Genomic DNA, 72,089 nt, shown 5'->3' with positions numbered 1-72,089 from the left:
AGAACTTCTTGGAGAGGATTATTCAGAAAGTGGATGGGAGGGTTGTCCAGTTGGTCTTTTCGGAGAGACATCGTAAGAGTGTGAGATTTGTCAGGATTGAAAGACATAGTTAGGTCCAAAACTTCAATTCCGTGACCATTTTCTGACTAGTAAGGTTTGACGATTGATTTGACTTCTATTGACATTTTATAACAAAAATAGCCTCTATGTCCCTCCCAAAAATCCCGGCATTTTTCGCCAGAGGCCCGAATCCAAGATGACCGCCGGCACTATCTTGAAAAATTAAGTTTTGAACCAGAACACCTAGAATCACGTACAAAGACACCTTTTTGGGTAATTTGACCACGAGGATTCCGAATCTGACATTAGTTTGACGTTATGACATTATTTTGACCCAGAAATCCAAGATGGCCACCATCCAGTAGAGCAAAAATGCAACTTTTAAATGGGAGAACATATGATCATGAATTAACACATTATTTTGGCTAAATCTATACTGGCCACGGAATTGAGGTCCTGATTAGTGAATTGCTATTTTCTTCTTTTTTATTTGTCTGTGTGTGTAATGTCATATACTTATTTCTGTCTTTCCAGGGAGTATACGAGCGAATGAGACGGCACTGAGAAGCGCAGTATTCAGAAAATAGCTGTCAAGAGAATGTCCACCGTTCTGTGTGTCCTCCAGTGTGGCGGGCTTTGCAATGAAGCCACTGATGTCGTTACCTCCGTTGAGAGTTGGGAAAATCTCAAGAAAAAAGCCCTGTTATGGAGCGGTCTTGACAAGTTCGGAGACGTTTATGCAACAGTCAATTGGGATAATGGTCCCGGCAGACAATGTGTCCATAAATCATGTAGGCTGACCTTATGGAATGCTAATAAACTGGAGCAGGCCAAGACTAGCCAGAAAAAACGAGAAGTCAAGGAATGCCAATCTCAGTCTTCGTCCATGTCTGAGGCTTTCCCCCGGCTGCTTCTCCACCTGCCAAGCGGCTGCGATCAAGTGTAGAAGGGCTGATACATGAAAAAACAAAATGTGTCTGGAGCTGTAAACCGGAGTCGGCAAAGCACCCAGAATCAAAGCTGTCCCTGATTTCGTATGATAATGCATGGGCAACGTTCAAGAGTCACACGGTGGCCCTCGAAGATCAGAGCATGCGAGACAGAATCAACTGTGTGATCGATTGTGCAGCTGATGACCCATATGCGATTGAGATCAGACATCACATCAAATGCTGGTTGAAATATGTGCGTAGTTACCAGAAAATGAGTGAAGATGACAAACTCCCACGCATGCACAATGTCAATCTCCGTGAGGCTCAGACTATCTTCTTTGACCACATCAGAACAGTTATCTTTGAGGAACGTGAGCTAAGGTCACTACAGAGCCTCCTCAAAGACTACAGCTCTATCATATCTCGGTATGGCTTCTCAACATCCAGCATCAAGTCATCCTTTATCAAAGATATCCTGACACGGGAGTTTGAGGGCAAGATCGGCTTCCACTCCCGCCCTCAGACAAACCAGAGCGACCTAGTCTATGACACGTCTGGGGGTGGTTCATATGTTGAAGCAGCACTCTCCGCCATCGGTGTTAGCAGTGAACAACTGGTGCACAATGTGGCTAAGCAGCTCAAGGATGATGTCAAGTCAATCAAACCCATCCCATGGCCGCCAAGAGTCGAGGAGCTAGAAGAGGAGGAAGAGCTCTCGCCTCTCATGGTGCAGCTGCTATCTGCTTTGCAGGAGAAGAAGGAGGTAGATCTGTCTCCCAGCACACTCTCTCTCACCTCTCTCATCACGCAGTACATTACAAAGCGACCCACCACTACCGCCATCAATGCCACCGTCACCCTTCATGGGATGACTCGCAGCAAGGAGCTTATTGACTTACTACAAGCTGGGCATGGGGATCAGCTACCCGAACGTGCTTCTCCTACGTGACCTCTGGACCATGCATGACCTCGAGCGATGTTTGATCTGTCCTGATGAGATCGCTGAGGGAGAACCAAGCATTAGTATCATTGACAATGATGACTTTACCAACGACACGTTGACAGGAGGGGGTACTGCACACCGCTGTAACTGGATGTTTCTGCAGCGTCTAGAACGTCTTGTACCGGATTATGAGGCTAACATCCAGGATGAGCAAACACACATCACAGACGCAAAGACTGTGTCACAGGCACTAACTGAGAAGGCATCTGAGATGCAGGTAGTTAAGCCGTATAGGACGATAAAACGTGGGGAGCCTCCCATCTGGCCAAAGCCCACGATGTTCTCATCAAGTACAAAGCATCAGTGCAAGCGGAGCATTTTTCATGCCCTTGCTCGTGTGGACGTGGATGGTGACCGCCCTGATGCAGCTGAGCAGGCTATCCCTTCATACAATGGGTTTTATGCTGGTTTAAATGCGCCCTGATTTAAATGCGCACTCGGACATGGCTGGGAGCTGGTGGGTGGTCGCTGTCGCCCTGTCCGCCACATGCAACCTGCTCTCCCGACACATCTACCTGCACCAGGGCCAGCTGAAGAGAGTGAGGAAGATGAGAGCCAGGAGGGGAATGAGGAGCGAGCTGATGATGTACAAAGGCGGGGAGATTCATCGGAATCTGATGATTCAGATTCTAGTGAAGCAGAATGCTCTGATTCGGACTAATCATATAATTAAAGGTCATATTGATTAATTACTTCATTTGAAAACTGTTCAAGTCACAGCTATTAAAAATAGCTTATTTTGAAGTGTAATGAGTTTACTTGTCATGCAATCATCAATTACTTTACTGCAAGATATCCTTATGGAGGTAGTTTCTTTAACATGTTTAAGTACAAAAGTTGCATTTTCGCTCTACTGGATGGTGGCCATCTTGGATTTCTGGGTCAAAATAATGTCATAACGTCAAACTAATGTCAGATTCGGAATCCTCGTGGTCAAATTACCCAAAAAAGTGTCTTTGTACGTGATTCTAGGTGTTCTGGTTCAAAACTTAATTTTTCAAGATAGTGCCGGCGGCCATCTTGGATTCGGGCCTCTGGCGAAAAATGCCGGGATTTTTGGGAGGGACATAGAGGCTATTTTTGTTATAAAATGTCAATAGAAGTCAAATCAATCGTCAAACCTTACTACCCAGAAAATGGTCACGGAATTGAAGTTTTGGACCTAACTATTTGTTTTGTGAACTTTTTTACCAGTTGCCTTTTCAATAAGTCTTATTTGATATTTTTCACATTCATCATGTATTCCATTTATATACCAAGGTTGGTTTCTTCTCCACTCTGGTTTGGTTGACACATGGTTCTATCATTTATATATTCATAAAAAAGGCGGCGGTAGCCCGTTAAAATCCCTAACCCCCCTTTTTATCTTATCACTTATATATATTTTAACACTTATAACCATAAGGGAGACTATCAATTTCATTTTCTAAATTAAACCTCTTATCATCAAAAGCTCCAAGAGCTTTCTTATTCACCTCTTCTGAATATAATTGATGTTTATAACTTCTTATCAGATTCATTTTTCGAAACTCTTCTTTCTTTGAGTTAAACAATTATAATAATTTTCAAAGTTTACTGTTTCTTTCAGAACATTTTTCTTTATTCCTTTCAACTTTTTATCACTCTTTTCAATATTATTATCAATATATTTATAAGCATAAGCCTCAGACCTCAATCACACAAATTCACTCATAACATTTCCTCCCAATTCATCCTTGAACTTTCCAATCACCTTTTTATTTTTAGAAGAGAACAACTCACTCTCTGGACTATAATTACTTGTATCATAGATATTAATGTCCTTTTTCATGTCTGAATAAACATCATTAGTATTAATTTTCAAAATAAAACTATGTATCCATATAAAGTATATTAACATCATTTTGATATTTCTTCCTTAAGTTATTGTAAAAGTAATCATACATTAATGACTTTGATAAATCAAGAATTGATGTTCCAATATAAATAGGTTTATCCATTTCAATACTCTCTTTAACGAAATGGATCGCACAAAGGTTCTCAGTAAAGACCTCAGCTCTAATAAAACTCGGCCCATTAATTAATTTTGATGCTTGTTCCCAAGATGTTGCAAGTCTAATATTTTGTCTTTTCCTTACATTCTCCATAGTCTTACCAAAAACCGCATTATTCATCAATTTATAAAAGTCTTTCTCAAAATCTGTTTTTGACTCTGTTCTTCTTTGTGTATGAAAATCAATGTACTCCTTTAGCCAATGACTTTGATTGAACTTTAGAACCCTATGGATCTTCTCTACTCTTAGACCTTCTGATAAATATTGTTGCGGTTTTGAGAGTGTACATATTGATCATTAAAGGTTGTTTTTTTAGTTTTTTTTGTAAACTGAATCGAGGCTCGTGAAAGAGCTAACATTTACTTCACAAACAAATCGACCAGACAAACAAAATACACAAAAAGAGGGAGCGGAAGACAAGATGGGGAGAAAAGGGGAAGCACACAAACACAACATCCGAGAGCAGGGAGATGTGTGGAAGGGAGAGGGCCCGGGGGGGGGGGAGGCATGGGAAGGGGGGGGGGAGAGAGGGAGAAGTATAAAGCACAAGGACACCAAGGACTTCCAGGACAGAAGTTGGTATTTCAAAAAGTGGAATTGGGGTGAAATTAGCGGGGGTAGAAAAGATCAAGGTTTTGGATGGGGGAAGATAAGAGATGGTTTATCTGTTTGTTTTAAAGCTGTTTTAAAGCAGCTGTTTTAAAGACTTGGAGGGTGGAGTGGGATTGAAGAGAGTGAGGGAGTTTGTTCCAGAGGCGGGAGAAAAGAGGAATGAAGGAGTGAAGGTGAGCAGAGAGTCTTGATTTTGGCAGTTTAACCAAAAGAGGGTTGCAGGCAGATCTTGTGCTACCTGTAGGAATATTTGTGGGACAGAGCCCAGAGAGAGCTGGGGGGGCAAGGCCAGAGAGGAGTCGGTAGAAGACGGAAAGACCACCAACCTGCCTGCGGTGAGTGAGTGAGAGGCCCTTGGAGTTAGCTTCATCGCGGGAGATTCCAATGATTCTGAATGCTTTGGTTTCAACAGCGGGAAGGCGAGCTAGGTGTGAGGCAGGAGCACCAGCCCAGAGGGGAGAGCAGTATTCCATTGAGCTGCGGATGAAAGCCTTGTATGTGGTGAGGAGCTCAGGTGTGCCAAGGAAGGACTTCGCACGACGGAGGATGCCCAGTCGGCGACTGGCTTTGGAGGCCAGATTTGAAATGTGGTTTTTCCAGGAAAGATCATGGCAGATAGTGAGACCCAAAAGCTTGAGTGACAGAACTTCTTGGAGAGGATTATTCAGAAAGTGGATGGGAGGGTCGTCCAGTCGGTCTTTTCGGAGAGACATCGTAAGAGTGTGAGCTTTGTCAGGATTGAAAGACATGTTGCACTTGTTTGCCCAGTCTGTGATTTTGTCAAGGTCTGCAGAGAGTGAGGAGGCTGCAGACTGCCGATCTGAGGGATGAAGAATGGAGCGACAGAGAGTAGAGTCATCAGCAAAGAGCTACAGAGGATTTTCAAGAGAGTCAGAGAGATCATTGATGAAGACCAGAAAAAGCACAGGGCCCAGAACACTGCCTTGGGGAACTCCAGCCTGAACAGGAAGAGGAGATGAGAGAAACCCATTCAGGGCCACACGTTGACTACGACTAGAGAAGAAGTCCGCCAGCCTTGCGTGGAGATTTCCATGGATACCAAAAGAGGAGAGTTTGTTTGGTGAGCAGAGCGGGGTGCCAGACCGTATCGAAGGCACGTGATATGTCAAGGGAGACTGCTCTAATTTCCTGTTTGGCATTGAGGACCTCCATCCATTGTTGAGAAAGCAGAAGCAGCATGTCCAGAGTGGAGTGTCCAGGTCTGAAACCAAATTGATGATCAGAGATCAAGGCATTGGAGAAGAGGAAAGATTTCATATCTGAAGCAATGATGGATTCCATGACTTTGCTGATAATTGGGAGAAGGCTGATTGGTCTGTAGTTGCTGGGATCTGTTTTTGCACCTTTTTTGTGCAAAGCGGTGATGTTGGCAGATTTCCAAGCAGATGGAAGATGACCTTGAGCAAAAGAGAGGGTGAAGAGAACAGAAAGAGGGAGTGAAAGAGCGGAAGAACATGATTTTAGGACCCGTGGGCTGATGCCGTCAGGTCCAGTTGCAGAATCAGAGTCGAGGGTTGACAGAAACTTTTCCACCTTGTCAGGAGGAAAGGACACAGAGTCCAGGAGCAGCTGGGTATGACTGGGTACGGTGGGTACCGAGAGGGATGGGTTTGGGACACAAGATTTAGAGGCAAACACAGAGTTGAGGCATTCAGCTTTTTCACGTGCGGAGTCAGCCGTGTGGCCATTTAAGGTGAGGGAGGGGATGGAGGGGGAACAAACACCAGAAACAGATTTTACCAGACGCCACCAGGATTTGGAAGAGGGAGACAGATAAGAGAGTTCGGTCCTGAGGACGGAGAGATATTGTTTCCTGGCTCTCCTGAGGGTGGACACACACTTGTTTCGGGCTTTGTGAAAGGAAATGAGATTTCCTTCCGTTGGATTTGCTTTCCAGGATACGAAAGCAAGTTGTTTCTGGGCCTCACCCACCTTCATAGCCTTCATAGCCTCACCACAAGATTCCGTGTACCATGGACGGGAGGAAGGGTATGACAACTGAAGACGAGAAGGGATAAATCTGTGCATGAGAGAGCAATTTACTTTGGAAGAATTCCCAGGATGAGTTGATGTCAGAGGCAGTAGAGATGGGAGACCAGTCCAGATGATTGATGGCTGCTTGAAGACCGTGCCAGTTGGCCTGAGTGAAATGCCAGACTCGTCGACGCTGAGGAGGCTCTCTGAAAATGGTCAAGATTTGCCCTCGTAGTTAGTCCACAAGCAATACGTAGGCCCCTTAGAACATTAGTTATGTCATAGTATGTGTGAGGATAAGGCCATTTCCACTAGTGTTACCTGCGTTGTGTAAAAGAAAATAAGCTTAGGTCCCGTTCATTTTGCCTCCACCCTCCAAATCTACCTCGTTGGGCAGCATCCATCCCGCGCCCCGATTTGGCTAATCCATCTCGTTTGCCAGCAGTGTTCGCTGCCCTTGGTTTTGCTCGAAACCAGTCAAATGCCACGAGGTAGGCCTGAGAGGGGGTGGAGCCGGCGTTGAGGTCGGAGAGCGGTAGCGGGAGATGGTAAGAGCCAGCCAATCAGGGCTCTAAGGGCATGGCGTGAGGGGCGGTGTAAGGGCGTGCCTATAAAAGCCAGCGCACAATGCCCTTGGAGAGGACTGACACGAGAATTGATGAGGACTCATTGGGAGAGGACTTTGTGAGAAGACTGTTGAGAACTGGCCATGAAGGACGTATGCGAGAGGACCGTGCTGGGAGGACTTGCCCGTTTTGCGCTTTGTACTGAAGAGGACTTGTTGGGAGAGCGCACTGTACAAGGCTTGTATTGAGAGCGCAGACGAATCTGTATTGGGGGCGCATATAGCGCCGGTTCATTTATTACGTATGCGGCTGAGCCTCGAAGTAACCGCCCAGCTAGCCTTACCTTTCGCCCCGCATTTAACCCCGTAATTGTCCAATCCGCATCAACGACACGCGGAGACCTTCTGCCGCCCTGACCATCCTCTTCGCGGTGCGAGTCGGGGACCGGAGCGAACTGCCTGGATGCCATCATCTCTGGACCATCGACCCGACCATCTGCAATCCCCGTGTGAGTGTCTGAGTGTGAAACGAGCCCGTGTCCTGGGATAAGTTAAGACTGTATTAAGCTGCAGTGTGTTCTTCTTCTCCTTCCTGTACAAATTGTAAATAAACCAATTGTTATTCCTTGTTTCTTCCTAATTCGACCATATCAGTGATTTCCTCCATTGGGTAAGCGTGGCATGATCAGAACTGCTCGGATCGGGTATTAGTTCTTGTTAACGGCTCTGATCACGGTTCGCTATCGCTCGGCATTTCCACCTACAACCGTGATTCGTGCGGGGCTTATTTCCTTGCTTCCTGGGCAGCGTTGGTAATTAGGTATTAGCGATTAGTCCTACGACCCTACTCAACGCTGTCCGGAAGTGACGTCACAGCCCCGGATCCCATCGGCTAGTAAAAGACAAGGGGACTAATCCCCCCTTGGTAAGGGGAAAGGCCGACCAGGAGATCCGCAACAAAACCTCGCCAATAAATCCTTTACAGCGCGCGTATCCTCTGCAAGTCCTCTCACAGGCACGATTCGCGCATGTATAAGGACTCATGTTTGGGCTTGCGCATGATAAAGGACTCGCTGGGGAAGGTTGGCTTTGTATGAGGACTGGCCAGGAGGACTCGCATTGTATAAGGACTTGCACGATTCGCGCATGTGAGGACTTGCAGAGGATACGCACGCTGTAAAGGATTTATTGGCAAGGACTCGCTGGGGAAGGCTGGCTTTGTAAAAGGACTGGCCAGGAGAACTTCGTGCGAGAGGACTTGTTGGGAGAGGCGCTTTGCATACGAACTTGCATTGGGAGCGCCTATTGAACTTGCATTGGGAGCGCATTTAGCGCCGGTGCATCTATTACGTACGCGACCGTGGTCGCAAGTAACCGCCCACCAGCCTTACCTTTTGCCCCGCATTTAATCCCGTGTGTGCCATCGACCCGAGGGGAGCTTCTGCCGCCCTGACCATCTTCTGCGCGGTGCGAGTCAAGGACCGGAGCGAACTCCATCAACCCGTCCATCTGCAATCCCCATGTGAGTGTCTGAGTGTGAAACGGGCCCGTGTCCTGGGATAAGTTAAGACTGTAATAAGCTGCACTGTGTGTTCTTCTTCTCCTTCCTGTACAAATTGTAAATAAACCAATCTGTTCTTCCTGTCTTTCCTAATTCGACCGGATCAGTGATTTCCTCCATTGGGTAAGCGTGGCACGATCAGAACCGCTCGGATCGGGTTTAGTAATTGTTAACGGCTCGGATCCCGGTTCGCTACCGCTCGGCGTTTCCACCTATAATCGTGATTCGGGCGGGGCTTCTTTCCTTGCTTCCTCGGCAGCATTGGTAATTAGGTATTAGTGATCAGTCCTATGACCCTACCTCACGCTGTCTGGAAGTGACGTCATAGGTCCCGGGTCCCGTCGGCTAGTCAAAGACAAGGGGACTAATCCCCCCTTGGTAAGGGGAGAAGGCCGACGAGGAGATCCGCAACAATATTGTCGCAAATTTATTTGGTGAACATAATTTTTCTTGTTATATAATGTAGTAAGTAATTTTTCTGTTGATTCACCTTTTAGATCAAACGATTGTTGATAATCACTTAACCATTCTTTCTTTGGACTTTCTTTCTCACAAGCAAATGGTAGATCTTTATGTTTTCTTATGAAGTTCTTCAGGATATTTAAAATGAACCTCAAAATAATAACCGACTTTAGAATCATCCAATTCTTTTTGTGTGGAGATACGCACATCTTGCAAAACCTTTTTATGGTCTTTTTCCTTTACCAATTTAAGTTTTCCATAAGGAAGAGCTTCAGACATTGCCCAACCATACAGGTTATTTCTATCATAGTACATCAAGTAAGAACTCTCTTTTGTTGAATCATAATTTGGAAGATATTTGTTATTTGCTTTTGCATATCTACTCGAGCAGACTTGTGAAATTCCACCTCTTTTAGCCTTTTCAATCATCAAAAGCATATCAACATCGGTTATGAAATCCAAAGCTTGTTTAGTCATTTTCAGCATCGCGCTCCAAGCCAATCCAGGCGCTGTGTAGTAGTGAGCAGGATCCAATCCATATCCAGCACGACAAACATCATCAAAAAAATGGTGTTTTAATTAATGTTTCCCCCTGTACTGTCTTTCCCTCGTGGTCCCCCTGTGCTGTGTTCCTGGATGTCTTTTTGTTGAATGTGTTTTAATGAATGTTTCCCCCTGTACTGTCTTTCCCTCGCGGTCCCCCTGTGCTGTGTTCCTGGATGTCTTTTTGTTGAATGTGTTTTCATGAATGTTTCCCCCTGTACTCTTTCCCTCGTGGTCCCCCTGTGCTGTTCCTGGAAGGCTTTTTGTTGAATGTGTTTTAATGAATGTTTCCCCCTGTATTGTCTTTCCCTCGTGGTCTCCCTGTGCTGTGTTCCTGGATGTCTTTTTGTTGAATGTGTTTTAATGAATGTTTCCCCCTGTACTCTTTCCCTCGTGGTCCCCCTGTGCTGTTCCTGGAAGGCTTTTTGTTGAATGTGTTTTAATGAATGTTTCCCCCTGTACTGTCTTTCCCTCGCGGTCCCCCTGTGCTGTGTTCCTGGATGTCTTTTTTTTGAATGTGTTTTAATGAATGTTTCCCCCTGTACCGTCTTTCCCTCGTGGTCCCCCTGTGCTGTCTTTCCCTCGTGGTTGTCAGCTCTTTCACGAGCCTCGATTCAGTATTAAACAAGTACAAAAAGTTTTAATTAAAACAAAAGCCGCGTCGATGTTACACAATGCCTAGATGCAGCTGTGCCTATAATGTCGATGTTATAGGCACAGGACATTCCTATTGATTCGATTACTTGATGTTATTTTTGTGCAAAGTGAAAATATATCTCGGCAATTTCCCGTGTGTGGCGACGAATTTTTAATATATCTCGGCATTTTCCCGTCTGTTATTTCAGGCGGTGTATGACTGACCATGCCGCAATTAAAAAATAAAAAAAATCTCGGCAATTTCCCGTGTGTGGCGACACGTGAACGAAGCTATGCTCTTCTCTCCACATTATTGTGACGACGTATAAATTAAATATTTCATTGTGACGAGTGTCATCAAATGGACGATTTTTTAATATATCTCGGCATTTTCCCGTCTGTTATTTCAGGCGGTGTATGACAGAGCATGCCGCGATTTAAACAAAATATATATATCTCGGCATTTTCCCGTCTGTTATTTCGGGCGGTGTATGACTGACCATGCCGCGATTTAAAAAAAATATATCTCAATGGACTTGAAGTTACAGGCCTTTGAGAATTCATTTCGTTCTATAAAGGGCAACTTTCATCGGATTTTCTTCCCGTTTTTTATCAACCGAGTCTAAAACTATGTTAGCGACTGTGAAAAATGAAATGATATATCGAATTTGATTTGAAATAAAACTGTGTGAGAGAGGAAGACACCACGGGCCTACAAAACAGGCCTCAAAGCTATGCAAGTTAATAAAATGGTGGATATTTGTTTATATGAAGGCTCTCCCAGAATGGGTGGAGCTATGGTTCCCAGAAAGGGTGGAGCTTTGAGGTTTTGTCTTCTCTGCAAGAACAAGAACAAGAAGAAGAAGAAGAAGAACAACAACAACAACAGCAGAGGGCACTCGATGAGCAGCGTCTGTGACGCGGCTAAAAAAAAAGAAGAAAAAAAAAAGAAAAAGAAAGTGGTTTGAGAATGGTGAAGGGTAGGGCAGGGACAGAAATACAAGTTTATGTGGCAAGGGTGCCTGGAGGGCATGAATGGTGTTGGTGTCCTGTTTTCTGAGGAGTTTGTAGACAGTGTGGTGAGTGTGACTAGAGTGAGTGACAGGTTGATGATGGTGAAAATGATGATTGGAAAGCTCTTGGTGAACGTCATCTCCGCAGGTTGGTCGAAGCGATGAAGAGAAGGACAAGTTCTGGTGTGCGATAGAGAAGCTGATGGAAAACGTGAAAGATGAGGAAGTTGTTGTGGTAGGAGGAGACCTAAATGGACATGTGGGAAGGAGTATGGATGGTTTTGACGGAGTTCATGGGGGTTACGGATATGGTGTGAGAAATGGAGAAGGTGAAAGGATTTCGGAGTTTGCTGATGGAGCTAATTTGTTGATTTGTAATACTCAGTTCCAGAAAGAGGATAATAAGCTTGTTACATACACGTCAGGTGGGTCGACGACAACCGTTGACTACCTGATGGTGCGTAGGTGAGATAGGGGGCACCTCCGGGACACAAAGGTGATCCCGGGGGCGGAGGCTGTTTCACAGCACCACTTGGTTGTCTGCGACATAAGGGTGAAAGGTGCGAGGAGAGCTCGGCGGGTGAAGTACCAACCGAGAATGAAGGTGTGGAGGTTGAAAGAGGTGACAGTAAGGGAGGCATTAAAAGAGAGGCTGGGTAGAGTCGAGGATGATGTGGTTGAGCTTGAAAGTGGTTGAATGTCAATGAAAGCCAGTCTGTTGGGAGCCATTGGTGAGGTATGTGGATGGACAAAAGGACCACCGAGGCACTCGGAAACATGGTGGTGGGATGATTAAGTTGGAAAGAGGATTGACGAGAAGAGGAAGAAGTTCAAGGAGTGGCAGAAGGCGAAGGGTACAGGAGCAGAAACAGCAGAGCATGAAAGTTATAAGGCAGCCAGGAAGGCTGCAAAGCAAGAGGTAGCAAAGGCGCAGGAGGCATGTAGGAAAATGTTCGGAGAACGCTTGGATTCAGAAGAGGGTCAGAAAGCAGTATTCAGGATTGCAAAGCAGATAGCGAAAGAGAGGTGTGATGTGATGGTGGTGAGTTGCTTGAAGGATGAAGTGGGACAAATAGTTGTTGACCCAGATGGAATTAAAGGAAGATGAAAAAGATATATCGAAATGCTGTTGAATACAGAGAATGAATGGGATGGCAACATAGAGAGTAACCCAGTTTTAGGACCGGCAGAGAAGATAACTGAGAAGGAACTTGAGGAAGCGATAAAAGCAATGAAGGGTAGAAAAGCGGGAGGGCCGACGGGAGTTGTGGGAGATATGTTGAAGGCAGCAGGAAGTTGGGGTGTGAAGAGAATGACAGAGACCTGTAATCTGGTGGTGAAAGAAGGCCGCATTCCAGTGGATTGGGAACTGAGTACCCTCGTCCCTCTATACAAGGGGAAAGGTGGCCCTCTGGAGTGTGGCTCGTACCGAGCGATAAAGTTATTGGAGCATGGAATGAAGGTATTGGAAAGGGTATTGCAGAGGAGGATAAGGAAGAAAGTGAAGATCGACGAAATGCAGTTTGGATTTATGCCAGAAAGATGAACGACAGACGCGCTTTTCATTGTGAGGCAGTTGCAGGAGAAGTACATGGAGAAGAGGAAGAAGTTGTTTCTTGGGTTTGTTGATCTGGAGAAAGCATTCGATAGGGTTCCACGCAAAGTATTGACATGGGCATTGAGGAAGCTCGGAGTGGAGGAATGGTTGATCAGAGTGGTGATGGCAATGTACAAAAGAGCGCGCACAGCTGTAAGGACAAAGGACGGGAACAGTGGTGAGTTTGAGGTGAAGGTGGGAGTGCATCAGGGGTCGGTACTAAGTCCACTACTATTTGTAGCTGTGATGGAGGTGCTGGCTCAGACCGTAAAGGAGGGTTTACCATGGGAGTTGTTGTATGCAGATGATCTGGTGTTGATTGCGGAAAGTATGGATGGACTGAAGGAAAAGATGAACAAGTGGAAGGAATGTATGGAGACAAAAGGTCTGAAGGTGAATATCGGAAAGATGAAGGTGATGGCAAGTGGTAAAGCATGTGGTGAGGTGGAAAGAACTGGGAAGTGGCCCTGTGCTGTGTAGGAAGGGTGTCAGAGTGAACTCCATTCAGTGTACAATGTACGCTGAGTGGGTTCATCAAAAATGTAGTGGTCTGAGAGGGTCATTAACCAGTGTGGCAGCTACATTCAAATGTAAGGTGTGCACAGAGGGAGCTGCAGATGGGGGAAATGTTGAGTTAGATCTTGGAGACGGCGTGAAGCTGGAAGGTGTGAAAACATTTTGCTACCTCGGAGACAGGAGAAGGTGGATCAGACTCGGCAACGGTTGCTAGAGTGAGATGTGCATGGAAGAAGTTTCGGGAACTGAGTGGCGTGCTGATAATGAGGGGAGTGTCATTGAAGCTGAAGGGAAAGGTGTATGCTGCATGTGTGAGAAGTGTTATGATTTATGGGAGCGAGACATGGGTAATGAACGTAGAGCAGCAACGAAGGTTGGAAAGGGTGGAAATGCAAATGGTTCGACGGATGTGCGGAGTATCGTTGAGATAGAGGAAGACAAATGATGAATTGCGAAAGATTATGGGAATAGAGCCTGTGATTGATGCTGTGAAGAGGAACAGGTTGAGATGGTTTGGTCATGTGTTGAGGAAGGATGAAAGTGACCGGTTGAGAAGAGTGATGGAAATGAATGTAGAAGGAAGTAGAGGACGGGGAAGACCGAGAAAGACTTGGCTAAAGATGGTGGAAGAAGAAATGCGGGCAAGGGGGTTAACAAGGAGAGATGCAGAAAATAGGGCAAAATGGAGAAGATTGTCATGGGGACCGCAAGGCTAACCCCCGCTCTAGTAGGGAAAATGGCCTTTAAAATGCATGTTGTTGTTGTTGTTGTTCCTCGTATGCATTCAATGCAAGGCCAGAAACATGCGAAGGTCAGACAGGAAAGACCATGGCGTCCACAGACCACGTGACCAATTTTTTTTCGGACTCTTCATGTCGCAACTCTCTCTATACAGGGACACTAGGCGGGGAGAGGTATAAAACACATGGACACTGCTAGGACTTCCAGGAAACAAGTCGAAATTTCAGAAAAGTGGTTTCAAAAATTTCAATAAAACCCTGAAGCGTTTTCGTTGTGCAACAACTCTGATGATGCCTTCCCATAAATTGCAAAATGTAATCGATTTAATGAAGCATTTGCATTCTACAATTCGTGGAGTTGACTTGTTTACACATCTGGTGGGATATCCTGCGAAGCTCTCGATTATATTCCAGCAAAAATTTGCGGTCGCAAAAGCCATGAAACGAATATCACACAGCAGGTCATACTCACGACTATTAGAAGATGCTGTTTGCGTATGTCCAGCTGCTTTTTGCATGGCTGGTAAAAGATGGGTTTTATAAATGTGTGAAGCTAGTGGCTGTACAGTACATACAGTATAAGCAGGTCATACTCACGGCTTGTATAAGATGTTTTTTTTGCATACGTCCACCTGCTTTTTGTATGGCTGGTAAAAGATGGGTTTTATAAATGTATGAAGCTGGCGGCTTGTGAATTTTTTTTTTTGCGTCCTTCAAAAACCACGAATTCACGGAAGATGGCCGCGGAAAGAAAAAAACTCGCCAATTTGTGGGACATTTTTCTGCGAATAGAGAAACGTCGCATTTTATCAACCGCGAATATGCGTATTTCACGAAAAGCGGGGTCAGACCCTATATGTATATATACTGTATGTGATATTTCATGATATTTCAAAAAGTTGTGGACAACTTATGACAAAAGTAGATAGATGAGTTGGGTAAGTGACGAGACCAAGCCGATTCAATTTTGGTTCAGGTCCGGATCCAAATGCGATCTATCAGTGGGATAGAAATCGTAAACTGTTTAGCTTGGCGGAGGTGGGCTCTCTAATGAGTGCAATTCTGGTTCAGCTTATGTTCACCCCCCATGTGTACATCTCCATCTCCCCTTGGACTAATTCTCACTTCTGCTCTGCTGTTGGTGTTTCTTATTTTCCATTTTGTTCCCCTCCATTCTTCTCTTGTTCTTCCAGAAGCCTCAATCATAAATACAGAGAAAAAGCTCCTCCAAAAGCCTAAACACTGCATGCCAAAAAAAGCATATGGAGCATGAGTCTCTCATGAGTGGCCAGATGCTCCCTAACCCACTTGGTCTAATTGGTTGAAAATTCTAAAATGAGGTTTCTGGCCTACCTGCTAAAATGTGTTGCTGGAGTAGTTTCTGTTATGGATAAGGTTGGGGTTAAGTTGTCTGACTTATTTTACGAGCTAAGCCAACACTTTTTAGCAGGTGTGCCAGAACCCCACTTTACCTACTTCTGAACCATTTTGAGTCCGAGAGGTGAGAGGTTTTGACTCACCTCAAACATTGATTGTGCCCACTTACGTTTTTGTTTTCACTCTTTGCACTGGTATCTGACGAGAAGGGGGTTGTGCGAATGGGTGCAGAACGGCGGGAGAGAGGGGGTTGTGGAGAAGCTTTGGGCAAGGGAACTTAGAAGTGAAGAAGTTTGTGGATAATGGAGGAAATGGTGCCTGAGTAAAAGTATGCTCATTCCTGTGTGCAGCAAACTGGTGGTGTGGCATTTTTGTGGAAAACAAACAAACAACCTTTTATGAAAAATAATATTGTGATTAATCAAAGGAAGCAAACCCCAGCAAACATGGACACATGGCCAAACATGACGATCTCACAGAAGTGGGCATGGTGCAAAACATTTAATAAATTGATGATAATTGGCAATGGACGATGAACATTTTCCCATGAAAACAAGTGTTGTGACTCTTGTAAACATCGCCCATGCTAAAGTTAATAACGAACAATCACTGCATTATTGCTTTTGACATTTCAGCAGCCATGTTCATCAGTTGGCCGAATGGAAGTGTGGAAAGAACAATCTATTCACACCTCAAATTAATAACAGAGAGCCAGGGGTGTTCTGAAATAACTATTGGTTGAACAGAAGGCAGTTGGGACGAGAAGTGCTTATCCATCCCTTTTATAATTCAGATGTGTATACTTGTAATTTCCATCTCTTCAGACCACTCAATCAACATATATTTGGTATCCGGTTCCAAAGCGATGTGCAAGCAAAAGCAGAAAGTCCTGAAATGGCTGCAGACATTGTCCTTAGTATTTCTGGTTTTGGCTTTGGTGTTACGGCACCGATATAACAAATACATGAGTACAAAAGTGACACCATTCTTGGCAATAACATAATTGTTATGCAGGCTATAACAGAAATGCTCACACTCCATCCATGATGTGTATGTGATCGCATGCAAAATAAGGTCAATAAAATTGTCATCACATTTGATGAAATGGAGCAAAACAAAACCTGGAAAATATGACAATCCAGTTGTTCTTTTCCTACATGTCATTTCAGTATGGTTTAATAGAGCTTACACCAAATCCTGGTCATTGATATAACCCATTTTCACACTCCCAAAAGTTATACAGGGCATAGCTTGTACACGTGCTCATAAAGGAAACACGATATACCTGTAGCGCTCTTTGTTCCACATTATACAACAACAACATGCATTTTAAGGCCATTTTCCCTGCTAGAGCGGGGGTTAGCCTTGCGGTCCCCATGACAATCTTCTCCATTTTCCATTTTCCCTTCTCCATTTTCCATATTTTGTTCCACATTATAAACCCAAAAAATAAGTAAAGCAATAAAAACCCTTGATCTGTACTTGCAGAAAGCACAGATTCGAGCAGCTTTGGATAAACATGCAAAACCCACAATACGTCTGCTATTGCTATGCTAAAATATGTTTCATGGAGCACGTTCTCAAACATTGTATATTTACAACATACAATAAAGTTATTTAAACAATTTTCAAAGCTTTGTTCTTTGCTGACAAATGCTATCCAGTAGCATAAGGAATGTAGAAGAACGTAAGTCTTCCATGTTCAGTGCAGTAGTACCAATGGATTCTACAATCCACTGAACACAATCAATTGGATTGGATTGGTGTTTCGCAGTTACACTAAATGCATCGTGCAATTTGAATAATTGCAAAAGCAATAAATAAGATGAAAAGAGCCATATTATAATGTACAAAGAATTTCTTTTCTTTTACAATATCCTTCCAACGAACGTGTTTGCAACGCCTTGCAAATGAAAATTACAGCAATGCTCTCTTACCGGTCGCCATTGATTTGGCACTTGAGCACCAGATCCTTATTCGTTGACTAACGAGCACTGGGATAAGGGGAGGAGGAGGGGGGGAGACAGAAAGAGAGAGGGAGAGCAAGCCCGCCTGCTGCTGAGGTTAAGTATATGCATAATGCATGTGCATTAAAACTTCCAAAACAAAAAAGATTTGAAAAAGTGCATGCGACTTTGGAGAAACCTGGGTCAAAATATAACTGTGAGCATGTTTCTGTCGATATCAATGTGGTGCAAAAATGGATAAAATTGCTGCTCTATTCCACAAAGTGTAATCTCCAGTCTGTTGTTGATCATTTTTGACTGCAAGTTTTATAAGACAGGATGAGCCAAGAAAATCTTAATATTCGTCCTGTTCATCTTGACATTGCTGTTCTTCCAATTCACCTTCGGGCGGGGCAAATCCTTCCTGCAAAAACATATCAGAATTCTTTTTTTATTCTCACCAAAGGTTGCAGATGTTAGAGGGGAGGGGAGGGCCGATCAGACACACATACAACTTCTGATCATTGTAAAACTATTGCTGTGCAATTATTTTCTTCTTAACACTGCAAAGCAGACAAACAGCTCTTTAAACCCAGAATGAGAAGTTTCAAACACACAAAATATATCTTGTATAGCTTCATTGTTTCCAAAAGAAAACAAATTATGAGTAAAACAAACGTGGACAACATAAAAGTGGAACAAGCAAATCAACACAAACGCATAAGAAAAACGTTGGGAACAAATAAAACAGAAGTAAAGAAAAATATAAGGGGCAAAAGTACTAAGGGTGGTGAGGAAAGGCATTCACAAAACACTGACTATGCCTCGTCTTGTAAATGCCTTGTACTCGGTGCTGTCCATTTACATCTGTGACAACACTGAGGTGAATTTTTTTTTTTTGCCAATCAAAAAGTGCTAAAGAAAGTTCTAGTTTTGAAAGTCTCGATTTTTGACGTCACACTCAGAACGCGCACCTTGATCCAAATGTCAGCTTACAGTGCATTCAGAAAGTATTCAGACCCCTGCCATAAAGTCCAGATCGGTGGAGTGTTGCAGTGATGGTTGTCCTTCTGGAAGATTCTCCCATCTCCACACAGGATCTCTGGAGCTCAGCCAGAGTGACCATTGGGTTCTTGGTCACCTCTCTTACCAAGGCCCTTCTCCCCCGATTGCTCACTTTGGCCGGGCGGCCAGCTCTAGGAAGAGTCCTGGTTGTTCCAAACTTCTTCCATTTAAGAATTATGAAGGCCACTGTGATCTTGGGAACCTTCAATGCAGCAGAATTTTTTTTGTAGGCTTCCCCAGATCTGTGCCTCGACACAATCCTATCACTGAGCTCTGCAGGCTGTTCCTTCGACCTCATGGCTTGGTTTTTGCTCTGATATGCATTGTCAGGTGTGAGACGTGAGACCTTATATAGACAGGTGTGTGCCTTTCCAAATCATGTCCAATCAATTGAATTTACCACAGGTGGACTCCATTCAGGGTGTAGAAACATCTCAAAGATGATTAAGAGAAATGGAAGACATCTGAGCTAAATTTCAAGTGTCATAGCAAAGGGTATGAATACTTATGTCAATGTGATATTTCAGTTTTTTGTTTTTAATAAATTTGCAAACTTTCTAAAATCCTGTTTCCTCTTTGTCATTATGGGGTATTGAGTGTAGATTGATGAGGGAAAAAATGAATTTAAATGATTTTGGCATAAGGCTGCAACATAACAAAATGTGAAAAAGTGAAGGGGTCTGAATACTTTCTGAATGCACTGTACATGGAGAAACAGTGTATTTCAAGCTCGGATTCTGACACCGACTCCACCGTCATTAGCAACTCTGAAGGTATTCAGTATGTTGAAACTGATTAGTGGGATTTTGAAGAAACTAATGGAAACAAAATTAGTGATGGAAACTCTTTCAGGGGAATTATGGAGCCGTATCATTTTGAGCCTTATGTGAGTGATTCAGATGAACATGGCGACAATTGAGGTGTTAATGAAGATGGAAACATAAATCGCATGTTCACTGCAGATTGGAAGGTTTTGTTTTTCCGTTCAATTGACGGTTTGTCAGGAATTTTGTATTGATTGATAAATCAGTTACACAGTGCCTTGAGAAAGTATTCACACTCCTCAAATTTTTCACATTTTGTTTTGTTACAGCCTGAATTTAAAATGGATTAAATTAATTTCTGTAAAATATTTAGGATTTTCGATTTTGTTTAGACCCCCCACCAGTTTCAGGTACCATCTATACACAACAATATATATTGTTGTGGTTTTCGGAACCAACCTCAGAGGTAATGGCACCCAGCATACATGTCCTCAGGTAGTGCTTTCTATAATATAACATCAGAGTAGTTCCCTCCCTTTATGTAATGGGTTAGAATGTGATATAATGCGTTGGTGAAGGGTAGAGAGGTTATTTCCCCCCATTTTCTCATTTCCTATTGGGTAATTGCCTGCCGTGTTTTAATGTAACAGCCCGTCTGACGTGCAAGTTAGTTGCCACAGCACACCAAAAAGCATTTGCATATCGCGCAAAAAGCTGGTTTGAATCGTGTGCCAAATCTTAACTGCCCCTCGTCTTCCCAGTCTCTGAATCTTCCATTTACATACATGATAAGGACACAACAACACGTGGACATTTAATTGCTCCGTCCGTCTTTACAAACAATTATGTGCTCTCAGCCATCGCCCCTGCACAAAGAACACATCTTTAGCCCCAAGCCATGTTAATCTCAGAGCTCCAATCCTTGCCAAAGCAAAATAACCCTTTGACGGAAATCGGCTGGGGCTAAGTTGTGGTGCGCCAATCGGCATTCCGGATTCCATGAAGGGCTCATTTTGATCCACTTTCAGGCCCCGCCCTTGCTGGGTTATTATAAAAGTGCCGCAGGCGAAAGCTCGCTCTCTGCATGTGAGCTGGTTTTGGCTCTCGCTGCGTGGTGGATGATCTGGGCTCGGGGTTTGGAGCTGACACTGACGGATCGAAGCTGGGAGCCGAAGTGGTGGACGGACAGAGCGAGCGCATCATCAGGCGCATATTGGGGCCAAAGCTAAGCCACACATACACATATCTTATAGGATCTGCGGCCCGACCGCACCGAAGTGACCATCATTGAGAGCACACCTTCACAGCTCTCTTGCATCACACGCACGACACCGTACACCCTCTACGACTCAACACACCACAAACACAATAGTATTTCCTTCATCTTTACCCCCTCCTTCAGCACTTGGGTTGCAGAATCATGTCTGTTTCCATCCAGCAAGCAAGAGGCCATTGACCCTCATACTTTCTCTAGCATCTGTTCTTTTCTCCGTCCGCGGATGGTCTAATAGGTACCCTATATTGTATAAAGCCAGTAGGTAAGGCTTAGGATCAAGTCTGCATCCTGCCCATTTTATTTTCTGCCTGTAAATATGGCTGCATGCTTCATTGCTGCGATTGCTTGAACATTTTGCATTCCATTCTCCCTTTTTGATTTCCCCTGCTGTACATCAAAGCCCTTGAGGTCCACCCCCACCTTTGCATGACCCCGCTTATAATAATAAATCCCTTGTCGACGTTCCTTTCCAATCTGTCCGTATCTGTCATTTCCTCCATTGATCCAGCGCTGTTCGCACTTCGGTTCGACAGGAAGATTATCATTCTCCAACAAATTGGCTCATTACGGTCCAGCATGCACCAAGCAGTAAGCTCGGCCGCCCCTAATTAAGCTCTAACTAAGATAAGAGTGGTGCGTTGGTGAGGTCGCGTTCCAAGATTGGAAAGTCACATGGTACAGCCAAACGGTGGTTAGATGGAGAACCCTAAGACTGCCAATTGGTCCACCACGCGTTCACGGTTGGCTAGCAACCTGCCGTGTTACAAAGGTATTTGTTCTCTGTAGCCGCAGGCCCGCTAAGTTCGAGGAGAAGCAGGGATTTCCCCTCGTAGTATACCCGAAACTCGTGGCCGTAACAATATCCATCCTCTCCTTTAATTATGGTACTCCCTTGGTGGCGTGTGTACTTTGTTTACTATTACTTCTACTGCTGCTGCTATGCATGCCCAACTAAGGGGTGTAGCAAGCTCTTTGGTGTTGACCCATTTGCACTTCATATCCATAGTGCAGGGGGAACGTGAGGTTAGGGCATGAATTTTGGAATGTTTTGGTCATGATGCTGGCGATTGCTCACTTACTCTTTGAGAAGGACACCGTGGGATCTTTAATGTCTGCCAACTAATGCCGGCAGACGAAACGCCCGCTTAACGTCAATCCGAGGATGGCACAAATTTAATGAATCACCTCACCTGTGAAACAACAGGATTACAGTTTAGAGCTCGACTGAGACCGAGATTCCAACCCAGGCTAGACAGCTTAGAGGGGCATGTGCATACTTATAGGCCACCCAGCAAATGTGCAGCATGATACAAGGTAAATCTGGCTCAATGGACAGGAGGCAAATTTGGTAGACTAGAAGTATGTAAATCGAGCTCCATTGTGGCTATACCTTGTACATTAGAGATGTCAAGGAATCACCATTTCCATAATGATTTGATCTTCCTATCATGCAGTATATTGGCATAATTGGGTTTTTACAGGTAAACAAATCCATTTTTCTTTTTCGTGCTCAATTTTGTGTTTGCATGCCAATCATCATCATGGCCTCCTGGAAGCTTTGAGCAACATTTACTGAACAGTGAAATAGCATAAGTGAATGGACATGGGTTTAATTTCCAAATGATGTACAATGAGAGAACGACCAATATACATTCAAACAAAATTATTGCTCATCTAGATTTTTGCCAATTGACATGTTCTCCAAAATATATTCAAACAAGAATGGCACTCGGTAGAGCGCATTCCTCCACCAGGCTAAACAGGTGATGTTTTGTATCCACTGATAGGCCAGATCTGGATTCGGACTTGAACCGAAATCTAATCGGCTTGTTCTTGTCGCCAAACCAACTCATCCACCTAGATTAGTCATAACTCGTCCATAACTTTTTATTTAACATGTTATATATCACTTTTCGCCGGATCTCTCAATGGTGAAGAATCACTTAAAAATACAAAATAATTCTCGTATCTGAATACATATTCAGATCTTCACCAAAATCGAATCAATTCGTCCTTGTCACATACGTAACCTCTCCACCAAATTTCGTATGAATCCGTCCACAACTTTTTGAGATATTTTGTTCACAGACAAACAAACAGACAAACAGGGGTGAAAACATAACCTCCATCCACCGTCGGTGGTTGAGGTAATTATCAAGAGTCAGCTGTACAAAGGAAACAATGATGGTAGCGCACCTCAGTAACATAAAGTATGTCAAGGACTTTGTGAAGCAAGGGATCATTTTCATTCTCATGCTCCTGGCAGATAAGCTCGATATCTCGAAGTTTTCCAAAATAGAAATCTCGTTCTTTCTCCAGCCCATCGACCATCAACTTCAACTCCACCACCTGCAGTTTGGGGGTGAAACAACATAGAAAATGGAGGTAGTCAATTGAGTCTATCTGTCTAACCTTTCAAATAATAACTCAAGAACGGTTAAGTAAACTTTCAAAAAGTGGACTGCGAAACAATGTCTCAATATGCATCCTCTTATTTTGTTGTCATCTAGATGCATGCTTCTTCGAAGAAGGTGGAGAAGTAGAAGCTAAACAATACAGAGCAACAGCTCTATAGATTGAAAGAGGGTAAAATAGAACCAGGCAGACAAAAAAAAGTAAATGGGTTGTTGCGTGGCAGGAATGGAATAGGGAGAATAAATAAGTGAATGAATGAAATAAATAATAGAGGGTGTCAGAGTAGAAAAGATTAGAGGTGGCTTTGGGAAAAAGCATAAAGTGATGATGGACGGCACTCTTTAAAGAGTGGAGGGAGGTACATGAGGCAGCAGAAAGCAGTGGAGTCAATTCTACAGGTGAAAAAATAGAGAAATTAATGAATGCAGGTGAGCCAACAGACGGATGCATTACAGCACATATCTGATCATTTCAGGTACGATCTGCAAATTATCTTTTCTTGGTATGCATATCTACAATAGAAAACATGAGGGCAACCCCCTTCCACTTCCCCCCTCTCCCCCCCACCCCCGTTTGTTTTTGTTTTTAATGCCATGAACAAACTTTGGTACATCATGGATGTTGAAGGTTGTGGTCAAGTTTTATCGTAATTGTGTGTGTAGTTTCTGAGGAAAAAAGCAAATACCTATTTTGGGGTTCACACCCTCATACACCACCTTAGACCCCGATTTTTTTTTAATGCTGTGAACAAATTTTGGTACATCACGGGTGATGAAGGTTATGGTCAAGTTTCATCGAAATTGCGTGTGTAGTTTCTGAGAAGAAAGCAAATACCTATTTTGGGGGGAAACCCCCGAAGATCCCCATAGGGCTCGATTTTTTTAATGCTGTGAACCAACTTTGGTACATCATGGGTGGTGAAGGTTATGGTCAAGTTTAATCGAAATCATGTTTGTAGTTTCAGAGGAAAAAGCAAATTCCTATTTTGGGGGGGGGGGGGGGTCAAACCTGGATCCACTTTGACCCCCAGTACACCCCTTAGACCACGACTTTTTTTTAAATGCCATGAACATGCTTTAGTCACAACATAACAAATATAATTTGTGCCAAATTTGGTCACAATCCCAGGTTGCAAGTGTTTACGGACTGACGGACCGAATGACTGACTGACTGACTGACGCACCATCACATAAGCTCCCCTGAACTTCATTCCATGTGAGCTAAAAACACAGAAAGCTTAAGTTTTGTGTAACTTCATTCTGGCACACCATAATGTTGTGAATTAATAGTTCCAACATCAGAGGTCAAATCTAAAGCTTATCTTTGATGAACCATATCTGACCTATGTGGAATTTGGCAGAGTTGTTCACGGGTCATCATCGAATCTTTCCTAGATTCCCTCACTCACATGTTAAATCTTCCCTTCAATCTTCAATCTTCAAGAATCAATCTTCCCTCACATGTTAAAAACTTTTGTGACATCACCATTCATACGCTTTGTGCGTACAATTTACAAACATCGCGATCCATCATTCCCCGTCGTTTTTTGCAATTCATCACATCTGATCAGGATTCTGACTGTGAAGGATCATCAGAAATCCAGGTTGTGAGTGAACTTGGTCAGAATTCCATTTTTCAGCCTGGCTCGAGGGCTGCACTCCTCCACTCCTGCGGATTGTACGACGAGAGAATTCATTTTGTATGCGTCCTCTGCAAAATGGTCAGAAGAAAGTCTGTTCCACTGGAAAAGTCAAAGACATTGGCCCCTTTTAGGAGACAGAACGACGGCGTATAAACAGCCAAAAGGGGAGGGGAGTTTTAGGAAAGAAATCGGAACTACAGGGGTAAGTGCATTTTCAGAGTGGCACTCTTATTAATAAGAAGCCTTCAATAGATAAGTGTGTTGTTGTTGTTGTTTCGTATGCAGCATGTAGCTGCTGGTTCCATCATTTTTTCTGGAAGCACGTTTGTGCCGCTGATGCAGTACCCCAATTATCAGTGAGCTGGTACTCAATTTGACGACCTCGGAAGGATGAAAGGCTGAGTCAACCCCCCTGGCGTTAATTCAACGATCGACCGGGCCAACACCCTAACCGTTAAGCCAACACCAAGCCTGATAAAAGATTTCTGATGCCTTAGGTCTATGGATTTTTCAGGAGTTGCAGCAAACCATTTGGTTATGACCTCAAAAATCACGCCATGTGAACAGTTTCAACAGGTGGATTTTGAAAAAATAATTGAGTGGAGGCCGACGCCAACATCTTGTATGCTCCGCGATCCTTCCCTGACTTGGACTCGATCCATCGTGTTCAACACGAACTCTACCGTACAACTTGTCGAGATCTTTGTCTTTCGGGAAATGATAAAGATTTTCGCTGGAATCGCTGGAATGTTGCAATTGGCAGTGCAACATGAAACCATTATTTTAATCGTGATTTCACAAGTACGATGTGAAATTCCACGTAACTGTATGCATCGTACACATTAGTTGCTTTGTTTGACAGCGGTGACATCACGCCCAGGTCATGCCCACCACCTGCCATGAATATAGGTCCAGGTCAGTGGTGGCCGAAGTAGGTGAATAAAATAAAGTCTACCTCTGGCACGCAAGGAGATAAACCATGAGCATAGGATGTAAAGGAACATAACAACAGACCTTCATGCATATACATTTGGAAAGCTTCAGATTTCACCTATAAAGCAGAACAAGCAGCTCAAGAGCAATAATCAGGATATAATATTAGCTTTCAATCTCATTGAGTGATGCATGTGATTCAACCATCCACAGTGGCATAATGATCAGAGCTTCCGCTCTGAGCGAGGGAGGTCAGTGATTCCAACCCAGGCTGAGTCATACCAAAGACTTTAAAAGAGTACTTTCTGCTTCCCTGCTTGACGCTCGGCATTTAAAAAGAATACAGAAAGGGCAAATAACCATTGGTTGAGAATAATAACAGGCTTTGATGAGCCCAATGGCCGCCTCCTGCATTGAAGTTGCTGGAAAGGGAACTCATATGATAAGATGAAAGTTTCAATTTGCATATAACACCTCTGTATTCAGGCCTTTAGTGAGTATGTTGCTTATACACTTCCTGCGTTTTTGTTTTTTTTTCCCGGAAGTGATCGAGTAATATGTTTTATGATTGTCATGCAGGAAGTATTTAAATGCATATTTTATTGAATTTTCCCGGGCAACACCGGGTACTTCAGTGAGTACAGTTTAATTCCTATGTTGTCAATAAATATAGAAGAATCATGTTTCCTCATGAGGTCTTTGCAGGTTCATAAAAGTTAGGAGCACCAATAATATTGCTGACAATTCAATTTGGATTGCACCTTCCTCTGACGGTTTAATCCCCTACCTGCTGATTCAATTCAATGACGTGTAAATCTCCTTCACCCCGCCAGGCTCTCCCGGCAGGCTTCCTCATACCAGGAGAACCAGTCGAGGCAAGCCTTCCCACAGAAGGCTTTGACATCTGGTGTATGCGCTGCACCACTGTACAAAAGGAAGGAGGCATATAAAAAAAACTAAACCTATGTACAGTCACGTGAAAAAGTAAGTACACGCCATGTAAAGTTTTGACTTTTTCAACATATTTCAACATACAGCTATTTGATCTTCATTTCAACAATATTGACAGATAAAGGTGATATAATATAACAAATATCATGAAACATTCACATTTTGTAGTCCATTTTATAATTTAAATAAACATAAATGCAAATTTCGCATGTGGAAAAAGTAAGTGCACCCTTACATTTATCACTACTTCAAATACCTAAAATTAGAATCAGGTGCACCAGCTCAGGTGCAAATGATTAGAACATCGTTAGAGAGGATCTTGGAGGAACCTGTCTTATTTAAACCTCAGACATTTAGTTTGGTTTGCTCTTTGTTGTTGAAGTGTGCGGCGTCACCATGCCTAGACCAAAAGAGCTCTCTGAGGCCTTCAGAAAGAAGGTTATAGATGCCTATAAGTCTGGGAAGGGATTTAAAAAGATCTCCAAACAATTTGAAATCAATCATTCGACTGTCCGGAAGATCATCTACAAGTGGGGAAGATTCCAAACAACTGCCAATTTCTTCAGGCCAGGCCGCCCCAGCAAGTTCAGCCCAAGAGCAGATCGCAAGATGCTGAAAGAAGTCTCTAAGAACTCCATAATGTCATCACGGGACCTACAGGTAGCTCTTGCCACTGTTGATGTCAAAGTGCACGAGTCTACCATTAGAAAGAGGCTGCACAAATTTGATCTACATGGGAGGTGTGCCAGGATGAAACCTTTGCTGTCCAGAAAGAACATCAGGGCAAGGCTAAAATTTGCCAATGAACACCTAGGCAAAGACCAGCACTTCTGAAACAATGTGCTCTGGACAGATGAGTCAAATGTAGAGCTATGTGGCCACAGTACCAGAAGCCATGTTTGGTGAAACCCAAAGACAGCATTTGACCACAAGAACCTGATACCAACTGTAAAGCATGGTGGTGGAAATATTATGGTTTTTGGCAGCTTTGCTGCATCAGGGCCTGGGCAGCTCACCATCATAGAATCCACTATGAATTCTTCATTGTACCAGAGGGTGCTTGAGGATAATGTGAGGCCATCTGTCGGAAAGTTGAAGCTCAATCGAAGGTGGACCTTGCATCATGACAATGACCCTAAACATACCAGTAAATCCACCAAGGAATGGCTGAAAATAAAGAAATGGAGGGTTCTGGAATGGCCACGTCAAAGCCCGGATCTAAATCCCATCGAGATGTTGTATGATCTTTAACATCTGCCATATGATGTTAGCAGATGAGTACTCAATTTAAACTCCATCAGGGGGTCGGTACATTTTGTGATTCAATGCCCTGCCTGAGAAATGCTTGAATGAGATCGTTGCATATAATCTGGTCGTTAATAAAATCTCGACTAGACAGGCCAAGGTTTAAGTATACTAGCTCTGCAATACCAGGTCAGGTTCTGAAGTATAATGCAACATCAATATTCCAAACATCATTAACACTTACTGAATTTTACATCTTACGATGAAACAAATACACGTTTTGATCATATAAATAGACTGTGGAATTTACTTATTTACTCTGTTGACATCACCACCAAGTCGTTTGGAATTTAGTCTCCATTTTGGGAAGACCACCAAATGGAAACACGAGTGCTCTGCCGATATAGAAGTTGGAATCTCATTTGCGATGTTAATTTGCTAAAATCTTCATTTGATAGAACAAACGACTTAATGGGCCTAAATTATTGCAAAAAAAAAAATCAAAGCAAAATCAAGGAAGGTAAAGCAAACAAGATGGTACAATACCCAAGGTACACTTGTTAAACGTACCTGCTATGTTTTTCTTGGATCTGCCGAATGTATGATCCCCAGGACTGGGAGGTGGCAAAGCATCCTGACCTTGACGAGACAGTACCGGATCATATTCCTTCCCATCGTAGTTGGCGTCGAAAAACTTTTTGAACCACTGCACAAACTCGTAGTTATCCTGAAACTTTCCTTTCACCAGCTTGTCCACAGGAATGATCTAGATTGAAAGAATTGGAAAGTTAGTCCTCTATCTTCCTAACATAGCTCCAAAGGTATTGAACAAAACAAAACAATATTTTCAATCTTGCAATTAAAAGCGCACAAGTTCCAGCACGCAGTCCAACAACTCGAAGTGGATCTAAAAGCATCCCAGGTTAGAATATACAGAAGTCTCAGGCTTCAGTCTCAGACTGACTTTGATCTTTTTTTAAAATCCTCTTGCAGCTAAACTATCAAAGAATATTTTGTAAACATTTAATAGATCATTCATTATGCCACAAAACATCTGTCATTATTAAAATCAAACAATTTTTAGATTGATGAAGCTTTAATATCTCTGCCTTGATTTCCTTTTAGAAATAAATTGTTGTCGTCTTAAGCTAGCTCTTGAGCCAGACCCCAAAATTTTCGTCATCAGTATCAGTCAGAGGGAGTAAGGCTAATTGTGATTTTTAGCAAGGCTAGCATCCCCAGAGATGACAAATGTGTGATAGCAGTGTGGAGCTCTTTGCCATCTCTGTTTTATCACTCAACTAGCGGAGCCTATGGACCAATTAGTCGTCCTGTACGCCAAAATTAATTTACCCGGACAAAGAGTGCTTTAACCTCAGCATTACCCAGGTAAAAAAGGGAATTGTAATACCCTCTGCCCCCACCACTAGGTGGCGCTACACGGTACACATTTACATAGATAATTTTATGTCCCTCCACTCCCATCCCTCGCGCCACCCGCCCCAAAGTTGTATTTGTAACCCATGTTTGGAGTGTGTAACCTAAAAGATGTGGCTGTGCATAGAACACAAACAAAACAAGGAGATAAACTTTTTTGCCTTTTATAGTTATAGATACACAACCCATCCCCTGACGTCACCAACAGCCAGATTTTCTCCCAAAATATATAGGGTCATTGACAGTTTATGGTGTATAAAGAATGTATACAAGTGTTTTCACAAAATATTTGTATCTTGTTGGAAAGGATATTAAATTCCTCATTTAATGGTATAAAAATTTTGCACCAGTGATAAAGATAATGGCCACAATGAACTTTAAAATGTGATAGAAATAAGCGCCCAAACATGTGGACAGGTATGTGCTTCATTTTATACAGACCCTCAAATTACAATTCTCGCCAATTTTGCGACTGAAATTGGAATGCTATACTCTTTTATTTTTTTTTAATACATGGTCAAGGTTCTTGAAAGAGTTCGGACACAGAACAGATCAGGACACAACATAACAAAGGGAACTGCAGAAGATAGGGGAAACACCAACAGCAGGGCAGAGGAAGAAAGTAGACAGAAACAGACAAACAATTGGGATGCACATAACGATGAAGGGTAGGGGAGAACACAATTGGAGGACAATATACACTGCGTTCAAATAATTTATACAACTTCGCCGTTCCCTCTGGATCATTCAATTTGGCCGAAAACGACAGCAAACACACACAAAAAAGGAGAGAAAGATGGCTCAAACAAGTTTTCTTACCTTTTAAAGGATTTATTTTGTAAAGCAAACAGGGAAGAGGGTAACAACACGCTATAAACAAAAACGGAACGAACCAAGCGAGTCAAATGGACACAAAGAGGTAAATGGGAATATTCAAACTTATGTACAATGATTGGAAATAAAGCAATTCCTAACCAACTAGGCGCCACAGATCACACTCATGCAACAACACAATAATGCAGGTGAGACTTCCCTTTCTCTGATGCACAGGGTGAACACCAGACTCAAAGCAGACCGCTTCAGAGACCAGGTGCGAGACGACAGCCAGTGAGGAATAGCTCCCAAGATGCCGAAGGCCAAAAATGAGCACGATGAAGATCAATTACAAGGAATGCCAGCGACAATTCGCCTCCACGAGGCCTTATGGACCCCTTTATAGTTTATCCTCCAAGCGATTGAGGCCTCCTGCTCTGCCCTCCATTCTCTTCCTCCAGCCTCTCCAAAAACAAGGGTGATCCCAGCTTGGGTCAATCTCAAAAGAGACAAGACACAATTAGTCCCCTCTGTGATCACTGATCAGCTTATTTGTTTGGCCTCCTTCTAAGGCGTGTGTGCATTTTAAGGCGTGCGTATTCCACACGAGGCTTTCTGATCTCTCGTCTCAACCCATGAACCCTCTTCTTCTTCTTCCTCATTTACGGGTCGCTCTTGTTAAAGGTGGGCGCGATTCGGAAAATTTTAAGTCCGCTTACCGCTTATCCGCTCCGCCAGCCCGTGTAGTCCGATTCGCTTATCCGCTTCAGCGGCCGAAAATCTTAGTCCGCTTACCGCTTATCCGCTTCGATTCGATTTTTTTAAAGCGCTTCGACGTTTTAAAAGCGATTTTTGACGTTTCTAAAGGGAATTTAATGCTTTTTAAGCCTAAATAGCCATTTCTAACTACTACAAAGACAAACAAAGCTTTTAAGATCAAAAATATACATTTTTATTTAAATAAAATTTATTCAAAATTTATTGAAATAAAGTTTTCCACCCGACTCTACTCTATGCTACAGTTAATTTAAATATAATTTTAATATATGCAAATTACATTAAAGAAAAATCAATTTGCTCGTCCTTTCTTTGACAAGAGAGTCTACTAGTCAACAGACTAGCAGTCTGTTGACTAGTCCTCGTCTTCCTCCTCCACCTCATGGGCCTTCTTGAGGATTTGGAGGTTGCCCTTCATGAAGACGAGGGCCTCGAAGTTCGGTGCAGCCAGGGCCGACCTCTTAGGCCTGGGGCTGTCCGACCCGTAGCTGAACACGCGCTCGACTGAGGCAGAGCTCGGGAGCAGCGTGTTCTGCCTGAGAAATAGAGTTACCCAAGCATCACGGAACTCGAGCGGGAAGAGATGGGGCGAGAGCCGAGTTGTTAGGGTTTCACTTATTATTCACTTAAATAAATATTCACAATTCTAGAGTAACGGCTCAGGCTAACAGCTGATTTGGCGAATCGCGATACGCTTTAATTTTTCGGTAGTCCGCTTACGCTTATCCGCTTCGGTTTCCGGGGGTTGTTCCGATTCGCTTATCCGCTTCGAAAACGTTAGTCCGCTGCAGCGGATAAGCGGATAAGCGGACTTTCGAAGCGGACCGCCCACCTTTGGCTCTTGTTCCCTCCTTCCTCAAGCGAGTTCTCTCACATTCTCCTCTTCCTGTGGTTATCTTTTCCTCCTGGGCAGAGTTCTCTTCTGCCGTCTCACCCACAAAATAAAGGCACATGGCACTTCCAACTCCACAACACATTACGCCACCATGGCTGACAGACACTGTCCAGACAGACCGCGATGGCCTTTTGCACACGTGACGTGTGCCTTTCTCATGAGAAGTTCTCACCTACTAGCCCTGCTTACTAATAAGAGGTATTCACGCATACAAATTAAGGTCTAACCTGTCTATAAATTACATACGATAACTCCTCAGTACCACGTGTAACAAACTTACTCTGACAGGTCCCGGTTACATGGCAATCTAACTTACTCGAAACACACGGACCATACTACACTTACCAAAGCCGAGCTGGATCCCCCCGCCCCCCATCTTTCCACGTGACAATACATTTCAAGACTTGCAGTGGATGCATACTCCATTTACACTATATCTTGAAGAAGCATCGATTGTATGGTTAAGTATGGACATGCAAAAGTGGCATTTATCCTGATTTCAGTACTTATCTGTTCGTACAGTAATATATCTGTTCAACACATTACATGAATATACACAAGTCTAGGGGTGCAAGTCACAGAAGTTCTTGTGAATTCAATCTATAAATCATATATTAGGTGTGGAGCATAGTCATGCAAATTGTGACTTTCTCCAAATTATCCATGAGCTCGTCACTAACATCGCATTCCTTTCCCAAATGGGCGAAGGTGGTTTGTATCTGATTGTTGGTACTGATGATTTTGAGTGCACTTAGTTTCCCTTTGTCTGCAAACATGCTGACTCTGCCATCCTGTATCGTCATGCATGCCAATGAAAGCCCGAAAAACATGTGTGCCAACTGACTTTTCTCTTTTCCTGATGTCTAGTACTCTGGTAAGTGCTTTAGTGACACATTTCTGAAATAATGTGGCCTGTATGTTATCCTAAAATGCCAAACACATGATGAATACATGATGCTCCTGGGACAAATTATTGATGAACTAGCAACATACCCATGCTACACAAGGTTGGGAGCCCAGAGTCTCAAGAAAAAAAAATTTGAGAAATTTTATAGACTGAGCTTGGCAATATTGATTCAAAATTATTAAAAGGTTGGTGACCCAATGACTCCTTTGGACTAGTTAAGTATTAGTCACCAGGAACGACAAATTAAAATGTGTGGAAGAATCGTTTCAAAGGTTCTGCTATGGCGTGTTAAAATATGGTGCAAAACAGCTGAATATTTTCTTGAATTAAAAGATTGGAACAATGAATATTGTTCCATATCCACTGAGGCAGCTGGGGGAGGATGGGGCTGGTGCCTCGGGGAGGCCTCACATGCATGCGGGCAGGTCCGGTTGTGGGCCGCCGCACTCTTCGGGCATGGGAATCGCTGATCTATGCATCCCGTTGGGACTCTGATCTGGCGATGTTCTCCAAGGCGTTCAATGCGTCAGCCAGAGGGGGCTGGCGCTCCAAGACGACGGAAGTCGCCGAGTGCGTGTTTGCCGATCGTTACCCCCGCACTGGCTCTATGTGTGACCCGTACAGAAGGGATATCTCTCTGCTATGAACATGATCCAGACGAGCTTTTGGACCGAATGGTGATCTCCAACGTGTCGGAAATGGTCCTGTTAAAGGAGCCACGTTCGGCGTGAAAGTGGAAGGTGTCCCACCTGGACGATCGCAAACTGTGTGGAGAAATCCTATGGACGCCTCTGGCAGGGATGGAAGTTGGCACGTGGCACAAGCACCAGTGTCCCCATGCCAAAACTGCTGGGGCGCCTCTGGCAGGAATGGAAGTTGGCACGTAGCACAAGCGCCAGTGTCTCCATGTCAAAACTGCTGGGGCGCTTCTCGGAGATCTTCGCCCAGGCAGCAGCGTGTCAGCGGCCACCAGGCATGGAAGCAGAGAGGTGGGGGTGGTGGGAGAGTCGTGAGCTTTCGAGGACTGATGGCACTGCGAGGCGGTTTAAGGGGGAAGGGGGAGGGAAGAGGCCTGGTAACACTCGACACTATCGAGTGGGGCCAAGGATCAGCCCAGCACAGCCTCGCAGTTTAACTAGGGTGAGTGAGCCCGATGGTCCAGCGGAACATGAATACAGAATTTTTGCACTGCGGAGACCTTAGCTTGCTATGCTTGTGGTGCTTATGGCACACTTGGTATTGTTGTGGTTTTTAGAACCCTCCACTTTGTAAATATCTGTGATATTCTCTTATAAATAATCCCCTGTAAATATTCCCATTTTTGGTGTAAAGGTCAAAGGTCGCACCCTAGTTAGGCCATGAGCAACACGTAGCACACCATAGGCTTCTTCTTTAGTTATTTCATTAGTACGTGTTTCAGGTAAGGATCTGTTTCCAATAGTTGAATCTGCGTTGTATTAATCAAATAACCTAGGCCCCTTCTCAAATTCCCATTCCATTCATTTTGCTGCGTAATCTGCCCTCCAAATCATATTGCGCTACTCTACCAGCCGCAGCCGCCTCAGCGTTCGCTGCCTTTTGGTTTGTTCCTGCCCGCCGCCATAAGCCACGTGGCAGAGTGGGAGAAGAAGGGAGGGGCAGCCAGGAACATAGGTGTGGCCCAATCAACGCGTCACGAGGGGAGGTACCAATGAACCCTCGCGACCAATCCGGGCCGAGGCGTGTTCACCGGTAGGCGGAGCGAAGCGGACGCGGCTTGATACGCGAGGCAGGTAATAAAAGCGCCGCCGCGGACTACTTCGGAATATGGGCAGATGCGGGGGGGATGAGCGAATGATTGGCAGACACCAAGAGAACTGCGCGAGGGAAGCCCTTTGATGAGGAACTGCGCAGAGGATCGTTTGATACGAACTGCCGGTTGGTTTTGAGAGCGTTCGGCACGCTATACGTACGCAGCATTCCAGCCCCTCGCATATGTAAGGTCCGGTCGCGCGCCAACGATACGCGAAGCTGCCTGCTGTTCTTCGCCCGCGGACCCGGAGCCTGGACGGATCCCATCGCCTGGAACCATCTGCCTGGACCTTCCTCCCCTACCAGCTACCATTCCGTGTGAGTCTGTCTGTTTGTCCTGGGGTCGTGATAAGTTAAGACTGTTTAGATAAGCTTGCCCTATGTCCTTTTATTTCCCTGTTTTGTATATTCTTGCCTTTCGTTTCCTCTTTTAGTGTAGTTAATAATCATATTTGTTCTTCCTTCACCCTTCTAATTCTTTGGTTCCTCTCATCCGATCGCTTGCGTCCTGTCCCCAATTGAGTATCTGTGGCACGATTTGGCCAACCGCTTTAAATCGGGTTTGTCCTTTTGTTAACGGCTCGGATCGTGGATTGCTAAACCGCTCGGCAATTACCATCACATCCGCGGTTCGAGCAGGGACTCATCTCCCTGCTTTGCGGAGAGATTGGTGAAGGTATTTGGGAAACCTTTGACCAATCGCCCTGGCCAATCTCACCCCGCAAAGGAGCGGGATAGTTCCAGGACCGGAGACGGCCAGCTTAACAAGACAAGGGGATTAACCCCCCCCCCCCCCCACCTTGCTAACGGGAGTGCCGTACTCTGAGATCCGCAACAGTATCATTGTCCTGATGTGAAGAGAACTTATGCTGCTGCTGCAGTTGTATCGGTTCACCCCTTGACTGCAACAGTGGGATCGCCATTCCCCTCCTGCCCCCATGACTACAGTAGTGGGAACTTCCCCCCTCCCATCCCCCAGTGGTTTCTAAGCAGGAGTCGTATACCTAAGGCCAGTGTTGGTCTGTTTAAGGCACAAGGGAAGAGCAGGTGTCCTTTAAGAAAATACTGTATATAAAGGGCACCCCATATCTGTGGATTTATATTGTAATAAACAAAAAATAATCGCAGTGGATGTCTAGATGCACACTGCACAGTGATCCTATAGAAAAGAAAAGTGTCTTTCTCATACTACAGGATTTCATAATAGAGCAGGATTTGACCGCATTTATTTGTATCGCTGGAGATTTTAATTGCACAATTTATCCATAAGTTGATAGCAATGGTCATGAGCGTCATGCTGTCTCCACTAAGGGTTGAGAGAACATCGTTAAGAGCTGTTATATTAGGGATGTATAGAGGCTACAACACACACATTTGCATTGCGACATATGGTGCAGATGTCAGGATGGCTTTATATCAAGGGAAACACTTGATATAATTTATGTTAATAAGCCAATGTTAGATGATGTGACTACATCTCAAATTCTACCAACCGGCTTCACAGATCAAAGTTTAGTCATGTTGTCCCTTAAATTACCATCGTCAGCAGGTGGACGCCGTTAAGGCGTGCATTATAAGGCGTGCGTTCTAAGGCGTGCGTTCTAAGGCGTGCGTTCTAAGGCGTGCGTTCTAAGGCGTGCGTTCTAAGGCGTGCGTTCTAAGGCGTGCGTTCTAAGGCGTGCGTTCTAAGGCGTGCGTTGTAAGGCGTGCGTTGTAAGGCGTGCGTTGTAAGGCGTGCGTTGTAAGGCGTGCGTTGTAAGGCGTGCGTTGTAAGGCGTGCGTTGTAAGGCGTGCGTTGTAAGGCGTGCGTTGTAAGGCGTGCGTTGTAAGGCGTGCGTTGTAAGGCGTGCGTTGTAAGGCGTGCGTTGTAAGGCGTGCGTTGTAAGGCGTGCGTTGTAAGGCGTGCGTTGTAAGGCGTGCGTTGTAAGGCGTGCGTTGTAAGGCGTGCGTTGTAAGGCGTGCGTTGTAAGGCGTGCGTTGTAAGGCGTGCGTTGTAAGGCGTGCGTTCTAAGGCGTGCGTTCTAAGGCGTGCGTTCTAAGGCGTGCGATCTAAGGCGTGCGTTCTAAGGCGTGCGTTCTAAGGCGTGCGTTCTAAGGCGTGCGTTCTAAGGCGTGCGTTCTAAGGCGTGCCTTCTAAGGCGTGCATTCTAAGGCGTGCATTCTAAGGCGTGCATTCTAAGGCGTGCATTCTAAGGCGTGCATTCTAAGGCATGCATTATAAAGCGTGCATTCTAAGGCGTGCACTCATGCATTCTGGACCCTTAAATGCACACCTTCTGAGTGACAAACAATATAAAGACTATTTTCGAGCGGTATGGAAGGAAATTCGTGCCTACAGGTTTGAACACGCTCATCTTTGGTTGTGGTGGGATCATGCAAAATCCCAAATAAAATCTTTCTGCCAACAGTATCGTCTATATACCACCAATATTCTCTGAACTCACCTTTATTCCACCCCGCCTCTAATATTTTTAAACATATCTCTGACTTGAAAATCTCAAGAACCCCAGTTTGCAATGCCTGTTTGTACCCCCATCCTCCCTTTCAAAACCACCCTACTTACTGTCCCTCTTCCTCCAAGCTTCTTCCATTCCAATCCTCCTTTCTTTGTCAATTCACCCACCTCCACCAATCTACCTCCTCCTAAACCTAAATCCTCGCCTGTTTTACCCCATCCTTACCCATCGCATCTTGCCCCTTACAGTGCCTCCTCTCATCCTAATTACCTAACCTTCTCTAATCCTTCCCCTCATTCTGCCTCCTCACCTAGCACCTCTCCACTGTCCTTCACTATAAAATCAGCTCCTCCTCTGTTGTCCCAAACTGTGGGTTTCAAAGGTTTCAAACATGTGTGTGCTCCTTTCCAACCTAACAGATATCTCGCTTTCTCATTTACTGCACTCCTCAACACCTCCCTCATGCTCTTTCTTTCCTCTCCTCACCCCTTAATCTTCCCACCTCCTCATGCCTGCTCCCATCTTCACCATACCACTACCCAGTCTCATCTTCCCCCTCTCCCAATCCTCTCTGTCCTCCCCCATGGCTGTGCCTTCTCTCATCATCTTCCCTCCCTCTCAAAGCTTCCCTCTCAAATCAATTTCCTCTGCCCTCTTCAAAGCAAACTTCACTCTCTTCCCCATTCAAGCTTTCCCTCACTCCTCTCCTAAGCTCCCACATGCCTTTCTCTCTTGAATGACCATCCTCACCCTCCCCTTTAAATCTCCCCTCCTTTTCAAAGCTGCCCCCCACACATCCACAAAGCTGCCTCCCCCTGCCACACTCTCTCCTCCAACTCATTCCTCCACCTCCTCCAGTATTCTACTTCCCTTTGTCTATAACTCTTCACTGTGCCTCACACATCCTTGCTGCCCTGCTTTTATCAAGGTCTCCTGAATGCCAGTCAGCGTTTCCTTCCAGTACAAAACAAGGAGTATGATAAATTTTTGCAATCTTATGTGTGAACCTGTTTTTCACAACAGCTTATTTCATCATGACTGCCAAAGTAGGTCCCTCGTTCAATTCTACATCGAATCTGCTTTCTTCCTTGTCAGGGACATTATTAATTATACTTGTTCTGAATGGCAGACCTCTCACCAGATTTTGGAAATTTCAATGCTCACGTTTAATTGGACAACTTCTACGTTCAATTATTGTTAATTTATCGTGGCCAATATGCAAGAACAACAAACCCTGATTTCACAGATTTTTTGTTTCTCTAGCACTTCCTACGCAAAGCCTTTACAAACCTGTACAAAGACTGCTATATGATTGTGCAATGTCTTAATGTCGTTATTTCTGCCAAATCCAATAGCATATTTACCACCCACTGGAAAGAGCTTCTGTCTGCAGGGGTAACATTATATTGAAGGAGCTGTGCTCCAACGCGAGTCGAACGGATTGACGCGACAAAAGATGGGAATTCGTCCGAGTTGCTTTATTGCACAAATCAAACTCGGGTACTCTCAAAAGCCCGTTTATCGGGCAGCAATATATATATACACACTCAAACACGTCATGCCGGAGCGTTTGCCCGGGAAAGGCGAGACCGGGCGTGCCCGGGCGTCCAGGGCGAGCCCTGGAAAGGCGAGTCTGGACGTGCCCGGGCGTCCTGGGCGAGCCCTGGAAAGGCGAGGCTGGGCATGCCCAGGCGTCCTGGGCGAGCCCTGGAAAGGCGAGGCTGGGCATGCCCGGGCGTCCTGGGCGAGCCCTGGAAAGGCGAGGCTGGGCATGCCCGGGCGTCCTGGGCGAGCCCTGGAAAGGCGAGACTGGGCGTGCCCGGGCGTCCTGGGCGAGCCCTGGAAAGGCGAGACTGGGCGTGCCCGGGCGTCCTGGGCGAGCCCTGGAAAGGCGAGACTGGGCGTGCCCGGGCGTCCTAGACGAGCCCTGGAAAGGCGAGTCTGGACGTGCCCGGGCGCCCTGGGTGAGCCCTGGAAAGGCGAGACTGGGCATGCCCGGGCGTCCTGGACGAGCCCTGGAAAGGCGAGGCTGGGCATGCCCAGGCGTCCTGGGCGAGCCCTGGAAAGGCGAGGCTGGGCATGCCCGGGCGTCCTGGGCGAGCCCCGGAAAGGCGAGACTGGGCGTGCCCGGGCGTCCTGGGCGAGCCCTGGAAAAGCGAGTCTGGGCATGCCCGGGAAAGACGAGACCGGGCGTGCCCGGGTGGCTCGGGCGAGCACGGTAAAGGCGAGTCCGGGCATGCCCGGGAGAGGCGCATCTGGGCCTGTCCGGGCGGCCTGGGCGAGCCCGGCATGGTAATCGCTCCCCTGGCCGCGTCCTCGGCAGGTGCAAGGCGATTGTGTATACCCAGCGGTAACCGCTACAATATCCCGCCTGGTCCTCCGTCTATAAGTCACCCGTGTCTAAACGTGGCGCAGACATACAGTGTAGCTCGCACACTATTCCTTGCCTTTAAACGTGTGTTTTTGAAAAGACCGAACCTTCTGCAATCTGATGAATGTCATTTTTGCCGCCACTCCAAGGATATTTTCCACGCTTATGTTGGATACTAAAAGCTGGTTCCGCTTTTTTAACTCTTCCAATTTATTTTCCAGAAATTTGATCTTCGTTTTTCTTTCCATTATTTTGTTTACTGTATGTCTGTATTGTACAATAATTTCGGAACTGAAGTTGCAAATTACCTGCTTGCTGAAGCAAAACTCGCGATACACATGACTCAAAAGAGAATGATTTTGGGTGTTAGTTCATTAGAATGCAATGCTTTGTTAGCATTTAGAGGCTCTATATGTGCTCATCTTAAATTGAAATTTCATTTTTACCAGGAGATTTCACAAGTTAACGACTTCATTCAGAAATGGTGCAAGGTTGAAGTGTTGTGTAGAGTGGAGGGAGAATAATTCTGTTTTCTTTTTTTGTTTTTGTATACAGGATTGAGGCTCATGACAGAGCTAACATTTATCACAGAAAAAATCTAACATACACACAAAACATATAATAAGGGTAGCAGTAGACAAGATGGGGAGAGAAGGGGAAGCACAAACAACATTTGAGAGCATGGACATCGAGAGATCTGTGGGAGGGAGAGGGCTTGGGGGGAGGGGGGGTGGAGGAGGCGTGGGAATGGGGAGGAAGGGGGAGAAGTACAACACACAAGGACACTGCAAGGCCTTCCAGGAAAGAAGTTGGTATTTCAAAAAAGTGGATCTAGGGTGAAATTAGCGGAGGTAGAAAAGATCAAGGGTTTGGATGGGGGAAGATAAGAGATGGTGGTGAAGAGCTGTTTTAAAGACCTGGAGGGAGGAGTGGGATTGAAGAGAGTGAGGGAGTTTGTTCCAGAGGCGGGAGAAAAGAGGAATGAAGGAGTGAAGGTGAGCGGAGAGTCTTGATTTTGGCAGTTTAACCATAAGGGGGTTGCAGGCAGATCTTGTGCGACCTGTAGGAATATTTGTGGGACAGAGCCCAGAGAGAGCTGGGGGAGCAAGGCCAGAGAGGAGTCGGTAGAAGACAGAAAGACCACCAACCTGCCTGTGGTGAGTAAGTGAAAGGCCCTCGGAGTTAGCGTCATCGCGGGAGATTCCAATGATTCTGAAAGCTTTGGTTTCAACAGCGTGAAACCGAGCTAAGTGTGAGGCAGGAGCACAAGCCCATAGGGGAGAACAGTATTCCATTGAGCTGTGGATGAAAGCCTTGTATGTGGTGAGGAGCTCAGGTGTGCCAAGGAAGGACTTCGCACGACGGAGGATGCCAAGTCGGCGACTGGCTTTGGAGGCCAGATTGGAACTGCGGTTTTCCCAGGAAATATCATGGCAGATAGTGAGACTCAAAAGCTAGAGTGACAGAACTTCTTGGAGAGGATTGTTCAGAAAGTAGAGATGGGAGGGTTGTGCAGTCGGTCTTTTCAGAGAGACATCGTAAGAGTGTGAGATTTGTCAGGATTGAAAGACATGTTCCACTTGTTTGACCAGTCTGTGATTTTGTCCAGGTCTGCTGAGAGTGAGGAGGTTGCAGACTGCCGATCTGAGGGATGAGGAATGGAGCAGCAGAGAGTGGAGTCATCAGCAAAGAGGGAGAGAGGATTTTCAAGAGAGTCGGAGAGTTCATTGATGAAGACCAGAAAAAGCACAGGGCCCAGAACACTGCCTTGGGGAGCTCCAGCCTGAACAGGAAGGGGAGATGAGAGAAACCCATTCAGGGCCACACGTTGGCTATGACTAGAGAGGAAGTCCGCAAGCCATGCGTAGAGATTTCCATGGATACCATAGGAGGTAGGTTTGGTGAGCAGAGCGGGGTCCCAGACCGTATCGAAGGCACGGGATATGTCAAGGGAGACAGCTCTAATTTCACGTTTGGCATTGAGGACCTCCATCCATTGTTGAGACAGCAGAAGCAACATGCCCAGAGTAGAGTGACCTGGTCTGAAACCAAATCGATAGTCAGAGATCAAGCCATTGGGGAAGAGGAAAGATTTGCTATCCGAAGCAATGATGGATTCCATGACTTTGCTGATAATTGGGAGAAGGCTGATTGGTCTGTAGTTGCAAGGATCTGTTTTTGCACCTTTTTTGTGTAAAGCGGTGATGTTGGCTGATTTCCAAGCTGATGGCAGATGACCTTGAGCAAAAGAGAGGGTGAATAGAACAGAGAGAGGGATTGAAAGAGCAGCAGAGCAGGATTTTAGGACCGGTGGGCTGATGCTGTCAGGTCCAGTTGCAGAATCAGAGTCGAGGGTTGACAGAAACTTCTCCACCTTGTCAGGAGAAAAGGACACAGAGTCCAGGCACAGCTGAGTACGACTGGGTACGGTGGGTACAGAGAGGGATGGGTTCGGGACACAAGATTTAGAGGCAAACACAGAGTTGAGGCATTCAGCTTTTTCACAAGCGGAGTCAGCGGTGTAGCCGTTTGAGGTAAGGGAGGGGATGGAGGGGGAACAAACACCAGAAACAGATTTGACCAGACGCCACCAGGATTTGGAAGAGGGAGACAGGTTTGAGAGTTCAGTCTTGAGTGTGGAGAGATAGTGTTTCCTGGCTCTCCTGAGGGTGGACACACACTTGTTTCGAGCTTTGTGAAAGGAAATGAGATTTCCTTCTGTTGGATTTGCTTCCCAGGAGGTGAAGGCAAGTTGTTTCTGGGCAACTACCTCACCACAAGATTCTGTAAACCATGGACGGGAGGAAGGGTATGACAACTGAAGACGAGAGGGGATAAATCTGTGCATGAGAGAGAGAGCAGTTTACTTTGGAAGAATTCCCAGGATGAGTTGATGTCAGAGGCGGTAGAGATGGGAGACCAGTCCAGATGATTGATGGCTGATTGAAGACCGTGCCAGTTGGCCTGAGTGAAATGCCAGACTCGTCGATGCTGAGGAGGCTCTCTGAGAATGGTCAGAGAGATGTCCACTTTAACAAGCACATGATCAGATGAGCCGATTGGAGCAGAAGAAGAGCAGCACACATTTGCAGGGAAGTTAGTCATCACCATGTCTAGAAGAGAAGATGCTCCGTTGACTGAGATCCAGGTCGGGAAATTGACAGATTGAGTCAGACCCAGTGAGTCGCAGAAGCCCTTTGCTGATGAGCCATGGCTGGTGAGAGAAGTACCCACACCCAGCCAACTGGCATGGTGACAATTGAAATCACCACATATGAGGAAGAGAGAGTTGGGATGAGTAGACAGATGGTCCATATTATCAGACAGTGAGATGTCGATGGAGTCATCGCTGTTAGGTGGATGGTACAACACACGTATGAACAAAAGGTGGGAGCGAAGGGGAAGCCGTAGCCAGGGGTACTCCTGGGGGTGACGTGGAGAGAGGGCAGTGCATGGCGAGTGAGGAAGAGAGTTTTTGATAAAGATAGCAACCCAACCTCCAGGACGAGGCTCAGGTCTATCATACCGGAGGAAGGAGTAACCCGGGAGAGATATTAAGGAATCAGAGACATCCTGAAGGAGGAAAGTTTCTGTTGAGCAGATCAAGTCTGGTTTGTCAGAACCTGTATGGAGAGATCAGTCAAGTTTGAGCGAAGGCCCTGGATGTTTGAGGTCCATACCGTTAATAAAGAGGAAGGGGGAGCATCAGATACAGAACGGGGGGGGGGGCTGTGGGAGGGGGGGTAGGGTAAGATGTGGAAGAGGAGGAAGAGGTCGGGAGAGCTGTTGAAAGTGTGTCAGAGATTTCAGAATAGCTAGGAGAAAGGGAAGGATGGGGCGGACAAAATGTTTGATGGTGATTGAGTGAGGAAAAGTGAGGTGTCATTTGAGGGGGGCGCAGAGCGAGGAAGAAGGTTTGGGCAGATGGAGGTGAGAGTTGGAAGGGGGAAGAAGTGGGGAGGATGCTTTGAGGAGGAGGGGAGGGGGAGGAGGGGGGAGGGGGGAAATGGAGAAAAAATGAGGGTGGGGAGATTTTAAGGGGAGGGGCGAGGAGGGAGTTTATAGGGGGAGGGGTTAGGGGGGAGTTTAGGAGGGAAGGGGCAAAGCTTTAATAGGTATCTCATGTACTCCTGTTTCTTGATTTCTTTACATACAGTGCATTCAGAAAGTATTCAGACCACTTCACCTTTTTCACATTTTGTTATGTCGCAGCCCTATGCTGAAATCGTTTAAATTCATTTTGTCCCTCATCAATCTACACTCAATACCCCATAATGACAAAGAGAAAACAGGCTTTTAGAAAGTTTTGCAAATCTATTAAAAAGAAAAAAAAAACGAAATATCACATTGACATAAGTATTCAGACCCTAAACTCAGTACTTCGTTGAAGCACCTTTCGTAGCAATTACAGCCTCCAGTCTTCTTGGGCATGATGCGACAAGCTTTGCACACCTGGAATTGGGGATTTTCTGCCATTCTTCTCTGCAGATCCTCTCAAGCTATGTCAGGTTGGATGGGGACCGTCGGTGGACAACCATTTTCAGGTCTCTCCAGAGATGTTCGATTGGGTTCAAGTCAGGACTCTGGCTGGGCCACTCAAGGACCTTCACAGAGTTGTCCCAAAGCCACTCCTGCGTTGTCTTGGCTGTGTGCTTAGGGTCATTGTCCTGTTGGAAGGTGAACCTTCGGCCAAGTCTGAGGTCCTGAGCGCTCTGTTTCAGGTTTTCATTAAGTATATTTATGTACTTTGCTCCGTTCATTGTTCCCTCAACCCTGACCAGTCCCCCAGTCCCTGCTGCTGAAAGACACCCCCACAGCATGATGCTGCCACCACCATGCTTCACCGTTGGGATGGTATTGGGCAGGTGATGAGCGGTGAATGGTTTCCTCCAGACATGACGCTTAGAATTGAGGCCAAACAGTTCAATCTTGGTTTCAGCAGACCACAGAATCTTGTTTCTCCCAGTCTGAGAGTCCTTTAGGTGCTTTTTTGCAAACTCCAAGCGGGCTTTCATGTGTCTTTCACTGAGGAGAGGCTTCTGTCTGGCCACTCTGCCATAAAGCCCAGATCGGCGGAGTGTTGCAGTGATGGTTGTCCTTCTGGAAGTTTCTCCCATCTCCACACAGGATCTCTGGAACTCAGCCAGAGTGACCATCGGGTTCTTGGTCACCTCTCTTACCAAGGCCCTTCTCCCCCGAATGCTCAGTTTGGCCGGGTGGCCAGCTCTAGGAAGAGTCCTGGTTGTTCCAAACTTCTTCCATTTAAGAATTATGGAGGCCACTGTGCTCTTGCGAACCTTCAATGCAGCAGAAATTTTTTTGTGGGCTTCCACAGATCTATGCCTCGACACAATCCTGTCTCTGAGCTCTGCAGGCAGTTCCTTCGAACTAATGGCTTGGTTTTTGCTCTGATATGCATTGTCAGCTGTGATACCTTATATAGACAGGTGTGTGCCTTTCCAAATCATGTCCAATCAATTTAATTTACCACAAGTGGATTCCAATCCAGGTGTCGAAACATCTCAAAGTTGATCAAGAGAAATGGGACGCATCTGAGCTAAATTTCAAGTGTCATAGCAAAGGGTCTGAATACTTATGTCAATGTGATATTTCAGTTTTTTCTTTTTAATAAATTTGCAAAACTTTCTAAAATCCTGTTTTCTCTTTGTCATTATGGGGTATTGAGCGTAGATTGATGAGAGAAAAAAAGAATTAAAACGATTTCAGCATAAGACTGCAACACAACAAAATGTGAAAAAATTGAAGGGGTGTGAATACTTTCTGAATGCACTGTACATTGACTGGAATTGTTTTCAATTTGTTTCTTTATACTTTTGTAATAAACGACTTCATAAGTAAAAGTCTGTCTGTCTGTCTCTCTCTCTCTCTCCCATGCCCCATTTCTTTGTTAATAAATCCTTGGTTTTGTTGAGCATTGTGTGGGCATTGAGGAAGGGGAACTCTACAGTGTAAAAGCAAATTGGCAAAAAAATTCAGCTATAACCACCATTTGTGGAAGTTAAATACCTCGTAGTATATTTCTGAGTAAAATTTGTTGTCTGCCAATGTCTTGGGTCATTAGAACTGCACTCAGTGGAGCGCATAGTCTCACCTCGGGCACTCATTCTGAACAAAAATACCATCATTAACTGAACACGCAACTATTATGGCCCATTGCTATTATGGACCCTATACTATATCATCCATGCACCCTATTATGTCACATACATTGCCATTATCCGTAGCTTTCTTGTATTGATTAATTATGAAGACATTTATTAAGGCTAAATTGTGAAAATTAAGTCTAAATTGTGTCAATAAAGATGATTATGAAATTCTTTTCAAACTATATTCTCCATGGCTAGTCGATCATATATATGAAGTTTCACATCGATGTGTTAAGTGGTTCTGGAGAAGATTTTTTTACATTTTTATTTTCAATCCACCAGACCACGTGACCGATGACGTTGTAAATGTAATTCTTCACTCACATCAGATATATAAAGTTTCAGCTTTTTTGGATAAGGATTTCGATTCAACCAATTACGGCTGGAAAACCACTTCACCGATGGTGTCAACGCTATCACCCTATATACCCAATGGGGAGTCGATATCATATTTCAAGTTTCAATTTTTTTCGTTGAGTGATTTCAGAGAAAAAGATGTCCAATTTTTTGTCTTCAATGATGTTTAATCCAATATGGCTGCCATACCATGTGACCGAGGACATTAGAGTTATCAATAAAATATTCTCCATGGGGAGTCCCCCCATGTTCAAAGTTTTACATCGATTGGACAAGCGGTTGAAGAGAAAAAAATAAAGCGAAAATATATAGATGCGGGAATGCACACACGCACATGCACACACAGGCGTTACAATAGTCTTGTAACCCCTTTATCAAGCGAAGGCCGACTATTTCACGTCATTACTAACTTGCACACAATTTTATCATGGTTATTTATGTACCATGATCTATGGTGAAGTGTCTTGTCTTTGCTGAAGCTGTTTCCTGGCTAGGATTACAATACTGGATGGTTGCCACTCCAACACATGATATTCGATGGAGTGTGCAGGAATTTGGAATTCAGCCAGAGTGCTGGCGATGGCTCGCCTACTCTTTGTGAAGGAAGCCATCAGATCTTTAATGTCCACTATCTGATGCCAGCAGACAAGATACTCAGCTTAATGTACATCCAAGGAACTACGCACACTGCCCAATGCCTCGTTCTTCAAGCTAAACACCAGTATGTGTTTATATCTGGGCCGAAATTTGAACACCAGCTATACTGCTCAAATGTGTGTGTGCATACCTCTATGCTATCCTGTAAGCCGTAGGTCTTTTTAATCCAACTAAAATTATCAACTAATGCCATAATACCATGTTCTGTAACAGTCAAAATCTGTTGCCTAAGCAGTAGCGGCAAAGTTTCAAGGCCATATTTCATATTATAAAACCGGTCTTAGTCGGTACGTGCAAATTTCCTCCCTCTACCATTACTCCCAACCGACTGTTTTTTTCTCTCCCTTATTTACACCTACCCCTCCACTAACTTCCCATATTCTCACAAATATCACAATAACCCCATCCACAAAGGCAATATAGAAATGGCACCCATATCTTGCTGAATTTTTGGGTCTGGTTTCACAGATCATTCGTCAATTTAACTAGCCTTCTTACCTTGTCCACCTTTTTGCTCTTAAAGGCCGATTGTAAAACCTTGAAGTTGTTGATGTACTCGTGCTCAAGCTTAGCAAGGAATTTTACTTTTTTGAGGTTCAAGCAGCCAGGGAAAAGCATGTCCATGAACTGGCAATACGCGACACCTACAACAGAAGGACAGTACGAGGTATTAATAAAGGCAATTCAAATTTGAATATGGCCCCGAAAAAACAAAATAGTGCGAACTCGAAGACTAAAACCAGGTTCATAATTATCCAACATGTTCTGAACATAAAACATGTACAGTTTAGCAACTAAAAACCATGAAAATTAATGGAAACCTTTCGGAAATATTCTAACATTTCATCTGTGAGAGGTGATTAACGATTGAGGTATGAAAAGTTTGATTAACACAAGCTTCATTTGCAACTCACTGTTAAACAAATTGTAGCCATTCACAATTACAATGTAGTTATTCCTCTTGCTAACATCAACATTTTGATTTTTGCACTGTTTGAAAGCCCCATTCACATCCAGCATAAGGTTTATTAAGGTTATGGTGTTGCACAGATAAATTAAGAAAGATGATGACCATTCCTTTTTGCACCGCGATGATACATATGGCAGCCGAATCAGTTTCCTTGGCTATTGGGCACAATCCTGAATAGGTCGCCACTCCGATACAGGATACCGGAATGGCTCATTCGTCCCCAGCAAGCTGGTCTCAATTTGACGACCTCGGAAGGATGACGGGCTGAATCAACCGCCTTGGTGTTAATTCAACGATCGACCGGGATTCTAACTCAGGATCCTAGGATCCCAAGCCAGCACCCTAACCACTAAGCCAACACCAGGCTATAAAATTAAGAAAGAGGTGTGATGCATTTAGACAAATATTTTTTTCCCATAGTAACTCAAATTACCATATGCCACCAAACCGTTTTCATATCTTCTGGTGCAAACAGAAGAAAAAAAAACTGCAAGAAATGCTTGTTAAATCATTCTCGCAAAGATTCTTTAAATCAAAATGAAGTGGGAAATGTTTGTGGTTCAACACAGCAAAACAGAAAAGAATGAATTTTGTTGTTCAAAAAAATTTATTTTGCCACTTTGCCATAAAGTCCAGATCGGTGGAGTGTTGCAGTGATGGTTGTCGTTCTGGAAGTTTCTCTCATCTCCACACAGGATCTCTGGAGCTCAGTCAGAGTGACCATCGGGTTCTTGGTCACCTCTCTTACCAAGGCCCTTCTCCCCCGATTGCTCAGTTTGGCTGGGCGGCCAGCTCTCGGAAGAGTCCTGGTTGTTCCAAACTTTTTCCATTTAAGAATTATGGAGGCCACTGTGCTCTTGGGAACCTTCAATGCAGAAGATTTTTTTTGTAGGCTACACCAGATCTGTGCCTCGACACAATCCTGTCTCTGAGCTTTGCAGGAAGTTCCTTCGACCTCATGACTTGGTTTTTGCTCCGATATGCATTGCCAGCTGTGAGATCTTATATAGACAGGTGTGTGCCTTTCCAAATCATGTCCAATCAATTGAATTTACCACAGGTGAACTTCAATCAAGGTGTAGAAACATCTCAAAGATGATCAAGAGAAATGGGAGGCACCTGAGCTAAATTTCAAGTGTCATAGCAAAGGGTATGAATACTTATGTCAATGTGATATTTCAGTTTTTTCTTTTTAATAAATTTGCAAAACTTTCTAAAATCCTGTTTTCTCTTTGTCATTATGGGGTATTGAGTATAGATTGATGAAGGGAAAAATTAATTTAAACGATTTCAGCATCAGGCTGCAACATAACAAAATTTGAAGAAAGTGAAGGGGTCTGAATACTTTCTGAATGATATATATATATATATATATATATATATATATATATATATATATATATATATATATATATATATATATAAAACCTCCAGTAACGTTGCAGTCACTACAAAGGGATTAGTGTTACGATTAGATTTCCTATAATAATACCATTACGAAAATTATATATATATATATTTTAAAACGAGGTGAATTCCTTACTTCTGCGGTTACACCGCTTAAATCCATCAACTTTACATTCACGACATTGGAATTAATGTGTTATGGTTATATTTACTGTAATATTATTATTACTACGAAAACGATACTGCTGAAACGATACCACTGTATTAAGAAACCTGGGTTTAATTTGTCCGAAGTGGACGGTGAGTCATAACGCCTAAGGCCTATACGTACCGTATTGTTGAAAGAGACATAATGCCGATGCTTTCGATATTTGATGGTAATTTTAACAATCGGTTTTTTGTGTTTCACACTGAATGAAAAATGTAAAGGTAGAGCATGGCGATTGTGATATATGATAGGTTTGACAATATGTTTGGCATGAACGGCATATAAATCAAAATGGTGGTGCGTGGAGAGTCAGCAGCCGTACCGCCATAATGACATCAGATGTAATCACATCACCCTGTCATGTGATCAGATTCTCAGCTCTGATTGCTCTACGTTTGAGGGGACATACATCCATACATACAGACGGACAAACACTGTTCTATACGGCTCTGCCCGATGAGCTACGCCTTTAAAAAATGCCAACTGAAGAATGTAATTAAAATCACAATACTAAAAAGTTTAAGAAATATGTGATGCATAATTGCATGATGCACTTTTCGAAGGAAAGAAAAAAAAATCAAGACAAAAAGGAATATTGGAGGAAGTGCAAATAAATACCTGAACCGAGCTGCTCAATTTTTATGAAGTTGAGCTGTAGCGAGTCGTTTATCCAATCAAGCATTTCATGCCGGCTGAGGTGGTCGCTGGTCACCGAAGTTGAGTGCACGTTCACCGCCATATTGCCAAACCTAGAATGTCACAAACGTTTGAGACATTACCAAGTACAGCATCGTGTTAATGGGATAAGAAAAACCAACACAATCCATCAAACTTGTTGAGAACACACAAACAGGGAAGATGCAAGCATCAGCAAACAAAAGGAAACTTCACTGTCTGGCTGTGGTTCATAACAAGGGGTCAGCATGAGGGTAAAGAGTAGCGTAGGGCAACAGTAAGGCCTTTCACGCAGGGATTAGTTAATGCTTCCTGCACTGTGGTCTCATCTGCATGCAAAAAGCACAGGCATTACGAGCCAAATGGCATCCTCCTGTGCCCTATTTCCATGTACTTGTCATACCCACCCCCAGAGGGAGCGAGAGAATTTGTGTTCAGAATTGGCATCGTTTCCACCCTAACAATATCCCCTTTCCTCCGGCAGGGATCAGTGGTTAACCACCTGCACTATTCCGCATCATGTACAGGTGAAAATCGCAAGTCGTCTCCCCACACTCTGCAGGGAGGGGAGGCAGTGAGGTATAGTTAATGCCCATGACATGAATTTGGTGAAGCTCGATTTTCGATTCGATAAAGCATTACGTTATTTAAATAGTAGAATTTCCATGCTACAAATACAGGAAATGTCTTTTATTGTACAATATATATGTATATATATATATAGAATTTTTATATATATGACCATTTTTTGAAGGGGTCCAAAAGTATATATATATATATACTTTTTTTGGTGAAAAGTCGAGATCGGAGTAGATCTAGTTATTTTTTGGATGGATGCACTTTTCTGTATATAAAAGGAGCTGGGAATGCATCCGTGCGTGCATGTAAGTAACAGACCCTTCTATACCTTTAGCCCCCTTGAAACCCCAAAGAGTGCTTCAGACACTAAAACCATTCAGAACCTTAAGAACCCAAGACCCTCAAGATCCTAAATACCACTAATACCCCAAAGAACCTGAAAACCTCCAAAACCGTTAAGACCCCCAAGATCCCTCAGGCCCCTGTAAGACTTTTAAGAACCAATAATACCCTTAATAACCCTAATACCTTTACAAACCCTCAAGTCCCTTGACCCCTTTTAGACCCCTTAGACCTTAACACCATTTAGATTCCTTTCACCTATCAGACATGTTCGATAGGTTGGACCCTTGACCATTTAGACCTTTTCAGACCCTTTTTACATGATTGAGAGATTACACCCTTTGAACCTCTTAGACCCGAACTAAGTCTATTGGAACGTACCCTTTAGAGTTTAGACAATCTATAACCTTTTTGGCGCACATCATGGAAATAACTATGGTCTTCTTGCAAAACAGAGACAATACTTTTTTCAGCAACTATGCAAAAACTCGACTCACGAAGATGGTGGGGACTCTGCTCGTTCCTTTTAAAATGAAAAATCCCAACCGCCCTAATGTTATACCAATAATAACGGATGCATATGGAGTGGAAACATTGGAGCTTAGTCCCTTGTTTGTGAAGTCACACTAGTGACGTGCCATGTATTACAGGTCTGCATTTTGGTCATTTCACCACAACTGCCTCCAAGAAAACCTACTGCCAACAATACGTTTTTGGGGTGTAAATGGGAGCAATGCCCCCCCCCCCCCAATGTAATTACGTGTGTGTGTGTGTGTGTGTGTGTGTGTGTGTGTGTGTGTGTGTGTGTGTGTGTGTGTGTGTGTGTGTGTGTGTCTGTGTGTGTGTGTGTCGAGGCCCAAACTTTTTTTAACCTCTTGAGCCTTTGCTATCAAATCTTCAAATAGGATGGCACTCGATAGAGTGCATACCTCTGCCAAGCTGAACAGTTTATGTTTTGTATCTGCATCCAAACCGGTACCAAAATCGAATCGGCTTGTTCTTGTCTTATATATATTGTTACGGATCTCAGAGACGGCACTCCCCTTAACAAGGGGGGGTTAATCCCCTTGGCCTGTTAAGCTGGCCGTCTCTAGTCCTGGTACTTATAACGCTCCTTTGCGGGGTGAAATTGGTCAGGGTTAATGGTCAAGGTGTTCTCCCGAATACCTTTACCAAACCCTCCGCAAAGCAGGGAGACAAGTACCGCTCGAACCACGGACAAGATGGTATTTGCCGAGCGGTTTAGCAATCCGCGATTCGAGCCGTTAGCAATTGACTAACCCGACTCCGAACGTTGGCCGAATCGTGCCACAGGTACTCAATGCGAAGAAGGGACTAAAGCGATCAGGGAAGAATGAAACCAAAAGGGTAAGAAATAACAGACATTTATTAATTATGTACAAAACCAAAGAAGAAGAGGAAACGAAAGTAATATACAGTGAAGAAGAAGAAGACAGGGCAGCCTTAAGCAGTCTTATATTATTCCCCAGGACAAACAAACAGACTCACACGACAGGGGATGGCAGGCAGGAACGACTGGAAGAAGGAGAAGGGTCCATGCAGGTGACAGAGTAGGAAGGTCCGGGCCGGTGCGCAGCGTCGAGGTTGGCTCCAGTCCACGCTCCGGGCTCGAGGCGAAAACCCGGCGGCAGCTGCACGTATTCGTCCACGCGGTAGGGGCTTTTCGAAGCAGCTCGTCAGAGAGCTCCACGCAGCTTCATCTCTCTCAGCCAGACCCCACCAAGCGCCGTCTCCAACCCAAGTCGACTCTCTCAAAAGGCTCACGCTGGCGCTTATATTACGCGCTTCCAGATCAATGCGCGCTTCCTAGAGCCACGCCCATGATGGTATTTCGTCAGCCCTGGTTGGCTGGTAAGGACTCGCTGGCTCCACCTCTGATGGTGCGTCGACGTGCCACACCTTGTTCTTGTGGTCCCGCCCCCTTCTTCCTCGGCTCTGAGACCGCGTGCGCAATGGCGGTTTGGGGCCAACAACCGAATCAAGGCAAGGAGCAGAGAACGCCGCCCGAATGCCGCCCGAATGCTACTTTGAAGCGCGGGTGAGACGATTGGGGAAATTGAAAGGGGCCTATCTTATTTGATTAATGCAACGCAGATTCAACTATTGGGAACAGATCCTTAACTGAAACACATAATAATGAAATAACTACGGAGAGGTCCTTTGGTTCGCTACGTGTTGTACATGGACGAACTAGGGTGCGATCTTTAACAAGCCAATTGATGGGGATATTTACAGGGGAACATTTATAAGGGAAACATTTACCAAAATTTACTAGTGAAGGTTCTAAAAACCGTAGCAATATATATATATATACAGTAGTGACCCCTAATTCCGAACGCCCCTCATCTCGAACTACTCTAATTCCGAACCGTAAATTCGAGAAAATTTTGTCCCTAATTCCGAATGTATTTCTATAACCGAACCGCCAACATAGCGTTAGCGTCGTTCATATTTCCCGCCCGCGAGCGTCGTTCATATTTCCAGTGCTGAAATTAGAGAACTGTGCTTCCATTGGTCAAAAACACAGGCCATTGTTGAAAAGTGGCACCCTAATAAAGCAGTGGTTAACAGGAGCATTAACTTGTTCAGTGACAATGTGATTGACCACTTCAGCAAAATTAAGAATAGTCGCCAACACCAGGCAACTTTGGAGAGGTGGTTCTCTAAAGAAAGCAAGCCTAATGAGCCCCAACCCTCTACAAGTGGTGTTAAGAGACAAAGAGAGCAAACACCAGAAGCACAGTCATCTGATGTTAGCTTGGAAGGTGCCTCACCTTCCAAGCAATAAAACCCTCTCCCTCCTTCCTCCTCTCCAGCTTCCACATGCACCATCAGAACTCTCCACTAAGGTAAATGCAGTTATTTTCATGTCAGTACATTTATTTCTTGTTTTTATTATTATTATTATTTGATATTGAGGGCATTTACTCATCTTATTTTACCTTGAATCATGTGTATTTGCAGTTAACAGTGTCTTGATAATGGGTTTTTGGGGTCCAGGAACCGATTAATTCACTTTCCATTATTTCTTATGAGGAAAATAGTTTCTAATTCCGAACTTTTCCCAATCCGAACTGCCGCTGGAACGAATTAAATTCGGATTTAGAGGTCCCACTGTATATATATACATATATATATATATATATATATATATATACATATATATATATATATATATATATATACATATATATATATATATATATATATATATATATATATATATATATATATATATATATATATATATATATATATATATATCCTGTTTGCCTGTAATTATGGCTAGCATGTCTACAAGAGTCCAAAACGCTCACCGTGTTTTTCTGTCTTGGGCAGCTTGTTAGTCTTGTTCAAGCAATCAATCAAAATGGTTTATTAAAAGCCTGTCTGGTAGCCAATGGCTGAATTGCACATGCATATATATTCATAATTTACAATCAAAGATTGCTTACAAGATAAAAAATATAAATCCAAAAAGGGTTCAAAGAATGAAATAACAAAAAATGCAGAATGAAATAAGCAGACATGGCTTCAAATAGAAGATGAATATTAAAACAGAAATCGGTGACAAAGTATTACAAACTATTAAGAATACCAATTAAAAAAGGCAATGTACTTGCTTGAAATCTTTTTGTTCGACTTTCCTGCTGCCTGAGATTAAAATGTATTTCTCTCATGGCTGGTAACCACATTCAATGCAAACGATGGGTTTCAATAGCAAGTACAAAATCTTTAAAAAAAAAAAAAAAAAAGGCCTCGGTGTAGACTTGTTTGTATCATCACGACCCAAACTCAACATTGTTGTGTTCATTTCGCTCGCTTTCTGTTTCCCCATGTCGTTGATTTGTTTATTTTCTACTTTTTGTCCTGTTAGTCCTGTGTTTTCGTTAATCTTTCCCTTTCTGCTTAATCCCAGCCTTCCTCCTATCCAGTGAAAGGCCTACCAAGTTCTGGGTGCGGAGGACTGCCATTCGGTCAGCTGGGTCTCTGGCTGATTGGGTGGTCCAGGCCCTCTCTGACCATAAGAGGGTCGTAATGGTCCGCCTCTACAATCAGAGTTTATCAGATTACAATGTGAAGTTTTGGTTGTCGAGATATGTTATGACCCCACGATGGCTTATCCAAAATGGTTTGGGTGTAAGGACTGGAGCTCGGCAGTATAGAATTACGTCCTGGGTCAAGGTTGATGGCACGGTCACCCACATCCCTAAAGGGATCGTGATTGGAATGGATTGTGAGCAGGTTGTTTAGATTTGACAGCAGAAAAAATGCCGCAGTTGCGGTCACCTTGTGAATGAGTGCAAAGAACAGTTTTTCACTCAGTGCAGCAGATTGGGACATTTGAGGGAACACAGCACTGCCCAGGTGCAGTGCAACCTCTGTGGCACATTGGACATTGGGCGACACCTCCGCTTCTGCAAGTTGAGCTATGCCAGCAGGATGCGTACATCTGCAGGCAGGGGCGGGGTGTTGGCCCAGGGGCAAGTGCAGGTGTCGTGGCTGCTGTTCCCCCTGTCCTCCACAGTAAAGGAGGATGGGGGTGGAGGGTGTGGAGGGAAAGGAGGAGGAGAGGAGCAAAGAAGAGGAAGAGGAGAAGGTAGAGGAGAGAAAGGAGAGAACGACAACCTGGATACAGATACGCAATGTGCTGGTCCCACTGTGGTTGGAGGGGAGGACTATACACAAGAAGTGGTTGCCCCGGTGATGGGGTCGGGGGAAATAACCTCCGTTGACGATCGAAGAGATTCCGCTGCCAGAGGTTGGAAATGAGGGCTCCTCCTCCACCCATGAGGACATTGATGATTTAGATGAACGGACGATGCAAAGGTGCCAGAGGAGAGGCCACCAGAGGAGCGGAGGGGGGGGGGGGGGGGAGGAGGGAGAAGGTCCCTCAGGTTTCTCCCCTGTTCATGCCCGTATCTGCTCTCGCTTTCCCACGACAAGTTCCCCACCTCTCACCTTTGTCCCCCCCTCTGGGGGCGGCGGAGGTTATGGGGATAACCAGGGTGGAAAATAGATTTTTTTTGTTGTTATTAATATTTTTTATTTCATTGAACTCTGATTTGTGACAGGACTTTTGTTTTGTTTTATTGTTATTGACTTGGTTTTGATTATGGTTGTGATTTTGTCTTTGAAATTTTTATGTTTTTAAAATCTTCTTGAGCAGTTTCCTCAGTCAATTTCCTTGTTTTATTCGGCCATTCAAACCTCTGACTTTGAAAGGGGGGGGTGATTTTTGGGGAATGTTTGGCAAGAGGTTCAGTGACAAAGACAGTTGAAGTTGCTGATGTTTCAGGAGCAATGGTGTCTTAGGTGAAGTAGCCAATCGCTACTTCATGGTACTGAGTGATCATCTTCACTCCAAGAGAAAGACATCATCAGCAAAGGGCAACAGTGCACGGAAGCACATACTCCAGGATTGCGATATCCACGCATTCATTGGAAGGGCAAGGCAAAGCAGGCATCTCAACTGCAGATGAATGGATGTAAATTTCAACCTGGGGCACGAGCAGCCAGTTTCATAAAAAACACTCCGCCGATAACTGGACACAGGGAGATGGATACTAGTTGGGTTGTAGTTCACAAACCACTCATAACCCCTGCTGATGCATGTTTGTGAGTTCAGTGGGGCAAAGAGCACAGCCAATGGACTACAAGCAGTGGAGAAATGTGATATGGTCAGATGAATCATCCTTCACCACATACTCGACAAACGGACGAGTGCACGTGTGGTGCCAACCTAAATAACTCCGAACTCTGAGTGCTTGGTTCCAACATTTAAGGGTTCTGGTGGTTCTCTAATGGTGTAGGTACATTTCCCTGGCATGGTTTGGGTGCAGTCATTCTCTTAGAAGGCAAGGTCAATGCCAATCGCTACTTCATGGTACTGAGTGATCATCTTCACTCCATGTTGCAGCATTTCTTTCCTGCGGGGAGAGGTGTCTTGCAGGATGACAATACCCCTTGCACATGTCCTACAAATCCTGCTCAGCTGCTCTATCTCACCCTCTCTCTGTTCTCTTCCCCTCTCTTTTGCTCAAGGTCATCTGCCATCTGCTTGGAAATCAGCAAACATTCCCACTTTACACAAGAAGGTGCAAAACAGATCCAATCAGCCTGCTCCCAATCATCAGCAAAGTCATGGAATCCATCATCACTTCCGACATTAAATCCTTCCTCTTCCCCAATGGCTTGAGCTAAAATCATCAATTCTCAAAGCTCAAATCAAATCATCTACTTGAGCTCAAATCAAATCCACCTTGGACATGCTGCTTCTGCTTTTTCAAAAATGGATGGAGGTCCTCACTGCCAAACAGGAGATCAAAGCTGTCTCCCTTGAAACATCTCGTCCCTTCGATACGGTCTGGCACCCCACACCGCTCACGAAGCTCTCCTCTCATGGCATCCATGGCAATCTCCACTCATGGCTCGTGGACTTGCACTCCTGTCTTCGCCAACGTGGGGCTCTCAATGAAAATCTCTCATCTCTTCCTGTCCAGGCAGGACTTCCTCAAGGCAGTGTTCTGGTCCCTGTGATATTTCTAATCCTCAACAATGATCTCTCAGACTCTCTGGAAAACCCCCCTTTCTATTTTTGTAGATGACTCGACCCTCTGCCATACCATCTATCATCCCTCAGATCGGCAGGCAGCAGCCTCTTCACTCTCTGCAGACCTGGCCAAAAATCACAAGCTGGTCAAACACTTGGAACATGTCTTTCAATCCTGACAAATCTTACACTCTCACTATGTCTCTCCGAAAATACCATCTGGAAAACCCTCCCATCTACTTTCTTAACAATCCTCTCAAATAAGGTCTGTCACTCAAGCTTTTGGGTTTCTCGATCTGCCATGATTTTTCCTGGGAAAACCACATTTCCAAGCTGGCCTCCAAAGCTAGTCGCCGACTGGGCATCCTCCGTCGTGCGAAGTGCTTCTTTGGCACAATTGAGCTTCTCACCACATACAAAGCTTTCATCCACAGCTTGATGGAGTATTGCTCTCCCCTCTCGGCTGGTGCCCCTGCCTCACACCTAGCTCGGCTTCACGCTGAAGAAACCAAAGCTTTTCGATTCATTGGTATCTCCCGCGATGAAGCTGATTCTGAGGGCCTCTCTCTCAAGTGCAAGACTCTCAATGGAAAGATTCTGTGCAGGCAGGTTGGTGGTCTTTCTGTCTTCTACAGACTCCTCTCCGGCCTAGCACCCCCTGCTCAGTCTGTGCTCTGTCCCCCCCCCCCCGCCCCCCCCCCCTGTCCCCCCCCCGTCCCCCCCCAATATTTATTCAGGATGCACAAGATATGCCAGCAACCCTCTTATCGTGAACCTGCCAAAATCAAGACTCTCTGCTCACCTTCACTCTTTTATTCCTCTTTTTTCCCACCTCTGGAACAAACTCCCACAATCTCTTCGATCCCACTCCTCCCTCCAGGTCTTTCAAACAGCTGTTCCCCACCATCTCATATCCTCTCCCAACCAAAACCTTGATCTTTGATATCCCCATTAATTCACCCCAAAGGGCCACCTCTTCAAATTCCCTGTTTTCTTTTCTGAAAGCCCCTTGTAGTGTCCATCTTGTGTTACGTATTTCCTCCCCAAACCCCGGTTACGGTGCACCTCAGAGTCTCGAGAGGGAACACGGCAGAAAGATGTATTCTTTTGAGTGTTCAAATAAACCATGGTAAAACCACACCAATGCAATTGTAGAACAAAACTAGTAATGGTGTTAGGAACTCTCACATACACAATAATAACACTATTAAAGAAAGTACCATTAAAATGTCACTTGCATCAAATGAACAATACATGTGATGGTACCATCATTCCCCAATGCTCTCAAAGCAACAAACTCCCGATACGCCAAACGTGAGTGGAATGTGACATTCCCCAAAGTCTGTGCACGGATCCCACGCTGGGTGAAGTTCGAAGTTGTGCTTGATGGCAAGAAATAGGCAGGTATCAGCGCGAGTGCAGACAAAGAGTTACGAGGTGGGAGGTCGGGCAGTGGCGGCACGGGATAACAATCACCCAAAATGTGAGTGTAATCCACGCCTCACGTCCACCAACGATTAAGCCGATATGGAAAACCAACGGCGATCAACACAATGTTGTCGATATGGGAATCCCAATGACAAAACAAGAGGCACCAAGCGGATGGCCTCTTCGAGGTCAAAATGGCGTATCGGCCTGTAATGGAGGCGCTTGCTCCACCTCCACAATAACTATCGCTTGGTAATGAAACCTGACGCAGGTTTAATTGCAATCGCAATATGTGATGACGTCGCGGACAATCCCTTTCCCGGGAAGCCTCAACTCATTCGCAAACATCATCAACAAAAAGTCCGCTTGCAGCCTCGATACGACTCTACGGCTGTATCTCTCTCTCATGGCCATCTCTATCTCTTTCTTTCTTTAAATCCTAACTATATAATAACAACAAAGGCAGAAGTGACGGATCCAAAACACTTGTTTATCTCGTGTACCTCGACCCAGCCCTCTCTCTTCCACAGATCCCCTGATGTCCCTGTTCTCTACTGTTCCTGTGCTTCCCTCTCTCTCCCCCTCTTGTCTCCCACTTCCTTTGTTATATGTTCTATGTGTTAGCTCTTTTCCGAGCCTCGACTTTCTATACAAAAACTAGAGCTTCCAGGGAAGCAGAACTCAACTGAACTGACTGGACAACTTTAAAGTAGGTCGGGTCTCACATGCCAAGTTTGATGAAAATTAGTCAATATATGTGGACGCTAGATTGTTAACGTCGTTTCAGAGCTGAAAAAATATGCCGGCCTATGGCGGCCATTTTGTGACAGATCGGGTTGACATGCGATTGCAACCTACCTTGTATGGTAAGAGTCTCACACACTAAGTTTGATCAAAATCCATAAATATTTGTGGACGTTAAGGTCTTAATGTCGTTTCGGAGCTGAAAAAATATGGCGGCCTATGGCGGCCATTTTGTGACGGATCGGGTTGGAATGCAATAGCAACCTACCTTGTGTGGTAAGGGTTAAACATTCTAAGTTTGATCAAAATCTGTTAATATTTGTGGACGCTCGAGTGTTAACGTCGTTTTCATGACCAAAAACAAAATGGTCGCTTACGTCCGCCATTTTTCAACGGATCGGGCTGAAATGTAATACCAACCTGCTCCTTGGGGTAAGGATGCTGCATGTCAAGTTTGATCAGAATCGGTCGATATTTGTGGACGCTAGAGTGTTAACGTCGAAAAGTTAACGGACGACGACGACAGACGATGGAGGGTTCAGCATGTGATGAACCCAACTGGACGGCAGTCCAGTTGATTTAAAAAAGAAAAAAGAGGCTATTCCAGGAACTTCGATCACAATGCAAAGGAAAAAAAAATGCATTTTTTTTTTTCAAAATTGCCTTTAAAAAGTTCAAATTAAGTTCAGTTTAAGCGGCCTTCAAGGTCGAAACACAGCAAATAGTCAGGTTCAGTATGTCCAGATTTAAAGTTTCGTTGGATTTTTTGGGGGATTTGGAAAACTATATATTTTTGGAAACTATATTGTATAGTCAGTCAGAAAACCAATGTTGCTATTTGCACAGACTCCTGTATGGCGGTTCTACATGTCACATTATGAGTGAGATGCAACAAGATGGTGAAGGGGCGGGGCAAGCCCAGGAGTCCACGAACTGTAAGCAGTGCATTTTATGCAAGGCTGATGATGTCAAGAAAGGATCCTTGGTGTTAAACCCCAGAATAGATTCCTACCAACATTTACTCCTCATGGAAACTGCTCTTGCCAATGCTGTCGTAGAAAACACCAGGCAGTTTGAAGGTCTGTACGTGCCACCATTCCTGAAAAGGGGAGCCTTTGTGTTCTTTGCTGCAGACAACACGGACTTTGCCGAGGATACTCCTGACGGGAAAGGAACCACTCACGCAACGATTACTGCAGTGTACCAGGTCAGATGTCCCTGGAGAACCAGTTGCGCAACCTCTGATCATCGGTGATGCACAGAGTCTATCGGTCACTCCATACCATGTAGATGTGCTGCACTGTGACAAGCCGAAACCACAGCTTACGAAGAGAACAGAGGAGTTTGTCATCAACAAGGGGGTCTCCAGATCCTATCAACTGACACAACTGGGATGGGTTGTTGCTTCTGCTCTATCCAGGATGAAAGCGAGGGAACACTCCAGCAAGATTCCAGGTTGGGCAGGATACAACTCGCTCTTGTCTGAATGCCAGTCCATGACTCGGGTTGGTGCCTTGCCACTACTTCCAGAGGTGGCGCATGAGTGGCCAACCCTACTGACCGTGATCATGCAAGCCAGTCAGCTAAGGATGTTGGCAGTTGGTGAAGATCATCCCACTGTAATTTCATTTGACATGGCCCTCTACGAGAAGGTGGTGCAACTGCTGGATGCAAGACCTGACTTGCAACGCACAGTCGTCCCCAGACTGGGTGAGCTGCATGTTGTCATGGCGGCTCTCCGAGCCCTCGGAGCCTCCATGGAGAACTCAGGCATTGATGATGCTTGGGTAGAAGCTGATGTCTATGGTCCAGCCACGACGCGGCAAATCCTGAAATGTACACACTACAAGCGGTCTCTCCGTGCCCATATATATTCATATGTAGCACTTTATGAAATGGTTCTGGAGGAGTTCTTGAAGGACAACCCACAAGTAAAGGATGTGTGTTTCGAGGCAACAGAGGGAGTAGAAGCTGCCTGTGCTGAGACGAACAAGTGCACGAAAGCTGAATCTGTAAAACAAGCAAACACCAAACTCCTTCAAGTCTTGACATCTGATGGGGTGGTGACGGCACTCGAGGAGTGGGAAGCACGGAGATCCAAGAATGCAATGTTCAAGTCAATGATGAACTATCTACATCGGGTGGAGACAATCCTGTTATTCGTGGCAGCATCACGGAGTGCTGACCTGGTGCTTCACCTCCAAGCTGGAGAAGAACTGAGCAAGTTATTCTTTGCCATGGACCGGATCAAATACAAGCGGCTCTGGCCCCGATACATCACAGACATGTATGACCTAAGAACCAATCACCCTAGGACCTGGGAAGAACTAGGAGCTGGCAATCTATCAGTAACCAAGAATGACATCCCGTTTGTATCCATTGGACCAGATCATGCATGTGAACATCTGAACAAGCTGATGAAGATTCACTCTGGACTGATTGGCATCTCTAACAATGCCAATGCTAGACAGAGATTCTTCATGGTTACACCAGAATTATCATGCCTGTCAAAAGACTTCAAGAATCAGTTTGGCCTGGAAGGTGACAAGATCACAGAACATCATGACCTTGGTCCAAGTGCAGTCAAGAGGGAGCATGAAGCAATCAACAAGATCAAGGCTGCGATACTGAGTCACGGGAATCCATTTGACACTGAAGGTGACAAGCTGCACAATGTGATAACGAATGCTTACATCCCAGACGAGTATGTACCACAGATATTGAACATTGATGTCACTGGTCAGAAGTTGTATGAAGACTACGTGTCGGAGCGTATCAATGGAGATGTTAGCCTCTGGGCACCAGTCAAGAAGGAGAACAACAAGATGTTCACGTCTGGGAACAAGAGAACCACAGTGAAACTCAGAGACAGGACTGTGGATCTTAAGGAGACTAAGGAACTGTACGGAAGGCTCATGGTCCTTGCCAAGTCAAACAGAGACGTCAACCAGAAATATGCCATCGGAAATTACGAGTTCACTGTGACACCAAGAGCACTGTTCGCTCCAGATGGGACAATTCTTCCATGCACTGACAAGTCGAAGTTAATTCATCTCCTCGACAAGTTAGCAAGAGCAGAAATTCACCCCGAAGATCAGCAGCAGACACCAGCTGCAAGTGTTCTTCAAGAAGATCCAATGGACACAAGAACTATGGCATCCACATCTAGTAAACCTACAAGTCGGAAGATTGCACTGGTGGATGGGATGGTACTTGTGCATAAGCTGACAAAGAAACCAGCCACTGTAGTGAAAGTCAACGATCTGGGTGAATGCTTCAATGACAGACTCATGTCTCTAACAAAAGATTGTGATGAGATCATACTGGTCTTTGACACATACAAAAACGATTCTCTGAAGAGTGCTACCAGGGCTAAAAGAAGGCAAGGAAAGGATGCAGTACAGTATCAAGTCAGAGATGACACCAACATCAAACACATCCCAATGAGCAGATTCCTTTCTCATGACAAAACAAAGGCTGATCTGACTGACTATCTGGCAGCGAAAACTCTAGAATACAACAGTCACTCATCCAAGTTGATCATCACATCTGCTTCAGGGCGTACTAGGAGCAACAGTGACCTGCTCTTCGAGGACAACAACCATGAAGAAGCTGACACCCTGTTGATCCACTAGGCCATGCTGGCATCCCAGCGAAACCCACATGATGCGGTTGGTGTTCTTCTCTCCCGACACAGATGTCCTGGTATTAGTCATAGCAAACTATGACCTACTGCTGAGGAATACATCCATTTCCATGGCCTCTGGAATACTTCAAATAGAGCCACCGTGGACAGCTCTCGGGGTCGAAAGAGCAAAGGCGTTGCCAGCCTTTCATGCTTTCACAGGGGCAGACAACACTGGGAGGTTCTCTCGAATAGGCAAAGCAACCTGGCTGCATGTCTACCTCAAAGCAAGTGAAGATGTCATAGACACCGTGCGAATGCTTTCAGATGCAACTGAAGTGACGGAGGACATGTTGTCCACACTAGCTAACTTTGTATGCGCTGCTTACTCTCCAAATGGCATCCACATCGACAGCATCCCCGAACTACGATGGTATCTCTTTTGCAAACACATGGCAGAAAGTGACAGGCTTCCTCCTACTCTTGGAGCTCTCAAGCAGCACATCCTTAGAGTCCATATCCAAGCCAGAGTGTGGGGTCAGGCAAGCATTGCTCAACAGGATCCTCAGCTGAATCCCCTGCAAAACGGCTTTTACAAAGACACGGATGGACAAGTGAAACCAACCACAACTGAGGAGCCTCCAGCCCCCAAGGCCATCATTCAAATGGTTAGATGTCAGTGCAAAACAGACTGTTCTTCATCTAGATGTTCCTGCAGAACAAACAACTTGGCTTGTACAGACCTTTGTCAGTGCGACATCCAGTGCCAAAATGATGAGGACTCTCAAGATGTGATGAACGAAAGCGATGATGAGGATGATGATGACTTTACTCAATGATGAATCAAAGCTCTGTGCTCTTTAGAAGGTGAGTTACATCAGTTTTATGGCGGCCAGTTTGAAAAATCCAAGATGGCCGCCACATAGGAGCTCTATGGTCATGTCTAGCTTATCGAACTTGTTACCATTGGATTCGGGGCCCTTGAAAATGTATGTTTAGCCGTTAGAATCAAAGCTTTATGTTGTTTAGAAGCTGAGATATTGAGAAACATCAAGTTTACGGCGGCCAGTTTGAAAAATCCAAGATGGCCGCCACATAGGAGCTCTATGGTCATGTCTAGCTTATCGAACTTGTTACCATTGGATTCGGGGCCCTTGAAAATGTATGTTTAGCCGTTAGAATCAAAGCTTTATGTTGTTTAGAAGCTGAGATATTGAGAAACATCAAGTTTACGGCGGCCAGTTTGAAACATCCAAGATGGCCGCCACATAGGAGCTCTATGGTCATGTCTAGCTTATCGAACTTGTTACCATTGGATTCGGGGCCCTTGAAAATGTATGTTTAGCCGTTAGAATCAAAGCTTTATGTTGTTTAGAAGCTGAGATATTGAGAAACATCAGGTTTACGGCGGCCAGTTTGAAAAATCCAAGATGGCCGCCACATAGGAGCTCTATGGTCATGTCTAGCTTATCGAACTTGTTACCATTGGATTCGGGGCCCTTGAAAATGTATGTTTAGCCGTTAGAATCAAAGCTCTATGTTATTTAGAAGCTGAGATATTGAGAAAAATTAGTTCTACGGCGGCAATTTTGAAAATCCAAGATGGCCGCCATACAGGAGTCTGTGCAAATAGCAACATTGGTTTTCTGACTGACTATACAATATAGTTTCCAAAAATATATAGTTTTCCAAATCCCCCAAAAATTCCAACGAAATTCCATCGTGAACCTGACTAAAAGGATATTTTGATATGACACGTTATCCAAGACAACGTTTCAATTGTAAAGGTCCAGCAAGCAACACCAGATTTGGTAATGAATCAAATATATCTGCTGATATAATCAGAGCAACAGAAGAACCTCATTGAGATATTAAAAACCATCACATTATGAGCACTCAGAAAAAAACTTGGCAATAACATAACTTCACAACTTGATCTCGGCTCAGCTATAAACTGCAATCCTGGGTATTTGCATGATCAAAGAATGATGATTCAAATTGTGCTGTCCATTGGAGGGACACCAAGCCCGAGGATCCCTCTGCAAGAACTGGTTGAAGTCTAAGAGAGAAGGTGAGGGGGAGGGGGGGGGTGGAGGATTGGGAGAAAGAAGGTGAGGGGAGGGGTGGGGGTGGAGGGTTGGGAGAGAGAAAGTGAGGGGAGGGGTGGGGGTGGAGGGTTGGGAAAGAGAAGGTGAGGGGGAGGGGTGGGGGTGGAGGGTTGGGAGAGAGAAAGTAAGGGGAGGGGTGGGGGTGGAGGGTTGGGAGAGAGAAGGTGAGGGGAGGAGTGGAGGTGGAGGTGTGGAAGAGATAAAGTGAGGAGAGGGTGGGGGTGGAGGGTTGGGAGAAAGAAGGTGAGGGGAGGGGTGGAGGTGGAGGGTTGGGAGAAAGAAGGTGAGGGGAGGAGTGGAGGTGGAGGTGTGGGAGAGATAAAGTGAGGGGAGGGTGGGGGTGGAGGGTTGGGGGAAAGAAGGTGAGGGGAGGAGTGGAGGTGGAGGTGTGGGAGAGATAAAGTGAGGGGAGGGTGGGGGTGGAGGGTTAGGGGAAAGAAGGTGAGGGGAGGGGTGGAAGTGGAGGGTTGGGAGAAAGAAGGTGAGGGGAGGAGTGGAGGTGGAGGTGTGGGAGAGATAAAGTGAGGGGAGGGTGTGGGTGGAGGGTTGGAGAAAGAAGGTGAGGGGAGGAGTGGAGGTGGAGGTGTGGGAGAGATAAAGTGAGGGGAGGGTGGGGGTGGAGGGTTGGGGGAAAGAAGGTGAGGGGAGGGGTGGAAGTGGAGGGTTGGGAGAAAGAAGGTGAGGGGAGGAGTGGAGGTGTGGGAGAGATAAAGTGAGCGGAGGGTGGGGGTGGAGGGTTGGGAGAAAGAAGGTGAGGGGAGGAGTGGAGGTGGAGGTGTGGGAGAGATAAAGTGAGGGGAGGTTGGGGATGGAGGATTGGGAGAAAGATGGTGAGGGGAGGGGTGGAGTTGGAGGGTTGGGAGAAAGAGGTGAGGAGAGGGGTGGGGGTGGAGGGTTGGGAGAGAGAAAGTGAGGTGAGGGGTGGGGGTGGAGGGTTGGGAGAGAGAAGGTGAGGGGAGGAGTGGAGGTGGAGGTGTGGAAGAGATAAAGTGAGGGGAGGGTGGGGGTGGAGGGTTGGGAGAAAGAAGGTGAGGGGAGGAGTGGAGGTGGAGGTGTGGGAGAGAGAAAGTGAGGGGAGGGGTAAAGGTATAGGGTTGTGAGATAAGGTGAGGTGAGGAGTGGAGGTGGAGGGGTGTGAGGGAGAAGGTGAGGGGAGGAGTGCGGGTGGAGGGTTGGGAGAGAGAAGGCGAGGTGGATGGGTGTGAGAGAGAAAGTGAGTGGGAGGGGTGAGGGTGGAGGTGGAGGTGGAGGGGTGTGAGAGAGAAGGTGAGGGGAGGGGTGGAGGTGGAGGGTTGGGAGAAAGAAGGTGAGGGGAGGTGTGGAGGTGGAGGTGTGGGAGAGATAAAGTGAGGGGAGGGTGGGGGTGGAGGGTTGGGAGAAAGAAGGTGAGGGGAGGCGTGGAGGTGGAGGTGTGGGAGAGATAAAGTGAGGGGAGGTTGGGGATGGAGGGTTGGGAGAAAGAAGGTGAGGGGGGGTGGAGCTGGAGGGTTGGGAGAAAGAAGGTGAGGGGAGGGGTGGAGGTGGAGGATTGGGAGAAAGAAGGTGAGGTGGAGGGGTGGGGGTGGAGGGGTGGGGGTGGATGGGTGGGGGTGGAGGGGTGGGAGAGAGAAGGTGAGGGGAGGGGTAAAGGTATAGGGGTGTGAGATAAGGTGAGGTGAGGGGTGGAGGTGGAGGGGTGTGGGGGGTGGAGGTGGAGGAGTGTGAGGGAGAAGGTGAGGGGAGGAGTGCGGGTGGAGGGTTGGGAGAGAGAAGGCGAGGTGGATGGGTGGGAGAGAGAAAGTGAGTGGGAGGAATGGAGGTGGAGGGGTGTGAGAGAGAAGATGAGGGGAGGAGTGCGGGTGGAGGGTTGGGAGAGAGAAGGCGAGGTGGATGGGTGGGAGAGAGAAAGTGAGTGGGAGGGGTGGAGGTGGATGGGTGTGAGAGAGAAGGTGAGGGGAGGGGTGGAGGTGGAGGGGTGTGAGAGAGAAGGTAAGGGGAGGAGTGCGGGTGGAGGGTTGGGAGAGAGAAGGTGAGGTGGATGGGTGGGAGAGAGAATGTGAGTGGGAGGGGTGGAGGTGGAGGGGTGTGAGAGAGAAGGTGAGGGGAGGGGTGGAGGTGGAGGAGTGTGAGAGAGGTGAGGGGAGGGGGGGAGGTGGAGGGGTGTGAGAGAGAAGGTGAGGGGAGGAGTGGAGGTGGAGGGGTGTGAGAGAGAAGGTGAGGGGAGGAGTTGAGGTGGAGGGGTGTGAGAGAGAAGGTGAGGGGAGGGGTGGAGGTGGAGGATGGTGAGAGAGAAGGTGAGGGGAGGAGTGGAGGTGGAGGAGTGGAGGTGGAGGGGTGGGAAAGATAAAGTGAGGGGAGGGGTAACGGTGTAGGGTGTGAGAGAAGGTGAGGGGAGGGGTGGGGTGGAAGGTTGGGAGAGAAGGTGAGGGGAGGAGTGGGAGTGGATGGGTGGGAGAGAGAAAGTGAGTGGGAGGGGTAAAGGTGTAGGGGTGTGAGAGAGAAGGTGAGGGGAGGAGTGGAGGTGGAGGAGTGTGAGAGAGTGAGTGGGAGGGGTGAGGGGAGGTGGGAGGGGTGAGGGGAGGGGTGAGGGGAGGGGTGGAAGGGGAGGGGTGGAGGGGGAGGGGGAGGGGAGGGGTGGAGGGGGAGGGGGAGGGGAGGGGTGGAGGGGGAGGGGGGAGGGGAGGGGTGGAGGTGGAGGGGTGTGAGAGAGAAGGTGAGGGGAGGAGTGGAGGTTTAGGGGTGTGAGAGAGAAGGTGGGCGAGGGGTTGAGGTGGAGGGGTGTGAGAGAGAAGGTGAGGTGAGGGGTGGAGGTGGTGGGTTGGCAGAGAGAAGGTGAGGGGAGAGAGAAGGTGAGGGGAGAGAGAAGGTGAGGGGAGGAGAGAAGGTGAGGGGAGAGAGAAGGTGCGGGGAGAGAGAAGGTGCGGGGAGAGGTGAAGGTGAGGTGATGTGGGAGGAGACCTGCGTGTCGAGGGTTCCCACCACTGAAGACAAGCATTGCTGATTTGCAAGCTTTCCCATTATAACACATTTTCTCCACTTACAAAATAACAATCCTACAAATCAATCTCAAAACATTCATTCGTTTCTAATCACATGACTCATTCCAACTGCGTAGTGTTCAACAGTCATGATAGGCGCGGCTGCTCAATACGAAGACAACCCACGACAAATATAAAAATTAAAACACAATTTGTATCTAATTGTTTACATCGACAATCGCGTTGTATTAAAATGAAGTAACGTATGTAATAATGTATATATGATTACGGCCGCTTTGTAGGTTACACAGTACGTGATACGGTAACGATAATGCGATATACAGGATCAGCGCCGTTCTGAAAAGAACGATCGAAAAAGGGACAACAGTGAAGGAGAAACGAAAACAACGGGAAGTGTAAGCGAGAAAGGAAGCGAAGTGCGAATGAATAACGAGAAGATAGTCGGACAGGCTCACCTCAGTAAGCGGTGAGACCGAGCCAACTGCGCATGCGCATCTGTCTGTGCGATTTGAAGAATCTCCCTCTTCAGTCGCTTTGAACTCGATCTTTCTTCTCAATGTCTCTTCCCCGTAGTTTCAACTCATTCTCGTCTCTACCGTTTCCTTCAAAATACTCACTTTCGACCTTTATTCGTCCTTTCGTCCCTTATTTAACTTTCCCCCTTTTCAATATTTATCGATATGTTCCCCCCTTATCATCCACTCATCATTTATCACGTGCTCCTCCTTACCTGAAACTTCACCCTCTTGGCGAAACCCCTTTCACAATATTTTGGGGCAAAAGCTTTTCCACGTGTTGCAAATGACATCAAATCGACGTCTTTCTCTCACTTTAATCGAACGACTTTCGTCTGTCCACGTCACGTGTAAATTCACGTGAATGGTATTTTGACTCCAACATCACTGATATTTTCATATCTCATATCATCAAGATGTGTGCATATTCGATCATCTTTACCTTTTTCGGCGCTCATTACTCAAATTTAAAGCAAGTGATGCGGATTCAATATTATCGATACACATTATATTTATTTATTTATATATATATATATATATATATATATATATATATATATATATATATATATATATATATATATATATATATATATATAAGTGGGGGTGGTGGGTTGTATATATATATATATATATATATATATATATATATATATATATATATATATATATATATATATTGTTACGGAAACAGGACGACGGCGCTCCCCTTGCCAAGGGGGGTTAACCCCTTGTCCTTTATACTGGCCGTCGCCGATCCTGAGGGTATGACGTCACGCCCGGTCAGCGCTGGGTAGGGTATTAGGCCTATCCGTCCTATGACCTAAGTACCAGCGCCTTCCGGTACGCAAGGAGATACCCCTGCTTGGACCGCAGTGTAATTATGGATCACGCCGAGCGAAGCGAGCTGCGGAATCTGAGCCGTTTAACAAAGACTAACCCGATTATAAACGTTGGCCGAAATCGCACCACAGGAACTCAATGGGGGAAATCACAAAGACGATCGGATGGGAAAGAAGGAACCAAAGGTAAGAAATAACAGGATTTATTATTATTTACAAAAGACTAAAGGAAGAAAAGAAATCAAAGTAATATACAGGAAAATGGAAGGATCAGAAGGACACAGAGCAATTCCTAGCTTATCTACACAGGCTTAACTTATACCCAGGGACAAGACACACAAATCAAACTCACGTACACAAAAGGATGGAATGGCAGGGGTGGTATGGGACGGCAGAGGACGGTCCAGGCAGGTGGTAGGCGTCGAGGTCCGGCTCCAAGCTCGCGCTTCGGTCCACGCTTTTGGGGTCGAGGCGAAACCCGGCACACAGCTCCATTCCGGGCTGACAGCGAGGAGCCGGCAGCTCCACGTGTTCGGTTTCACGCCGGCAGCTTTCTCACTCGTCCTCCGCCTCCTGCGTCTCCAACGCTCCCTTAATACTCCACAGAATCTGCCTCTGGTCCAGCGCAACTCCCTGAAAAACCTTTCTCAGCTTCTCCTCAACTCCTCCTCAACTGAACTCTCAGCTCCTCCTCAACTGAACTGAACTGAACTGAACTGAGGTGGGGGCTTCGCACGACGGGTTATATAACCACGCCCATGGAACTTTCGCGAACCTCCTCGATCGTTCTCTCTCCGCCCTCTCAGGCCAACCCCCTCATTCTTGGTTGGTTGATCGGGGCTAGCTCACTCCTCCTCCTGATGATGAGGTGGGGCCATACCCTTCTTCTCCGAGTTGACCACGCCGTAATGGAGGCAAATGCAGTTGGCAATAATGCAGTTGGAATTGGAGGCTTTGGGGAATTTGAAAAGGGGAACTATCTTATTTCATTTGATGCAACGCAATGAACTAGTGGAAAAACAGAGCCTTATACTGACATATAATAATGAGATAACTATTTAGAAGGGCCTATGATTTTCTACATGTATGTGATGGACTAGCTAAAGGGACGACCTTTGACCTTTACACAAATGGAGGTATTTACAGGAATCATTACATTATTTACAATGGGGGTATATTTACAATGAATTACACACACAGTGCATGGTTTCCCAAATCCGTTACAATATACATATATATATATATATATATACAGTCATCCCTCGCTATATCGCGGTTCACTTTTCGCGGCTTCGGTACATCGCGGGTTTTTCTCGCTAGTATATGTAAAATTATATCGCCGATTTTTCGCTATATCGCGGGATTTTGCGGTATAAATGTATTTTTATATACTATTATTTTAAACATTTTTGTGGTAAAATAAGCATTTTCTAGCCTAAAAAATAAAAAAACGTAAAGAAATAAGAAAAATACAGTATTTAAAACATATTACAAGAAATAAAATACTGTACATACTACATAGTGTACAGTAGAAGGGTAGACAAAGAGTCGTGCGTATGGAAAACGCAGATGCGGCAGCTTGCGCTAGTTACCCACGTAATGGGTAACTGTAATGCTCTTTCTGGCTGTGCAGTACATTCATCATCGTCATCATCGTCATCACCTTCATCGTCATCAGTACTGCACAGCTAATTCTTCATCATCATCTTCATCACGCAAGTTGTAGTATTGAAGAGCCGGGACTCTTGCTTGATACGGACGAAATGACGGGCAAGACACAAACTCGTCCGAGAAGATATTTATTCTCAAAACCAACTCGGGAACACTGAAAAGCCGTTTATCGGGCTGCATTATAAAGCACAACCAGAAACCGAAAGCCACGCCTCTCAAGCGTGGCGTGCTTCGGTGGTCACGTGATCAACAGGTGTAGCTGATTATACCCGCAAAGCGCAGCACGCTTTAGCGGTCACGTGACCAGCCACTCTCGCGCCGGGGATCCCCGCCGGTGACGTCACCGGCTGGAGCAAGGAGATTCTGATGCTGGTCTTGCTTGGGGAACCCATGGGTAGCAACAGTATCTTCAATGGTGAGTACCCATTAGAATTTTATATGTTGTTAAAATTACGTATGTTTAAGAGTGTAAAAAGTGTTTAAGAGTATAGGAAGTGTTTATAAGAGTATGGGAAAGGTTAATAAGAGTGTGGGGAGGGTCATAAAGCTTTAAAATATATATAAATAATAAAATAAAAATATGGTCGCTACTTCGCGGATTTTCGTCTATCGCGGGGGGTTCTGGAACGTAACCCCCGCGATAAACGAGGGATCACTGTATATATATATATATATATATATATATATATATATATATATATATATATTGTTACGGTCCGCGGATAAGGATGTTGTTTGCCGAGCGGATGGCACCGCGGCCGAACAGTTTTCCCCGACTAAACCCGATTCCCGAACGTTGGCCGGATCGCGCCACAGATATTCAATTTGGAAACCTCTAAAGCGACCGAATGTAAAGAGGAAGAAGAAGACGTACAGAAGAGTAACAGGATTTATTATTTACACACACAAGCAA

The 72,089-nt window shown here is 45.2% G+C and overlaps 1 protein-coding gene across 2 annotated transcripts; it reads right to left on the bottom strand.

Annotated features, from left to right (window-relative positions):
- Positions 1-16,131: 16,131 nt before the first annotated feature.
- LOC137423218 (microtubule-associated protein RP/EB family member 3) lies at positions 16,132-68,660 on the bottom strand. 2 transcript variants are annotated; one of them, XM_068110125.2, is made up of 7 exons: positions 68,604-68,660; positions 49,714-49,844; positions 47,009-47,154; positions 28,453-28,648; positions 26,474-26,610; positions 22,893-23,045; positions 16,132-18,015 (listed from the first exon to the last, which is right to left on the bottom strand). In XM_068110125.2, the coding sequence occupies exons 2-7, from the start codon at positions 49,832-49,834 to the stop codon at positions 17,947-17,949; spliced, it is 822 nt and encodes a 273-aa protein (XP_067966226.2). In that variant the 5' UTR covers positions 49,835-49,844; positions 68,604-68,660; the 3' UTR covers positions 16,132-17,946. The 2 variants fall into 2 exon arrangements, with proteins under 2 accessions (XP_067966226.2, XP_067966225.2); XM_068110124.2 differs by lacking the exon at positions 68,604-68,660 and adding an exon at positions 52,201-52,275.
- Positions 68,661-72,089: the final 3,429 nt, after the last annotated feature.

This window comes from Myxine glutinosa, chromosome 3 (genome assembly GCF_964187855.1).
Source record: "Myxine glutinosa chromosome 3, kmMyxGlut1.1, whole genome shotgun sequence".
NCBI lineage: Eukaryota > Metazoa > Chordata > Myxini > Myxiniformes > Myxinidae > Myxine > Myxine glutinosa.
Note: the sequence above shows the minus strand (reverse complement) of the source record. Positions and strands in the feature narration are given on the sequence as shown.

Coding starts and splice junctions, on each gene's coding strand:
- LOC137423218 (XM_068110124.2), bottom strand. CDS start 52,250: ATGGACCCTTCTCCTTCTTCCAGTCGTTCCTGCCTGCCATCCCCTGTC. Junction 28,649..47,008: donor AGAGCAAAAAGGTGGACAAG/GTAAGAAGGCTA, acceptor CTTTCAATCTAG/ATCATTCCTGTGGACAAGCT. Junction 26,611..28,452: donor ATCCAAGAAAAACATAGCAG/GTACGTTTAACA, acceptor CCTTTTGTACAG/TGGTGCAGCGCATACACCAG.